This window comes from Erythrolamprus reginae, chromosome 10, assembly GCF_031021105.1.
Source record: "Erythrolamprus reginae isolate rEryReg1 chromosome 10, rEryReg1.hap1, whole genome shotgun sequence".
In the NCBI taxonomy this organism is placed as follows: domain Eukaryota; kingdom Metazoa; phylum Chordata; class Lepidosauria; order Squamata; family Dipsadidae; genus Erythrolamprus; species Erythrolamprus reginae.
Genome location: NC_091959.1, coordinates 43492978 through 43555881, shown reverse-complemented (window position 1 = coordinate 43555881; position 62904 = coordinate 43492978). Strand labels below are relative to the sequence as shown.

At 43.8% G+C, this 62904-nt stretch overlaps 2 protein-coding genes across 6 annotated transcripts in view; one reads left to right on the top strand and one right to left on the bottom strand.

Moving 5' to 3' along the window:
- Window positions 1-2746: 2746 nt before the first annotated feature.
- Window positions 2747-38915, top strand: FBXW8 (F-box and WD repeat domain containing 8). 3 transcript variants are annotated; one of them, XR_011560013.1, is made up of 7 exons: window positions 2747-2938; window positions 5787-5996; window positions 28221-28348; window positions 33753-33926; window positions 36581-36697; window positions 37361-38184; window positions 38408-38915. XR_011560013.1 is itself a non-coding variant. In XM_070763083.1 (6 exons), the coding sequence occupies exons 1-6, from the start codon at window positions 2819-2821 to the stop codon at window positions 37503-37505; spliced, it is 894 nt and encodes a 297-aa protein (XP_070619184.1). In that variant the 5' UTR covers window positions 2747-2818; the 3' UTR covers window positions 37506-38915. The 3 variants fall into 3 exon arrangements, 1 of the variants encoding a protein (XP_070619184.1); XR_011560012.1 differs by having other exon boundaries at window positions 37361-38305; window positions 38374-38915; XM_070763083.1 differs by having other exon boundaries at window positions 37361-38915.
- Window positions 38916-45081: 6166 nt separating this feature from the next.
- The window catches only part of TESC (tescalcin), a 56930-nt gene continuing 39107 nt past the window's right edge, over window positions 45082-62904 (bottom strand). For all 3 annotated transcript variants that reach the window (XM_070763081.1, XM_070763080.1, XM_070763082.1), the window contains 6 exons: window positions 61096-61176; window positions 57162-57301; window positions 51643-51704; window positions 51428-51535; window positions 48592-48639; window positions 45082-45368 (listed from right to left, as the gene is read on the bottom strand). In XM_070763081.1, coding sequence (XP_070619182.1) covers window positions 45291-45368; window positions 48592-48639; window positions 51428-51535; window positions 51643-51704; window positions 57162-57301; window positions 61096-61176 — 517 coding nt within the window. In that variant the 3' untranslated portion in view covers window positions 45082-45290. The remainder of the gene's footprint in view (window positions 45369-48591; window positions 48640-51427; window positions 51536-51642; window positions 51705-57161; window positions 57302-61095; window positions 61177-62904) is intronic.

Here is a 62904-nt window from a genome sequence, read left to right as displayed (position 1 = left end):
GAATCTCCTGGGAGGAAACAGGGCCATAAAAGGCAGGGAGAAGCCTCTATGGGGTCTTTCTAGGAATCTCCTGGGAGGAGACAGGGCCAGAAAAGGCAGGGAGAAGCCTCTGTGGGGCCTCTCTAGGAATCTCCTGGGAGGAAACAGGATCGGAAAAGGTGGGGAGAAGCCTCCGTGGGGCCTCTCTAGGAATCTCGTGGGAGGAAACAGGGCCTCCACCCTTCCTGCGGTTTCCCCAATCACACACATTATTTGCTTTTACGTTGATTCCTATGGGAAAAATTGCTTCTTCTTACAAACTTTTCTACTTAAGAACCTGGTCACGGAACGAATTAAGTTCGGAAGTAGAAGTATCCCTCTATCACCAAATATATCTTGTGGGTGATTTTTGTCCTTGTAGAACGAGCAAGCTGGGTTTCAGGACCATGGAGAGCAGCCTACTAGCAAACTTTGAGCGTTGCTTAAGATTAGATAGAAGGTAGAATTCCATATGGACCAAGTGTGATTGGACACAACAAGAAAATTATATTGTTTAGACAAATTTGAAACATTGGAAAAAAAGTTTCTTCCTTTTCAACAGAGAGATGTCATTCTGGAGATTTGTACGGTCACTCCTGCCTAGCAAAAACATACAAAGTTATTTATTCTGATTGAATAGAATCCGGCATAATAAACAAAGCTGCAACATTTTAATGCCTTCAAACGGGACGGGAGTGGGAACACTCATTTCCTGCCCCACTTCTTCCACATATGGGGTTCTGTTTAGCTCATGGCTTACAGTTCTATTCTGTCCCTTTCTAATCTCTCAGTGCAGCTTTTTAATTTGAGAGGCCACCCAAGAATCAGTTCTCATTGAGTGAGAGTAGAATCACTACTTAAATAGGATGATTGTATCAAAATGAGATAGTTCTCCAAAAAGATAGTCAGATGACAGATTTGGAAAAGATCTTGTAGGCCGTCTAGTTCAATACCCCCCCACCCCCAGGGCAGGAGACCCTACACCATTTCTGACAGATGGCAATCCAGTCTCTTCTTGAAAGCATGCAGATAGATGGATAGATAGATAGATAGATAGATAGATAGATAGATAGATAGATAGATAGATAGATAGATACATAGATACATAGATACATAGATACATAGATAGATACATAGATAGATACATAGATAGATAGACAGACACATAGACAGACAGACAGACAGATAGATAGATAGATAGGCACATAGATAGACACATAGATAGATAGACACATAGATAGATAGATAGATAGATAGATAGATAGATAGATAGATAGATAGATAGATACATAGATACATAGATAGATACATAGATAGATAGACAGACACATAGACAGACAGACAGACAGATAGATAGATAGATAGGCACATAGATAGACACATAGATAGATAGACACATAGATAGATAGATAGATAGATAGATAGATACATTGATACATTGATACATAGATACATAGATACATAGATAGATAGATACATAGATAGATAGATACATAGATAGATAGATAGATAGATAGATAGATAGATACATTGATACATAGATACATAGATAGATACATAGACACATAGACAGATAGATAGATACATTGATAGATAGATAGATAGATAGATAGATAGATAGATAGATAGATAGATAGATAGATAGATAGGATTAATAGATTAGTGGTTCTCAATCTGTGAGTCAGGACCCCTTTGGGGGTCGAATGACCATTTCACCTAAGACCAGGGGAAAAGACAAATTTTTCCATGGTGTTAGGAAATAAATTTCTATTCTGGCGCCTTGGAACATATTTTTATAATCCAACCAATCAGGCATTTACAGTGGGGGTGTCCCTCTGATCTTCCTGCCAATCAGCTTAAAGCTCTGTTGGGAGAATTGGTGTTGGAATTATGGTTGGGGGTCACCACAACATGAGGAACTGTATTAAGGGGATGAGAACCATTGAGATAGATAGATAGATAGATAGATAGATAGATAGATAGATAGATAGATAGATAGATAGATAGATAGATAGATAGATAGGGACTGAGTGAGTGAGTGAGTCAGGGAGAGAGAGAGAGAGAGATATGGAAATATATGACACGATATACAGATATAAGATATAGATAATAGGAACAGAATAGGAAATACATTTGAGAAGAGGCACACTAAATATGTATATCATAACTAGTTTTAAAAGTACATTTTAGATGGATAAAACTATGTATTAGCATAAAAGGTTTTATATTAAGGAAAGTTATAAATACCGTAGTAATACATGTAGGGTTAAAAAAAACACCCTGCCATATATTAACAATAAAATCATACATTTAGCAATGAAACAGATTGGATTGCAATGGATCCACAAATCCCAATTTCAAAGATTCCATTATCCTCATTCCAATTTTGGAGATAACAGTATGTTCTGGTCTTTCTCCTTTGTTTTTTTTTTAAAGGATATGTTGAAAATATTAGCAAATGAATAAACTAACATTGTGAAATAAGAACCGGTATTATATCTGTTAGTACTATGTACAAAAAATTTGGGTTGGCAATATATAAACAAGCTAACAGTGAACGTTTGTATGTATTGAAGTACAATCGCTTTAAGTAGTAGTGTTGCACATTGCCATAAGAGGGAGCCAGAAAGCATGATTTTCTCTCTCTGCTCTCTCTGTTCTTTCTGCTGATTCTTCTGAATAATATCTTTTTTCACCATTTTTTTCTTTGTTTTTGCACACAGGCTCAGTTAAAGTGTGGAGCTTGCTGGTCGGTTCTGAGCCAATCCACCGGTACCAACACAACCAGAAGATCCAAGCCATGGCCCTTTCGACCGAGGGGGCCACCGTAGCGACCGCATCCGGGTTCCAGGTCAAAGTGGAAAGCGCCAACGACAAAGGATACTGGGGAACCCTGGCTGAGTTTGAGCTTCAGAAGTGGGTGAGTGTCTTTGTTTTCCACGGGAAAAGCCCTTTAAACCAGTGAAAGGCTGCAAAAATTTTTTTACTACCACACTGTGGGTGTGGCTAATTTTGTGGGTGTGGCTTGCCGGCCATGTGGCCAGGTGAGAGTGGCTTGATGGTCATCTGACTGGTTTAAAGGTGGCCGACTTGACGTCACTCACGTCAAGGCTTTGGGTTACGGTGCCTGGCCTCTCCTCGCCTCAAATTTCCCTAACTATTTACTATTACTGAACATCCAAAATATACTATTTAATTCTATGTATACAGTGTTCCCTCGATTTTCGCGGGTTCGAACTTTGCGAAAAGTCTATACCATGGTTTTTCAAAAATATTAATTAAAAAATTATTCACTGTTTTTTTCCCTATACCACGGTTTTTCCCGCCTGATGACATCATATGTCATCGCCAAACTTTCGTCCACCTTTAATAAATATTTTTTTAAATAAACTTTAATAAATAAACATGGTGAGTAATAATCTAAATGGTTGCTAAGGGAATGGGAAATTGTAATTTAAGGGTTTAAAGTGTTAAGGGAAGGCTTGGGATACTGTTCATAGCCAAAAATAGTGTATTCACTTTCGCATCTCTACTTCACGGAAATTTGACTTTCGTGGGTGGTCTCGGAACGCATCCCCCGCGAAAATCGAGGGAACACTGTATATGCCACATGTGTACATACATATTACACACAGGCACACAAAAATATACATTATCTACTATATAAACTGTATGTGTATATACACGCATGCACGCACGCACAACTCTTCTAAAATTATACACATTCAACCTCATTTACTGCGGTAGGAAAAACGTACCCAGAGCTCAGAAAGAAAGAAAAAGAAAAAAAAATCACATTTTTTCTAACGGTTCTGTGTACCTGACCGTATCCGTAGGAGCCCATCACTGCTTTAAACATGTCGGATGACATCACCTTTGACCAATGAGTGAAGATCAGTGGGCATTGCATTGGAGGATGGAGCCGGGACGCAGCTCAAAATGAAAAACGCAAGAAAGGATGAAACTTCTCCCAGTAAACAACCAAGCTCAGAGCGCCCCAAGGACTCCACAGCCATTCTCCTCCTCCTCCCAACACCTCTCCCTTCTACCACTGATGGCGTTACCTAGTAGGGTTATGAAACATTTGCAAAAAAACAACCAAGCTCAGAGAACGGCAAGGATCCCTCAAGCTTTCTTCTTCCCTTACCTGCCATCTAATCCGTTGAAGTAACCACGTTGGTACTTTTCTGTGTAGATGTGCTCCTGTTGAGACGCTCATCTTCATTCTCATAGATTAAGAGAATTGAAACTCGTGACATTGAAGGGGAAAGGACAACTACCGTATTTTTTGGTGTATAAGGTGCACCTTAGTTTTGGGGGAGGAAAATAGGGAAATGAATCTGCTTACCAGGTATTCATGTGGCTAGCGTCCTTAGCCAGCACATTATTTTATCCCCAGGCTAGGGCTGAAAAAAACTTTATAGAATAGAATAGAATAGAATTTTATTGGCCAAGTGTGATTGGACACACAAGGAATTTGTCTTGGTGCGTATGCTCTCAGCGTACATAAAATAAAATATACATTTGTCAAGAATCATGTGGTACGACACTTAATGATTGTCATAGGGGAAGAGCCTTCTCTGTGGTGGCCCCAACTCTCTGGAACCAGCTCCCCCCAGAGATTAGAACTGCCCCTACCCTCCTTGCCTTTCGTAAACTCCTCAAAACCCACCTTTGTCGTCAGGCATGGGGGAACTGAGATATTTCCCCCGGGCCTATATAATTTATGTATGGTATGTTTGTATGTATGTCTTTTTAATAATGGGGTTTTTAAATATTTTAAATTGTAAATTATTAGATTTGTCATGAACTGTTTCATTGTATTGTGAGCCGCCCCAAGTCTACGGAGAGGGGCGGCATACAAATCTAATAAATAAATATATAAAATAAATAAGCAATGATTAATAAAAATCTTAGGATATAAGCAATAAGTTACAGTCATACAGTCAACATGGGAGGAAATGGATGATAGGAATGATGAGAAAAACTAGTAGAATAGAAGTGCAGATTTAGTAGAAAGTCTGAAAGTGTTGAGGGAATTATTTGTTTAGTAGAGTGATGGCGTTCGGGAAAAAAACTGTTCTTGTGTCTAGTTATTTAGAGATTGTAACAATGAAAGAGCTTGCAAGCTAGTAAAAACTGAGAAAATCATTAGCACCTGGAAAGAAACGTTCGGAGAAAAAACCCTGCAAAGACTTAGGGCTTGGAAAACATTCTTCACAGAGAGTAACAATGAAAGAGCTTGCAAGCCGATAAGAGCTGAGAATATCGTAAGCACCTGGTTAGGGCTGGAAAGAAATTTATTCAGAGCAAGTTAGAGCAATGAAAAAAACCCTGTAGAGACTTAAGGCTTGGAAAACATTATTTGCAGAGAGTAACAATAAAAGACCTTGCAAGCCGGGAAGAGTTGGGAACATGGTTAGCAGCTGGTTTGGGCTGGAAAGAAACTTATTTGGAGCATGTTAGAGCAATGAAAAAACCCCAGCAAAGACTTAAGGCTTGGAAAACATTCTTTGAAGAGAGAAACAATGAAAGATCCTGCAAGGTAAGAGCTGGGAAGATCGTTAGCAGCCAGTTAGGGCTGGGGGGAAAAAAGCTACATTCAGATTATAAGACACACCCAAATTATCAGCCCCTTTTAGGGAGGAAAAAGGTGCATTTTATACTTTGAAGAATATGGTTTGTTTCGGGGAGAAGTGGAAAGAAAAAATAGTTACCGGTGAAAGTTATTTGAGGATCAACATTCTCTTCTCATTAACTCTTTCCAGGCCAGCTTACTCTGTCTTATGCCCCAAACTTCGGGCTGCCCAGCTGCCGTAGTAGCAGCGGAGGACTCAGTCCACTTCTTGAAAGGAGGAGAGCCTGCTAAAGTCCTGCATTGTGTCTACGGCCAGCCTGTCACATGCCTGGACGTCTCGGCCAACCAGGTGGCCTTCGGAGTCAGAGGCTACGGCTGGCTCATCAATGAGACCAACAAGGTACTTTAAGTCTTTGATTCCATAAAAAGTTTGGCCTTGGCTTCTTTATGTCGCACAGGATGGATTGAGAGCTGTTAAAAGCAATGGGACAGCCTGAGGTTATGGACCCTGCATCAATGGAGGGTTTTGAGACTAGTCCAAAAAATTAGGAGAATTCCAGTACTGAGTAGTGGTTGGAGGAGGAGAAGTAATGGTACAGAGTGTCCAGCAAACCTGGAAAACAGGGAATTATCTGGGAAATGGGCGGTTCAGGAAATATCAGGGAATTCGTGAAAAAACCCCGGAATAAATCAGGGGGGAAAAACAATGTATTCAAAAATTAAGGGAAAAATCGTGTAAAAACCCCCCCAGATTGTGCTGCCTGGCAAAATCAAGAAAAACTATGTCGTTTGGCGGGACCCGGGGGAAGAGCCTTCTCTGTGGTGGCCCCGACCCTATGGAACCAACTCCCCCCAGATATCAGAGTTGCCCCCACCCTCCTTGCCTTTCGTAAGCTCTTAAAAGCCCACCTCTGTCGTCAGGCATGGGGGAAATTGAGACATTCCCTTCCCCTAGACTTATAAAATTTATGTATGGTATGACTGTATGTATGACTGATCTCTTAAATTGGGGTTTTTAGAATTTTTTAATATTAGATTTGTTTACGTTGTCTTTTCACTGTTGTTAGCCGCCCCGAATCTGCGGAGAGGGGCGGCATACAAATCTAATAAATAAATAGAATCAAGAAAAAAATTGTGGCAACAACTTGCTTCCTCAGTTACCGATATTTCTCCAGGGCTTAGCCGTTTGGTATGATGATATCATCTACAACTGTGCCTTAACTACATCACAAGTTACAGGGAAATGTCAGGGAAATATCAGGGAATTTCAATATGCTTTCCCCCCTGGATTCCCTGGATGTATTAGTACCACTCTATAAAGCCTTAATAACACCAAGAATACTACATCCAGTTTTGGTCACTGCACTATAAAAAAGATGTTGAGACTCTGGAAAGAGTGCAGAGAATATCAACAAAGATGATGAGGGGACTGGAGGCTGAAACATACGATGAACGGTTGCAGGAATTGTGGATGCCTAGTTTAATGAAAAGAAGGACCAGGGGAGACATGATAGCAGTGTTCCAATATCTCAGGGGCTGCCACAAAGAAGAAGGAGTCAACCTGTTCTCCAAAGCACCTGAGGGCAGAACAAGAAGCAATGGGTGGAAACTAAACAAGGAGAGAAGCAACTTAGAACTAAGGAGAAATTTCCTGAGAGTTAGAACAATCAGTGGAACAGCTTGCCTCCAGAAGTTGTGAATGCTCCAACACTGGAAGTTTTTAAGAAGATGTTGGATAACCATCTGTCTGAAGTACTGTAGGATTTCCTGCCTAAGCAGGGGGTTGGACTAGAAGACCTCCAAGGTCCCTTCCAATTCTATTGTTGTCATTATTATTATCTGTCTCCTTCTGTCTCATCCGTTCCTCCACCCATTTACATTTATTTATTTATTTATTTACTTACTTACTTACTTACTTACTTACTTACTTACTCACTTACTCACTCACTTACTCACTCACTTACTTATTTATTTAGATGATTATGATTATTGTTATTATTGTTGTTGTTGTTATTATTATTATTATTATTATTATTATTATTATTATTATGTTTGTGGACCACCCATCTTATAACATGGTAAGGGGCATGGGCAGCTTCCAATGTTAAGAAGATAACACTGTATAAATGCTATAAAAATATACACTGCTCAAAAAAAATAAAGGGAACACTTAAACAACACCATAGTCCATCCTTGTTCAAGTAAAGATATTGAGACTCTAGAAAAAGCACAGATCAATGAATAGGATTAGGGGACTGGAGGCTAAAACATAGGAAGAATGGCCGCAGGAACTGGGCATGGCTAGTTCAATGAAAAGAAGGACCAAGGGAGACATTATAGCAGCCTACCAATATCTCAGGGGTTGCCCCAAAGAAGAGGGAGTCAACCTATTCTCCAAAGCACCTGAGGGCAGAACAAGAAGCAAAGGGTGGAAACTAAACAAGGAGAGAACCAACTTAGAAATAAGGAGAAACTTTATGACAGAACAAACAATCAATGGAACAACTTGCCTTCAGAAGTTATAGATGCTCCATCCCTGGAGGTTTTTAATAAGAGATTGGACAACCAATGGTCAGAAATAGAATGGGGTCTCCATTGCAGGAACTGGATATAATCTAGTGAAGAGAAGGACCAGGGGAGACAGGATAGCAGTCTTCCAATATTTGAGGAGCTGCCACAGAAAAGAGGAGGGGGTCAAGCTATCTTCCAAAGCATCTAAAAGCCAGACAAGGAACAATGGATGGAATCTGATCAAGGAGAGATTCAACCTGGAAATGAGGGAGACATTTTCTGACTGTGAGAACAATCAAGTTGCCTTTGGAAGTTGTGGGGAGTTTATTTATTTATTTATTTATTTATTGGATTTGTATGCCACCCCTCTCCGTAGACTCGGGGCGGCTAACAACAGTAACAAAAAACAGCATGTAAATCCAATACTAAAATAACTAAAAATCCTTATTGTAAAACCAAACATCCATCCATACAAACATACCATACATGAATTGTAAAGGCCTAGGGGGAAAGAATATCTCAGTTCCCCCATGCCTGACGGCAAAGGTGGGTTTTAAGGAGCTTACGAAAAGCGAGGAGGGTGGGGGCAATTCTAATCTCTAGGGGGGAGTTGGTTCCAGAGGGCCGGGGCCGCCACAGAGAAGGCTTTTCCCCTGGGCCCCGCCAAACGACATTGTTTTGTTGACAGGACCCGGAGGAGGCCCACTCTGTGGGACCTAACCGGTCGCTGGGATTCGTGCGTCAGAAGGCAGTCTCATAGATACCCTGGTCTGGTGCCATGAAGGGCTTTATAGGTGATGACCAACACTTTGAATTGTGACCGGAAACTGATCGACAACCAATGCAGACTGTGGAGTGTTGGTGTGACATGGGCATATTTAGGAAAGCCCATGATTGCCCTCGCAGCTGCATTCTGCATGATCTGATGTTTCCGAACACTTTTCAAAGGTAGCCCCATGTAGAGAGCGTTACGGTACTCGAGCCTCAAGGTGATGAGGGCATGAGTGACTGTGAACAGTGACTCCCGGTCCAAATAGGGCCGCAACTGGTGCACCAGGCGAACCTGGGCGAACGCCCCCCTCGCCACAGCTGAAAGATGTTTCTCTAATGTGAGCTGTGGATCGAGGAGGACGCCCAAGTTGCAGACCCTCTCTGAGGGGGTCAAGAATTCCCCCCCCCCCAGGGTGATGGATGGACAGATGGAATTGTCCTTGGGAGGCAAAACCCACAGACACTCCATCTTATCAGGGTTGAGTTTGAGTCTGTTGACACCCATCCAGGCCCCAACAGCCTCCAGGCACCGGCACATCACTTCCACCGCTTCGTGGACTGCCTTTTGTCAGGAATGGTGTAGACCAGAGCTCTTCAAACTTGGCAACTTTAACACTTGTGGACTTCCACTCCCTAGCTAGACTGGCTGGAGAATTCTGGGAGTTGAAGTCCACAAGTCTTAAAGTTGCCAAGTTTGAAGACCCCTGGGGTAGGGTCGCCTGCATGGGTGTGTTGGGGGGGATTGGACTGGATGATTTACAAGGTTTTTCCAACTCTGTTGATCTATTAATCTTTAAAGTCCCTTTCAACTCTGTGTGGAGAAATGGACTCAAATCCACTTAATAAATATCTCATGTAGCAAATGGAAGTTTTGTCCTCGTAAACCTAGGACTACCTGTAGATCCTGAAAAGGGAGGGGGGGATCCTTTTGTTGTGTCCCTGAGTGTCTTGGACTGACCCCTGAGGTCATGATAACATGGGTTTGGGGGTTTGAGGAGGCAGAGCCCGACATCTCTCCAGCCTACCTGTCCTAAGGCTGGTGGGCTTTGTGTTGCTAGTTAGCTTACACCGCTCATCACAAATTGATGCCAATCACAGCCCCTGTCAAATCAGCATTGTACGGTATCTGGGAGAGATTTCATCTCGTCCGCCGTCGCCTCCAGCAATTCCATTTCTTTTTCTCCCATCCTAAGCAGGACCAATAAATAATTGGAGCCTGCTCTATGCCGCTGTTTCAGCAGGCCCTTCAAAATAACACAGGCTATATATCATTATTTACTTTTTAATGCAAATTTTCCATCTCCATCCTCGTAGGCTGTGGGCAGTTTTAGGTAGAGCGAAATAACAATGTTAAGAAGAGGAAAAACAGGATGGGTGTGGGTGGGAATTATTCAGCACAGGTGTTCACAACTTTCATATTCTTTTAAAACTATACTCTCTCATGTTCTGTCAGGCTCTCTGGTAGAATCCTCCCAAAAATTCACAGGTACAAATTTCAGACACACACACGTTTGAAAATTCAAAACAATGTTCTTTATAATGAAAAGTCACTTAAACCAAGCCCTCTTTTGGTATAGCAAAGAGCACTCATCTCCAAACAAACTGGTAATTTGTACAAGTCCCTTATCAGTTCTGTGATACTTAGCTTGCAGCTGTGAGGCAATTCACAGTCCTTCTTCTTTCACAAAGTGAAACACACTTTGCTCTGGTTTAGTTTCAAAGCTGGGGGAAATCAGCACACAAAAGGTCAAAGTCAGCAAAGCAGTCACGAAACACAAGGATCAGATAATCCTCCACAATGGCCAAACCCACAGCTGCTATTTATAGCAGCCTCACTAATGACCACAGCCCCACCCAACCACAGGTGGCCTCATTTTCTTTGATAATAATCTCTCAGTTGTTGCTGCCTATGCATCGCTCTCCGCATGCGTGGCTGTATCATTAACTCTTGTTCTGAATCCAAGGAGGAGCTAGAGAATTGATCTCCTTCTGAGCTGTCTGCCCCACTCTCCTCCTCCCTGTCACTCATGTCTTCTTGGTCAGAGGAGCCTTCATCAGCAGATTCCACCGGGGGCAAAACAGGCCTGCAGCATGTGGATGTCTCCCCCACATCCACAGTCCTTGGGGCAGGAGCTGGGCCAGAGCTAACCACAACATCTCAGAGCGTATTTTACACCCTGATGTGCAACCTTGGGGGGAAAAAAAATCAATGCTAAGGTGCATACGAGTTAAGGAACACGACCTAAAAATGCGTGTGTTAGGACAAAGGTGCACTAATGTATCTAACAATGCATTAGAAGCACATTGAAATATGTGCCGTGCAATAAACATGCATTAAAATGCATGTGGATTTTTATTAGAATGCTGAATTAGCAAACTTAAGCTTGCAGCCCAGAAAAATTGAGCAGCTGAATTAAATTGAAATGGACAGCTTCCTGATCCATAAGTTTTATTAGATGCGGGATTCAGCTCCCTTCCTACCTTGACTTTCTTTTAAACACCGTTCTTCCAGCTTCAAGTAGGCGGCTGAAAGTTTATAGGCACTGCCTGCCGATGTTTTAAAAGACAGAAGCTAACGGAATCAATATAGAAGTTTGCCTGTTTATTGCCGTAATCTCCTTAACAGGCATTATAAAAGCAGGCCAATAAAATTGGCAGCCTCAGTTTAAAAGTTTTTACAAGTTTCGCCTAAATGGAGCGCAGAAAATATTTCCTGCAGGAGTAGAACTCTTGCAAACTTCCAAAATTTGACAAATACACACATACCGTATTCTTCGGAGTATAAGACGCACCCCTTTTCCCCTAAAAGAGGCTGAAAATTTGGGTGCTTTTTTCAAAGCTTTTTTTCCCTAGCCCTAATGAGGTGCTAACGATGCAGGCTTTTTCATTGCTAATTTCTCCAAAGAGTTTTTTTCCAGCCCTAAGTCTTTGCAGGCTTTTTTCCATTGCTACTCGCTCCAAATAAGGTTTTTTCCCAGCCCTAATGAGATGCTATTGATCGTCCTAACTCTTACCGGCATCCAGGCCTTTTCATTGCTAATCTCTCCAAAGAAAGTTGGGCCAGCCACAGAGAAGGCTCTCCCCACCAACCTGCATTATTGGATTTGTATGGCGCCCCTCTCCGAGGACTCGGGGCGGCTCACAACATATCAAAACGATATACATATCTGAGAAATCCAATTAATACAGCTTTAAAAACTTTAAAAACTCTAATAACAATTAAAATTATTCCTTCCCATTCACACAGCAAGATATACTTACATTCATTGGCCAGGGGGATGGGGTCTAATGGCCCCCAAGACTGGCGGCACAGATAGGTCTTTAAACTTTTACGGAAGGCGAGGAGGGTGGGGGGCAGTGCGAATCTCCGGGGGGGGGACGGATTCCAGAGGGCTGGGGCCCCACAGAGAAGGCTCTTCCCCTAGGCTCCACCAAGTGACATTGTCCAATTCAGTGTTTCCCAACCTTGGCCACTTGAAGATATTTGGACTTCAACTCCCAGAATTCCTCAGCCAGTGAACGCTGGCTGGGGAATTCTGGGAGTTGAAGTCCAGATATCTTCAAGTTGCCAAGGTTGGGAAACACTGGTCTAGTTGATGGGACCACAAGAGGGCCAACTCTGTGAGACCTAACCAGTCGCTGGGATTCATGCGGCTGGAGGTGGTCCCGTATGTAAGTAAGTTTGCATTTATAATCTTGTACGCCGCCCTGAGTCGCTTCCAGAGGGGTGGCATAGAAATCTAATAAATAATAAATAAATTTCGGGCCCAACCGTGGTCATAAATTGAGGACCACCTGTAATCGGTCGCTATTGAAACCGTCCAGCGAAGCAGGAGATGTTAAGGGGCCAACGAGGGTTTAGCCATGAAAACGTTGTTTCAGATGATTTATTTATGGGTTTATTAAAATGATTTACATGGCTAACCGTCTTTACAGGAGGGCTGACCCGAAGCTAAAAAAAACCCTCAACACAAATTAATGTTAAAATATGTCACGACAGGCGAGGACAACACGAGGCGTCCATAAATCCCCATCAGTCTCACAGGTTCAATTAACCTTTCCACCCCTGCCCAGGTAGTTTGAGACATAGAAACATAGAAGATTGACGGCAGATAAAGACCTGATGGTCCATCTAGTCTGTCCTTATACTATTTCCTGTATTTTATCTTAGGAGGGATATATATGTTTATCCCAGGCATGTTTAAATTCAGTGACTGTGGATTTACCAACCTCCTCTGCTGGAAGTTTGTTCCAAGCACTTACGACTCAAATAATATCTCATGTTGCTTTTGATCTTTCCCCCAACTAACCTCAGATTGTGGCCCCTTATTCTTGCGTTTACTTTCCTATTGAAAATACTTTCCTCTTGAACCTTATTTAACCCTTTAACGTATTTAAATGTTTTGATCATGTCCCCCCTTTCCCTTCTGTCCTCCAGACTATACAGATCGAGTTCATTAAGTCTTTCTGGATAAGTTTTATGCTTAAGACCTTCCACCATTTTTGCAGCCCGTCTTTGGACCAGTTCCATTTGATCCATCTGTTTTTATTTATTTATTGGATTTGTATGCCGCCCCTCTCCGTAGACTTGGGGCGACTAACAACAATGATAAAAACAGCATGTAACAATCCAATACTAAAACAACTAAAAAACCCTTATTATAAAACCAAACATACACGCAAACATAGCATGCATAAATTGTAAGGCCTAGAGGGAAGGAATATCTCAGTTCCCCCATGCCTGACGGCAGAGGTGGGTTTTAAAGAGCTTACAAAAGGTGAGGAGGTGGGGGCAATTCTAATCTCTGGGGAGAGCTGGTTCCAGAGGGCCGGGGCCGCCACAGAGAAGGCTCTTCCCCTGGGTCCCGCCAAACGACATTGTTTAGTTGACGGGACTCGGAGAAGGCCAACTCTGTGGGACCTAACTGGTCGCTGGGATTCGCGCGGCAGAAGGCGGTCCCAGAGATAATCTGCTCCAATGCCATGAAGGGCTTTATAGGTCATAACCAACACTTTGAATTGTGACTGGGAAACTGATTGGCTACCAATGCAGACTGCGGAGTGTTGGTGTACCATGGGCATATTTGGGGTGAGGTCTCCAGAACTGAGCACAGTATTCCAAGTGGGGTCTCACCAGCTCTCTATACAGCGGGATCACAATCTCCCTCTTCCTGCTTGTTATACCTCTGGCTATGCAGCCAAGCATAGTAATCCAGACTGTACAGGTTGAGTTCATGAAGTCTTTCCTGATACGTTTTATGCTTAAGACCCTTCCACCATTTTTATAGCCCGTCTTTGGACCCGTTCCATTTGATCCATCTCTTTTTGGAGGTGAGGTCTCCAGAACTGAACCCAGTATTCCAAATGGGGTCTCACCAGCTCTCTATACAGCGGGATCACAACCTCCCTCTTCCTGCTTGTTATACCTCTGGCTACCCCAACCATAATTTTCCAGTCTATATAGGTTGAGTTCATTAAGTCTTTCCTGATCAGTTTTATGCTTAAGACCCTTCCACCATTTTTATACTGCCTTGTGCCGCAGGAATCCCAGCGACCGATTAGGTCCCACAGAGTGGGCCTTCTCCGGGTCCCGTCAACTAAACAATGTCGGTTGGCGGGCCCCAGGGGAAGCGCCTTCTCTGTGGCGGCCCCGACTCTCTGGAACCAACTCCCCCCAGAGATTAGAACTGCCCCTACTCTCCTTGCCTTTCGTAAGCTCCTTAAAACCCACCTTTGTCGTCAGGCATGGGGGAACTGAGACATCTCCCCCGGGCATATACAATTTATGCATGGTATGTTTGTATGTATGTATGTTTGTTTAGTAAATGGGGTTTTTTTTTTTTAATCAAACCGGGTTTTTTAAAATATCTTAAATTATATTTGGATTTGTTATAAATTGTTTTACTCTGTTGTGAGCCGCCCCGAGTCTGCGGAGAGGGGTGGCATACAAATCTAAATAATAGATAGATAGATAGATAGATAGATAGATAGATAGATAGATAGATAGATAGATAGATAGCCCGTCTTTGGACCCGTTCAATTTGATCAATTGACCCCTGTTCTAACTAAAGAGCTCCTACCAACAACACAACCGCCCCCCCACCCCAATACCAATCCCTCCCAGTTGCCAGTCTAGGCATCCGTCTGATCAGATTTCGGCTTGGACAGATGGCTTCCGAGGGGCCTCATCAGTGTTTATTTTAATCAGGGAGATGGAGCTGAAAGAGTCCAGACAGCCGGGGATGTGTTTGACAAGGACAGTGGCTGGTTGGCAGTGCCAGGCTGGCTGACATCACACCAAAAACTAATTACTAATGTCTATTATGATAATTATTCCCCAGACACAAAGGGACGTTTGCACGAGTGGATTAATCTGGTCAGAAGTCAATGATTTGTCTCTAGATTGATACAGAAGATGTATTGGCGCTCTTTTGGGTGGGCTGAGAAGCACATACAAACACACACATACACACACACACACATATTCAGGCATCATGTTGTGCGACAGGATTCTGCACGTGTCTGTCCAAAGCATTAGATGCACTGGATCAGTTGGTGGTTTAAAAAAAAAAAAAGTGAGCTGCTGTCATTCTTCCACATGACTAAAATCACCCCTTGCTTTATTATTGTAATTTTTTAAAATGATGCTTTATAGCCCATCAAGTAATTTTCATTTGGCTAATTTACCCGACTGGACCGTCTTCGTTCTGCTCCAAATGCAAATTGCCCCTTACTGCAATAAAAAGCAACAAAATTTGATTTTTGAGAATAATAATAATAATAATAATAATAATAATAATAATAATTATTATTATTATTATTATTATTATTATTATTATTATTTATTGGATTTGTATGTCGCCCCTCTACGTAGATTCAGGGCGGCTAACAAGAATGATAAAAACACCATGTGACAATCCAATAATAAAACAACTAAAAACCCTTATTATAAAACCAAACATACACACAGACATACCATGCATAACTTGTAATGGCCTAGGGGGAAGGAATATCTCAACTCCCCCATGCCTGGCGGTATAAATGAGTCTTGAGTAGTTTACGAAAGACAAGGAAGGTGGGGGCAATTCTAATCTCCGGGGGGAGTTGATTCCAGAGGGCCGGGGCTGCCACAGAGAAGGCTCTTCCCCTGGGGCCTGCCAAACAACATTGTTTAGTCGACAGGGCCCGGAGAAGGCCAACTCTGTGGGACCTTATCGGTCGCTGGGATTCGTGCGGTAGCAGGCAGTTCTGGAGGTAGTCTGGTCCAAAGCCATGTAGGGCTTTCAAGGTCATGACCAACACTTTGAATTGTGACCGGAAACTGATTGGCAGCCAATGCAGGCTACTCGGATCCGAAGCTTCAAAAACCCGAGCAGCCCTCGAAGCTAGTTGCTTTATTTAAAGACGATTAGTTTTTAATACACCCATCAAAAAAATAAAGGGAACGCTCAAATAACACATCCTAGATCTGAATGAATGAAATATTCTCTTTGAATACTTTGTTCTGTACAAAGTTGGATGTGCTGACAACAAAATAAAATTGATTGTCAATCAGAGTTGCTTCCTGAGTGGACAGTTTGATTTCACAGAAGTTTGATTTACTTGGAGTTATATTCTGTTGTTTAAGTGTTCCCTTTACTTTTTTTGAGCGATGTATTTGGCTCCCAATGGTGATCTTGCTCCACCACCAAAACAGCTCCAAAATAATGAAACGCTCACCGATGCACCCTGAAATGTTCAATGCTCTACTTTAAAAACGATGAATTGTACTTGTCAATTCATCCACTAAAGAGTTGAGAACCTTCTTAAGGCTTCGCCTTTCCCTAAACTCATTGGTAACATCGAGAAACAATTTCTTTTCAAAAAGAAATGCAAAATCCACAGGTTGCAAGTTCTTTCTCCCCCCACCCCCCCACCCCCCCACTGATGTTCACAGATCAGGTTGACCCTATTCCTTAAAAATCGGTATCTCCACTGGCAGCTGAACAGCATCTTAATTCAAGACATATAATCGGGGCACCAGCCCTCATCTTCTCATCATCCCTATGCCCAGTGTCATACGTGTCCCAATCTGGTCCCTTTGGAAAGGAAAACCCTCGACTCCCATTTGGTTGAAGGGAAAGGTTATTTTACTGGAATAGAAATGGGTCAACAGTGCAGTCAGGCGGTAGGGAAAGCAAGTAGGATGCTTGGCTGCATAGCTAGAGGTATAACAAGCAGGAAGAGGGAGATTATGATCCCACTATATAGAGTGCTGGTGAGACCCCATTTGGAATACTGTGTTCAGTTCTGGAGACCTCACCTACAAAAAGATTTTGACAAAATTGAACGGGTCCAAAGACGGGCTACAAGAATGGTGGAAGGTCTTAAGCATAAAACGTATCAGGAAAGACTTCATGAACTCAACCTGTATAGTCTGGAGGACAGAAGGAAAAGGGGAGACATGATCGAAACATTTAAATATATTAAAGGGTTAAATAAGGTTCAGGAGGGAAGTGTTTTTAATAGGAAAGTGAACACAAGAACAAGGGGACACAATCTGAAGTTAGTTGGGGGAAAGATCAAAAGCAACATGAGAAAATATTATTTTACTGAAAGAGTAGTAGATCCTTGGAACAAACTTCCAGCAGACATGGTAGATAAATCCACAGTAACTGAATTTAAACATGCCTGGGATAAACATATATCCATCCTAAGATAAAATACAGAAAATAGTATAAGGGCAGACTAGATGGACCATGAGGTCTTTTTCTGCCGTCAGACTTCTATGTTTCTATGTTTCTAGAATAGAACAGAACAGAACAGAAATCGTTATTGGCCAAGTGTGATTGGACACACAAGGAATTTGTCTTTGTTGCATGTGCTCTCAATGTACATAAAAGAAAATACAGTGTTCCCTCGATTTCTGTGGGGGATGCGTTCCGAGACCGCCCGCGAAAGTCGAATTTCCACGAAGTAGAGATGCGGAAGTAAATACACTATTTTTGGCTATGAACAGTATCACAAGCCTTCCCTTAACACTTTAAACCCCTAAACTGCAATTTCTCATTCCCTTAGCAACCATTTAGATTATTACCATGTTTATTTATTAAAGTTTATTAAAAAAATATTTATTAAAGGCGGACGAAAGTTTGGCGATGGGCGGGAAAAACTGGTATAGGGGGGGAAAACGCAAAGTATTTTTTAATTAATATTTTTGAAAAAACGTGGTATAGCCATTTCGCGAAGTTCGAACCTGCGAAAATCGAGGGAACACTGTATATACTGCTCAAAAAAATAAAGGGAACACTCAAATAACACATCCTAGATCTGAATGAATGAAATATTCTCATTGAATACTTTGTTCTGTACAAAGTTGAATGTGCACAACAGCATGTGAAATTGATTGTCAATCATTGTTGCTTCCTAAGTGGACAGTTTGATTTCACAGAAGTTTGATTTACTTGGAGTTATAGTGTGCTGTTTAAGTGTTCCCTTTACTTTTTTTGAGCAGTGTACATTTGTCAAAAATCATGAGGCGCAACACTTAATGATTATCATAGGGGTCAGATAAACAATGAGGAAACAGTCAATATTAATAAAAATCTTAAGGATACAAGCAACAAGTTACAATCCTACAGTCATAAGTAGGTGGAAATGGCAGGAGATAGGAATGATGAGAAAAAACTAGTAGTAATAGTACTGCAGACTTGGTAAATAGTTTGACAGTGTTGAGGGCATTATTTGTTTAGCAGAGTGATGGCGTTTGGGGGAAAACTGTTCTTGTGTCTAGTTGTCTTGGTGTGCAGTGCTCTGTAGCGACGTTTTGAGGGTAGGAGTTGAAACAATTTATGTCCAGGATGCAGTCTGCATTGGTTGCCGGTCAGTTTCCGGTCACAATTCAAAGTGTTGGTTATGACCTATAAAGCTCTTCATGGCACCAGGCCAGATTATCTCAGGGACCGCCTTTTGCCACACAAATCCCAGCGACCAGTTAGGTGCCACAGAGTGGGCCTTCTCCGGGTCCCGTCAACTAAACAATGTCGGCTGGCGGGGCCCAGGGGAAGAGCCTTCTCTGTGGTGGCCCCGGCCCTCTGGAACCAGCTCCCCCCAGAGATCAGAGTTGCCCCCACCCTCCTTGCCTTTCGTAAGTTCCTCAAAACCCACCTCTTCCGCCAGGCATGGGGAACTAAGATAATCTTTCCCCCTAGGCCTTTACAATTTATGCATGGTATGTTTGTATGTTTGATTGGTTTTATAACAAGGGTTTTTAGATATTTTAGTATTGGATTTTTACATTCTGTTGTTGTCACTGTTGTTAGCCGCCCCGAGTCCACGGAGAGGGGCGGCATACAAATCCAATGAATGAATGAATGAATGAATGAATGAATGAATGAATGAATGAATGAATGCAAGGGGTTAGTAAATATTTTCCCTGCACTCTTTTTGACTCATGCAGTCTACAGGTCCTCAACGGAAGGCAGGTTGGCAGCCATTGTTTTTTTCTGCAGTTCTGATTCTCCTCTGAAGTCTCTGTCGGTCCTGTTGGGTTGCAGAACCGATCCAGACAGTACTGTACTAAGACCTGCAGTAAAGTCAGGCTACACCTGGGTTTCCCCATACTCAAACGATACACCCCTCATCCCATTCCTTCTCCCCCCATCCACCCACCCCTGTTACTAGTCCATCTTGAGCCAATTGGAACTCGCCTTTTCCTCTTTTCTTTGGGGCTCAAATGGATCTGGCTGCTTCCCTTCCGCCTCCAACAGACGTTTGCCTCTTCCCCACATCTCTTCTGGCTTGGCTGGGTTCCCCGCTTGGCACGACGGACCTGCCGAGGATCCCGGGCACAAACCGAAGAGGCTGCAGGTGCTTTGGCATGGCTCAGGTAGCCCTGTTCGGCCCTGCTTGGCAAAAACACCTTTGAGCCGATGGCTTTGACTCCCCGTCTAGGCTCAACCTGAAAGGAAAAAGGCTCCTTTGCCCAAAAGCACCGAGAGGCCTTTGTGCACCAAGCTAGTTGATGATGATGATGATAATAATAGTAATAGTGATAATAGTAATAATAATAATGATGATGATGATGATGATAATAATTTCTTAGACTTGTATGCCGCCCCTCTCCGGAGACTCGGAACAGCTCACAACAAAATGCAAAGCACAAATCTAATATTAATAGAAACATAGCAGAAAAAGACCTCATGGTCCATCTAGTCTGCCCTTATCCTGTTTTCTGTATTTTATCTTAGGATGGATATATGTTTATCCCAGGCATGTTTCAGTTCAGTTACTGCGGATTTATATACCATGTCTGCTGGAAGTTTGTTCCAAGCATCTACTACTCTTTCAGTAAAATAATATTTTCTCACATTGGTTTTGATCTTTCCCCCAACTAACTTCAGATTGTGTCCCCTTGTTCTTGTGTTCACTTTCCTATTAAAAAAACTTCCCTCCTGGACCTTATTTAACCTTTAACATATTTAAATGTTTCGATCATGTCCCCCCTTTTCCTTCTGTCCTCAAGACTATACAGATTGAGTTCATGAAGTCTTTCCTGATACGTTTTATGCTTAAGACCTTCCACCATTCTTGTAGCCCGTCTTTGGACCCATTCAATTTTGTCAATATATTTTTGGAGGTGAGGTCTCCAGAACTGAACACAGCATTCCAAATGTGGTCTCACCAGCACTCTATATAGCGGGATCATAATCTCCCTCTTCCTGCTTGTTATACCTTTAGCTATGCAGCTAAGCATCCTACTTGCTTTCTCTACCGCCTAACTGCACTGCACATTAAAAAAAATACATAGTGATCCCGCTATATAGAGCGCTGGTGAGACCACATTTGGAATAATACTGTGTTCAGTTCTGGAGACCTCAGTTACAAAAAGATATTGACAAAATTGAACGGGTCCAGTGTTTTTAATAGGAAAGTGAACACAAGAACAAGGGGACACAATCTGAAGTTAGTTGGGGGAAAGATCAAAAGCAACATGAGAAAATATTATTTTATTGAAAGAGTAGTAGATCCTTGGAACAAACTTCCAGCAGACGTGGTTGGTAAATCCAAAGTAACTGAATTTAAACATGCCTGGGATAAACATGTATCCATCCTAAGATAAAATACAAAAAATAGTATAAGGGCAGACTCAATTGCAAAAGGCCGCTTTACTGGGATCGGCATACATAATTCTCCGCTACATCATACAGTCCCAGTTGCATGGGAATCGCCCAACCGGTGATGAAATAGTGATCTCGTTTGCTGTGTCGTATTGTTAATAATAACAATAGGGTGGGAAGGGACCTTGGAGGTCTTCTAGTCCAATAAATAAAAATGATGGAAGGATCTTATAATAATAACAGCAACAGCAGAGTTGGAAGGGACCATGGAGGTCTTCTAGTCCATGCCCCTGCTTAGGCAGGAGGCCCTACACTACTTCAGATGGATGGTTATCCAACATGTGCTTAAAAACTTCCAGTGTTGGGGCATTCACAACTTCTGGAGGCAAGCTCTTCCATGGATTCATTGTTCTCACTGTCAGGAAATTTCTCCTTAGTTATAAGTTCCTTCTCTCCTCATTTAGTTTCCACCCATTGCTTCTTGTTCTACCATCAGGTGCTTTGGACAATAGGTTGACTCCCTCTTCTTCCTGGCAACCCCTGAGATATTGGAAAACTGCTATCATGTCCCCCCTGGTTTTTCTTCTCGTTACACTAGCCATGCCCAATTCCTGCAACCGTTCTTCATATATTTTACCCTTAATCATGTTTGTCCCTCTTCTCTGCACTCTTTCTAGAGTCTCAACATCCTTTCTGCATCTTGGTGACCAAAACTGAACGCAGTCTTCCAAGTGTGGCCTTACCAAGGCCTTATAAAGTGGTGGTAACACTTCACGTGATCTTGATTCTGTCCCTCTGTTAATGCAGCCTAGAACCGTGTTGGCTTTTTTGGGCCACTGACATAGAAGCAACCCACTCCTGAATGCAAAGCACGGGGGGGCATGCGCCCACATACACCTGCCGGTGGAAAAATCACCTTTCGAATAGTATAAAATGCAGGGCTTTCCCCCCCCCCCCCTCTTTCTTTCCCATGCTGGGTTTTCTGCAGCAAGGAATTGCAAGGCAGACTGGCTGGCTGGTTGTCAAAAAATTACATCATATCGGAGCAAACTGCTTTTAAATCAAGCATCCATTATTCATGCATATTAACTGTTTTCTTCTCCTTCCCCCCTGTTTTGTTTTTTTAAAAATAAATCCACACACTTTATTTTCTCTCTCTCTCTCTCTCTCGTTCCTCATTTTTCACCTAAATGTCTTTTCGCTCTCTTTCCTCCTCTCGTTCCTTCCTTCCTCTAGTTGGTTTTATTTGCCCCGTGTAATATTTTGAGTGTCTATGCGATGTTTCGGTGAAATCACATTCACCATCATCAGGCTGAAGTTATAAGCTTCGTGCTGCTGTAAATATAGAATATATATATATATATCACATGTTTTTTTGCTGAATTTGAAAATTAAGGGAGACTAGGATAGATCTATTTTGGCCTTATTTTGGCCTCATCAGCTAGCCCTACCGCACTGGGACTTGAACCTTTGCCTTGTAAGGCAGAGAATTATCCTCTAGGCTACAGTATCCAATCCCTTCAGCTCTGCACCAGGGAAGGGTTACATATTTTTGTGTAGAGTCACCCTGGTGTATTGAAGGAACATCACAGCTCCTTATTTGCCTCTCGGCCCAACCCAGGGCCATTTCCAAGGCAGTTAATTTTATTGATAGTCGACAATTCTATCTATATGTGTCACATGTTTTTTTTTGCTGAATTTGAAAATTAAGGGAGACTAGGATAGATCTATTTTGGCCTCATCAGCTACTATACCCAGTGGTACTTGAACCTGCAACCTTATATATACAAATGCCAGAAATTTCCAAATCCTACAAGGGGAGGAACCCGAACATACCAAGACCGTCATACCTGTACCCATATATATGACGGTCTTGGTATATTTGGGTTTCTTCCCGTGTAGGATTTAGAAATTTCTGGCAACGTTTCGATGAGGTCCCACTCATCATCTTCAGGCTGGTGTTTCTGTCCTTGTTCTAAGGCGAACACTGCGAGACCTAAGCTGCCTGTATATATGTCAAATGTTTTTTTATATATATTCCCAGCAAAGCAAACACGTATATAAAATTTAAAATATTTATTTATTTATAAATATATATACACATAACACACAAACCAAAGACATTTAAAAACATTGGAAATTTGTGTAGCAAATCTGTGTTACAATTCTTATTGTGCTCGCCTACAATTACACAACTTTTTCACACGTTTATTATAAACCAGTTTCATACACAATAATTTTATCTAACTAATCTTATATCTATTTTCCCACTAGCCCGTTTATCATCAAGAAATCGCTCTCTTTTATTATTGACCAAATGTACATTTGTTACTTTATCCTTTTTTCCGCTTTGCTGGGATTATAGAGGCAGTTCTCCACTTACAGCCATTCGGTTAGAAGTTACACTGAGGGGAAAAAACCCCTCACTCTTATGACTCTCCATGGTCGCGTGATCAGAATTTGGGCACCTATCAGCCGGCATGTTTTTATACAATCGCAATGTCCCAAGGTCATGTGATCACCATCTCTGATTTCCCCATGTGACTTTCAGCAAGCAAAGTTTTAACAGAGTTGGAAGGGGCCTTGTAGGTCATCTACTCCAGTGTTTCCCAACCTTGGCAACTTGAAGATATTTGGACTTCAAATCCCAGAATTCCCCAGCCAGCAAATGCTGGCTGGGGAATTCTGGGAGTTGAAGTCCAGAGACCTCTAAGTTGCCAAGGTTGGGAAACACTGATCTAGTCCAACCCTTAACCAAGCAGGAGAACCTACACCCGTGATGGCGAGCCTAGGGCACGGGTACCACAGGTGGCACACCGAGCCATATCTGAGGACACATGATTGCTCTTAGGTCAGCAAAATAGAAAAAGTCCATTTACAAAGTACAGTAATACCTCGTCTTACGAACCTAATTGACCGGTTGGACGTCTTCGTGATGTCAAAGCTCCGCCCATGGAATTCCCTATTGGGATTCCCGACCTCCTTTCTAGCCTCCAGATCGGCTGGAAACGCCACCGCTGATCGCAAAAACAGCGCTCTGCCGAGCAGCACCGCCCAGCTGTAACCTTCTGAAACAGCTGGGCGCTTCTCGGTGGCCTCCCGAACCTGAACTTCCGGGTTCGGCGTTCGGGAGAACGCCGAGAAGCCCCCTGGCTGTTTCAGAAGGTGACAGACGGGCGGCGGCGCTTCTCGGTGGCCTCCCGAACCCGAAAAGTTTGGGTTCGGGAGAACACCGAGAAGCCCCCCGGCTGTTTTAAAAGGTGACAGACGGGCAGCGGCGCCCAGCTGAGCGCCATTTTGCGATCTGCGGTGGGTTCATAAGCCGAAAAAAGTTCGTAAGAAGAGGCAAAAAATTTCCGAACCCCGGGTTCGTATCACAAGGGGTTCGTATCACGAGGGGTTCGTATCACAAGGTACCACTGTAATAATAATTCTTTATCCCTGCGCCCGTTTGTCCGTTCCACCCGGCCTTTCTGCCCAAGGCTAAAGGTTCCCAGTTGAACCAACTTTTACCCTGGCGAAGAGGTGGCATTAGGCTAGCTAATGCATCGCCCAAGTGCTAGAAAGAAAACCAAGCCATGAATAATAGATTCCGCTCTCCCATAGCCCAACAAAATCCCGTTTGCTAAGCCTTATTAAAAGAGCCAGCAATGGGGAGGCAGGCAGTAAAGGCCGTCGGGGGAATTTGTAACATGGGAAGAATCGTCCACGAAATGGATGCCGTTGAGTTGTGTTGTGTTCTTCTCTCCCCCCCCTTTCTCTTATCTCCGAGGTCTTTAACTCAATGTCACAATGAAAGCCGATTTAAGGTATTCGGGGATACGTTGAATTATTCAGTGTGGGAGGGGTGTTAGTACTATGTACAAAACAGTTGGGTTTGCAATACAGTGTTCCCTCGATTTTCGCGGGGGATGCGTTCCGAGACCGCCCGCAAAAGTTGAATTTCTGCGAAGTAGAGATGCGGAAGTAAATACACTACTTTTGGCTATGAACAGTATCACAAGCCTTCCCTTAACACTTTATACCCCTAAATTGCAATTTCCCATTCCCTAAGCAACCACTTAGATTATTACTCACCATGTTTATTTATTAAAGTTTATTAAAAAAAATATTTATTAAAGGCAGATGAAAGTTTGGCGATGACATATGACGTCATCGGGCGGGGAAAAACATGGTATAGGGGGAAAACCCGCGAAGTATTTTTTAATTAATATTTTTGAAAAACCATGGTATAGACATTTTGCGAAGTTCGAACCCGCGAAAATCGAGGGAACACTGTATATAAACAAGCTAACAATGAATGCTTGTATGTATTGAAGTACTGTGGCTTTAAGAGGTAATGCCGCAAATTCCCATAATAGGGAGCCAGAAAGCATGATTCTCTCTCACTCTGCTCTGTCTGTTCTTTCTGCTGATTCGCTGTGACTCATGTAGTAAGGTCTAAGTGTTTGATGATACAGTGGTACCTCAGTTCTTGACCACAATTCGTTCCAGAAGTGTGGTCGAGAACCGATTTGGTCGAGTACCGAATGAATTTATCCCATAGGAACTAATGGAAATGGGTTTAATTGGTTTCCAGCCCCTATTTCCTTTTTTTCCTTTGGGATAAAGATCCGAGGTCTAAGCACTCCAAGCTGTAGTAAGGGTGGGGGCAGCTGCAATACCGGCAGTTTCGGGGGGGGGGGGCTCCTTTCCTCAGTGGTTCGTCTTCTTCCCTTTAAGCAGCTACACCAACTTTCTCCTTCCCGGCGACGGCGAGCAGCAGCGCCAGGAACATCACATGAGAAAGGGAAGCCGTTGACGTTCCCGGCGCTGCTGCCGCTCGAAGGAAAGCCGCTGTCGCCGTTGGGAAGGAGAAAGTTAGTGTAGCTGCTTAAAGGGAAGAAGACAAACCACTGAGGAAAGGAGCCCCCCCGAAACTGCCGGTATTGCAGCCGCCCCCACCCTTCCTACAGCTTGGAGCGCTTAGACTAGAGACTGGGAGGCTGTTGAGTGGGTGGCCAGGATGGGCGTGTTGGATTCCGACTCCCATTCCGTCTCACCCCGTCCCCTCAGATCTTGTAGCATTTCGGATAATAAACAAAATTTTCTGTGGCTGTTCGGTATCCGAATTTTTGTTCAGATACCGAAGCAAATTTTTGCCGAAAATATTGTTCGGTATCCGAAATGTACGAGAACCAAAGCGTTCGAGTACCGAGGTACCACTGTAGTTTGATTTGTTTGTAAGTTGTAGTGTATGCCTGATATGTAAGACAAAGACAGGCTTGTAATATTAATATTGTGTTGACTGCTATTGCAAAAGTAAACACTATTTTTTTACATTTTAATGTATTTGACTGAATAATTATTCATATCTCCTGGATATGTGCTGGAATCCCATGTTTTCCTCTGTGCACGTCCTTCACAACTCAAGGGTTCTGCCCACTCCCTAAAAATTGGGTCTTTTGGAGTCCAGAAATTATGATTCCGAGAGCTTGGAAGTTGTTGAGTTTAGGAAATTTGGCTTTGTCGGGCGTATCTGTTGGACAGAGATGGTCCCTGGCAAAAACGCATAGTCTAGAGCAGGGGTAGGCAAACTTGGTTCTTCTATGACTGGTGGACTTCAGCTCCCAGAATTCCTGAGCCAGTCATGCTAGCTCAGGAATTCTGGGAGTTGAAGTCCACAAGTCATAGAAGAGCCAACTTTGCCTACCCCTGGTCTAGAGTCATTGATTGATTGATTTGAAGCCCACCTTTATTATTTTTGTTCAAGGCATCGAGGTGTAGAGAGAGAAACCAGCCCAAAATCACCCAGGTGGGACTCGAACTCACAGTCTCCCTCTTTCTAGCCTGGTACCCATCACCCCAAGATAACCAGTGCCACCGTTTTTGAATGCTCCGTTCAGTTGCCTTGACTCGCACAGGATTATGGGGTCTTCATTCATTCATTTACGCGAGAGCTATCGTGGGGCTTCCTAGATTCACCCACGTCTCTACAACACTCCATGGCCTGCATTGGCTGCCCATCAGTTTCCGGTCACAATTCAAAGTGTTGGTAATGACCTTTAAAGCCCTACATGGCATTGGACCAGAATTCTACCGCACGAATCCCAGCGGCCGATAAGGTCCCACAGAGTTGGCCTTCTCTGGGTCCCGTTGACCAAACAATGTCATTTGGTGGGCTCCGGGGAAGAGCCTTCTCTGTGGCGGCCCCGGCCCTCTGGAATCAACTTCCCCCGGAGATTAGAACGGCCCCCACCCTCCTTGTCTTTCGCAAGTTACTTAAGACCCACCTATATCGCCAGGCATGGGGGAACTAAGACATCTCCCCCAGGCTTATTATATTTCATGTTTGATGTGTATGTGCTGTATGGTTTTTAATTGCTGAGGTTTTTATATATTTTATTATTAGATTTGTTCCATTATTATACTGTTTTTATTCTGTTGTGAGCCGCCCCGAGTCTTCGTAGAGGGGCGGCATACAAATCTAATAAATTGAATTGAATTGAATTGAATTGAATTCATCCATCCATCCATCCATTCATTCATTCGACTTCTATGCTGCCCAATCCCGAAGGACTAAGGCAGTTTACAAAATAATAATACAAATACAAAAATTACAAAGCAATAAGAGAAGTCGAATATAATTTCTAAAACTGACCCCATGATAAAAACCCATTTATTATAAAAAGACATAATTACATACATACACACCAGTCATACAGTTTGGCCATGAAAGTCGTACAATTCATGGCCCCCAGGTCTTTGTGGTGGGAGCCAGCAGGGTGGGAGCAGTACGGACATCGAGGGGGAGTTGGTTCTATAGAGCCGGGGCAGCCGCAGAGAAGGCCCTACCCTGCGGCCCTGCCAACCTGCATTAGTCGACGGGGCCCGTAGGAGACTAACTCTGTGTGCTCTTATTGGGAGGTATGGGGCAAGAGGAGGTCCCATAGATATTCTGGCCCTGAGCCATATAGAGCGTTGTAGGTAATAACCAACACCTTGAATTGTGCCCGGAGACTATTAGGAAGCCAGTGCAGCTCGCATTAAAAGAAAAAGATGACGATTCTCTTTTTATGATTCACCCGGCTGTTTTATTTCATTTTATTTTTAATCTAATGAACGTTCCGCCCAGCTCCAGCTCTTATGGACGGACAAAAGATAAATTGCAGAAAACTAAGAAACGATGTACGAAATCCAAGCGGCAGACCAGTCCGTTGTCCTCAGCTGACCCTCCTATGTTGTCTCTCTGCTGCTTCTTTCAGATCCTCCTCTACAACGTGGAAACGGGGCAGTGTGTGACACAACTCGGCGGGCCTCTGGGTGACTTCACGTGCCTCAACCTCCAGGACAGTCCCCCCCACATGCTGGTGGCCGGAAATAAAGTCCGAAGGTAGATTTGTGTTTGGTGGGCGAACATCATGGGGGCAAATTTGGGGCAGGTGTCTTTATTTATTTATTTATTACTTAGATTTGTATGCCGCCTCTCTCCGCAGACTCGGGGCGGCTCACAGCATATAGCACAACAGTTTATAACAACAGTTTGTCTTCGGGCCAAAGGCAGGATGTTGACACAGAGGGTATAGTTCTGCCCCAGTTAAGAACATAGCAAACACCAGGGCGTCCAGCAAACCTGGAAAACAGGGAAATCGGGGAATTATCAAGGAAATCGGCAGTTCAGGAATTATCAGGGAATTTGTGAAAAAAAACAGAATAAATCAGGGGGGGAAACCCCAAACTTAAAATGTTTAAAAGTCAGGGAAAAATCATGTTTTTAAAAAAACGGATCGCACTGCCTGGCAGAGTCAAGCAAACATGAGTATAACTGTGGCAACAACTTGCTTCCTCAACTACCGATATTTCTCCATGGCTTAGCCATTAATAACAACAACAACAACAACAACAATAATCTAATTCTTTTACGCGTTAGGTATGGGTTGGTTGCTGTTTCCCTTTCTTTTTAAGAGCTCCATCGGTCTCCCCTGCTCTTTTTTGTAAAAAAAAAAAAAAAAAGGACACTTTCGGTGGACGCAGTTGGTTCACGCCCCAGCGAGGTCCTTGGAAGGCCTCTTCCTTCCTCACCGACAGTCACAAAAATGAGCCTGGCATGGAAAACCTCAGTTCCTGCAAGAGCCAGCCAGGAAAAATTATCCGGGGTGGGGAGAGGAATTCCTAAAGCCAGACGGCTTCGTTTCCCCACCAACCTGCAGCCAAAACGTACATTGGAGGGTCAGTTCTGATGTCCCTCCAGTTTTCTGTTTTTGAAAGACTGTTGTCCACCTGAATAGGTTCCAAGTTGAACAGATTAATAGCCTTCCCGTCCTTCGCTTTGCCAGTCGTGTTTTGAGTGAGTTTCCCCATCTTCTTCCTAACTTCCCATCACTCTGCTAAACAAATAATTCCCTCAACACTGTCAGACTTTCTACTAAATCTGCACTTCTATTCTACTAGTTTTTCTCATCATTCCTATCACCCATTTCCTCCCATGTTGACTGTATGACCGTAACTTGTTGCTTATATCCTAAGGTTTTTATTAATATTGCTTCTTCATTGCTTATTTGACCCCTATGACAATCATTAAGTGTCGCACCACATGATTCTTGACAAATGTATATTTTATTTTATGTACGCTGAGAGCATCTGCACCAAGACAAATTCCTTGTGTGTCCAATCACACTTGGCCAATAAAAATTCTATTCTATTCTAGAAATGTACACAAGGAAGGGTAGGTATGTCCGGATATGCTGAGATGCGCAGATACCATAATTTATAGTGTGGCAATTCAGGAACATAGAAACAGAGATGATTGACAGCAGAAAAAGACCTCCTGGTCCATCTAGTCTGCCCTTCTACTATTTCCTGTATTTTACCTTAGGATGGATCTATGTTTATTCCAGGCATGTTTCAATTCAGTGTCTGTGGATTGACCAACCACGTCTGCTGGAAACTTGTTCCAAGAATCTACTACTCTTTCAGTCAAATAATATTTTCTCACGTTGCTTCTGATCTTTCCCCCAACTAGCCTTAGATTGTGCCCCCTTGTTCTTTGTGTTCACTTTCCTATCGAAAACACTTCCCTCCTGAACCTTATTCAATTCAATTCAATTTATTAGATTTGTATGCCGCCCCTCTCCGAAGACTCGGGGCGGCTCACAACAACGATAAAAACAATATTATAATGGCACAAATCTAATATTAAAAATGACTAAAAGCCCTTTAACGTATTTAAACGTTTCGATCGTGTCCCCACTTTCCCTTCTGTCCTCCAGACTATACAGATGGAGTTGATGAAGTCTTTCCTGTTATATTCTGTTCGGGTCTTATTTGACCTGAAATGAAATTTGAGATCCTGTACAATTTTTCCCCCTGCAGATCTGAAACTTGTGGTTTAGTTTTTGCTGGGCGCAGTTACTATACAGATGTGCTGTTTCGGGCTATTTGACCCGAACAGTTTTACAAGTCTGAAACTTGTGATTGATTTACTTTTCCTCATTTGAGGGGTTCTTACTATGAGTTTGGGTTTTTTGGGGTGGGGTTGGGGGTTTTTTTGGGTTTACCTGTTGCTACGTGCTGATTGTTACACTTGTACTGTTCGGGTCAATATTTACCTGTAGCAACAGGTAAACCAAACCCACCTCCCGCCAACAAAAACCACACTCATAGTAAGAACCCATCAGTTGAATTGCACGAGACTGCCTTCAAACAGATTAACAAGAGTTGGAAGAGACCTTGTAGGTCATCTAGTCCAACCCCCCTCCTCTCTTGGGCGCCAACCAGTCGTCTCCCTCCCCCCCCCCTCCGAGAAATCCCGAATTCTCCATCCCTTCCTCTCTTCCCTGGCCAATTCCGTCATCTGGGAGGGAGAAAGGAGCCTCCAACTCAACTCCAGGAGAAGGAGGCCTCGAAGACAAGACATCTCAGAAAGGCTTTGGAAGGCAACTTGGAACTCGCCTCCGTCTCTGTTTTTCCTGGAAGCCCCTCTCTCTGCTAATGAAGCTACAAAGCCTCCGCCGGGGGAGGGGGAGATCCGAAGGCAGGCTCATGAACGTACATGGGGCCAACGGGCATCGAACCAGGCCCCGCGTGTGTGCCGTCAGGGATGGAGGGGCTGGGAAGACGTTTGCCCGGGAAGCCACTTTGTGTGCGAGATTCTTCTTTGGAGGAAGGAGGCTTGGGGAGGGGGCCCCCTCTGCCGAACTCCATCTGTGGATGGTCTGACAAGCGGTAGGCATGGAGGTGTTGGGAGAGGCCCAGCCCCATCCCGCCCGCGCGCCCTTCCTCCTTCCAACCTGTCAGATGGTTCCCTCGCGGCTGGAGACTTTTGTCATCTCTTGATGGGGGGTTTTTTTGGCTTTTCTTTTTTCTTTTTTTTGCTCTAATTGTCGGAATAGAGTTATTCGCTGGCTCCCGTGGAGCGGTTTCATTAAAGGAGGGCGAAAGGGAGGGCTTGGGGGGTTTTTTTTGGACCCGAGCAGGAATGCTGAACAATGGAAGTCCTGGCACTGTGGCTGCTCTCCTTGGTGGGCTGCACTTCACCAGTCTTTCTTCTTTTCTTTTCTTTTCTTTTTTTTCTTTCCCTTTCCTTCTCTTGCCTTCCTTGCTTGCTCCTTTCCTTCCCTTCTCTCTCCTCTTCTCTCCCTCCCTCCTTTTCCTTCCTTCCCTCCTCTCCTCTCCCTCCCTCCTTCCTTCCCTCCTCTCCCTCCTTCTTTCCTTCCTTCCTTTTCCTTCCCTCCTCTCCTCTCCTTCCCTCTTCCCTTCCTTCCTTTTCCTTCCCTCCTCTCCTCTCCCTCCCTCCTTCCTTCTCTCCCTCCTTCCTTCCTTCTTCTGTTCTCTCCTCTCTTCTTCTCCCTTCCTTTCTTCCTTTCTATTTTCCTTCCCTTCTCCCTCCTCTCTTCTCTCCCTCCCTCCTTCTATCCTTCCCTTCTCTCCTCTCTCTCCCTCCTTCCTTCTCTCCCTCCTTCCTTCCTTCTTCCCTTCTCTCCTCTCTTCTTCTCCCTTCCTTTCTTCCTTTCTCTTTTCCTTCCCTTCTCCCTCCTCTCTTCCCTCCCTCCTTCTATCCTTCCCTTCTCTCCTCTCTCTCCCTCCTTCCTTCTCTCCCTCCTTCCTTCCTTCTTCCCTTCTCTCCTCTCTTCTTCTCCCTTCCTTTCTTCCGTTCTCTTTTCCTTCCCTTCTCCCTCCTCTCTTCTCTCCCTCCCTCCTTCTATCCTTCCCTTCTCTCCTCTCTCTCCCTCCTTACTTGCTTCTTTCCTTCCCTTCTCTCCTCTTTTCTTCTCCTTTCATTTCTTCATTGCTCTTTTCCTTCCCTTTTCTCTCCTCTCTTCTCCTCTCCCTCCCTCCTTCTATCTGCTCCTTTCCTTCCCTCTCCTCTCCCTTCTTCCTTCCTCCCTCCCTCCTTCCTTCTTCCCTTCCCTTCTCTCCTCTTTTCTTCTCCTTTTGTTTCTTCATTGCTCTTTTCCTTCCCTTCTCTCTCCTCTCTTCTCCTCTCCCTCCCTCCTTCCTTGCTCCTTCCCTTCCCTTCCCTTCTTTCTCCTCTCCTCTCTTTCTTTTCCTTTCTTTCCTTCTTTCCCCCATGTCTTGCTGGGTGTTAAGAGTCCCACCCACCCAGACTACAGAAGATTGGCCTTCGAATTGCCCCCAGAGGGTAATTTGCCAAGACAATTTCCATCCATCCTCGCGCAGGGCTCTGCTCCCAACGGACGACATGAAATCATGCATCGATTTCTCATTTTGATAAAGCCGACACGATAATCCCAGCAGAGCCCCGTTGATTGGCTTCTCCTAACACCACGATCCCGGGCTGGCAGCCCCAAGAGCTTCGGCAGTTGTGAGTCAGATCGAGTTCGCTTCTGATCCCCCGGTCCCCCATTTTATTTGTATGCCGCTAAGAGGTGGCGACGGCTGCTGGGCGTAGAAGGGAATTAGACCGACTCCCAGGAGGATTGCTGATCCTAAGTGGAGCTGCCAGATCCAGTTTACCTTGGTCGCTGTGGAATGGCTCCAAGAGACACTCGCACGCCAGAAAAAAATACCATATTTTTCGGAGTATAAGACACAGTCTCAAAAGGGGTGAACAGTGCAGTCAGGCGGTAGGGAAAGTGAGTAGGATGCTTGGCTGCATCGCTAGAGGTGTAACAAGCAGGAAGAGGGAGATTGTGATCCCGCTGTATAGAGCGCTGGGGAGACCCCACTTGGGTTCAGTTCCGGAGACATCACCTACCAAAAGAGATGGATCAAATGGAACGGGTCCAAAGACGGGCTATAAAAATGGTGGAAGGTCTTGTATATTGTATATTGTTTTGATATGTTATGAGCCATACAAATCCAATAGATCAGTGTTTCCCAACCTTGGCAACTTGGGGATATCTGGACTTCAACCCCCAGAATTTCCCAGCCAGCGTTTGCTGGCTGGGGAATTCTGGGAGTTGAAGTCCCAATACAGTAGTACCTCTAGATACGAGCTGCTCCACATGCGAGTATTCCAAGATACGAGCCACGAGGGGAGAGAAATTTCTTTTCGAGACCCAAGCTCAAATTCGGGATACGAGCCGAGCGTCCACTAGGTGACACAAGAATCCTTGCTTCTGGTTATCTCGGAGGGGAAAAACAAAGTCTAAAGCCATTTGTTCCAGATACGAGTTGTTCGACATACAAGCTCCCTTCTGGAACGAATTATGCTCGTATCTATCTAGAGGTACTACTGTATCTTCAAGTAGCCAAGGTTGGGAAACACTGCAATAGTAAATAATCTCCCTTCCTTCCCCCTTAAATATTTACAGTCGCTCGTCTTCCTTTCTCAGGGTGATGGTGTACGACCTCCGCAGGAGTGAGCCCTCCCTCTCGCTTTGCGGCCATCAGTTGGGGGTCTCGGCGGTGCAGATGGACGACTGGAAGGTGGTCAGCGGCGGAGAGGAAGGGCTGGTCTGCGTGTGGGACCAGCGGATGGGCAACAAGCTCTGGGAAATGCACGCCAGGTGAGATCCCACCTCTTGGCTTTAACCAGATGGAACGGAGTTGGAAGGGACCTCGTGGGTCATTTAGTCCAACCCCACCACCCAGGCAGGAGATCCTACGCCATCTCCGATAGTCTCTTCTTGAAAGCCTTGACTAGAGTAGCCATGCCCAGTTCCTACAACCATTTGTCATATGTTTTAGTCTCCAGACCTTTGATCATCTTAGATAGATTCAGATTAACAGAGTTGGAAGGGACCTCGTAGGTCATCTAGTCCAACCCCTCATCCATGTAGGAGACCCTACCCCATTTCTGACAGATGGCAGATGGCTTATCCTCTTCTCCTCCTCTTCTCTTCTTCTTTTCCTCCTTCTTCCGTTTCTTCTCCTCTTCCTCCTTTTTCTCCTCCTCCTCTTCTTTTTCTCCTCCTCTTCTTCTTTCCCTCCTTCTGCTCTTCCCCTCCTTCTCTTCCTTTTCTCCTTCCTCCTCTCCTCCTCCTCCTCCTCTTCTCCTTTTCTTTTTCTCCTCCTTCCTTTTCTTCTCTTCCTCCTTTTTCTCCTCCTCTTCTTTTTATCCTTCTGTTCTTCTTTCCCTCCTTCTCCTCTTCCCCTCCTTCTCTTTCTTTTCTCCTTCTTCCTCTTCTCCTCTCCTCCTTTTCTCCTTTTCTTTTTCTCCTCCTTCCTTTTCTTCTCTTCCTCCTTTTTCTCCTCTTCTTTTTATCCTTCTCTTCTTCTTTCCCTCCTTCTCCTCTTTCCCTCCTCTTCCTTTTCTCCTTCTTCCTCTCCTCCTCCTCCTCTTCTCCTTTTCTTTTTCTCCTTCCTTTTCTTCTCTTCCTCCTTTTTCTCCTCTTCTTTTTATCCTTCTCTTCTTCTTTCCCTCCTTCTCCTCTTCCCCTCCTTCTCTTCCTTTTCCCCTTCTTCCTTTTCCTCTTCTCCTCTCCTCCTCCTCCTCTCCTTTTCTTTTTCTCCTCCTTCCTTTTCTTCTCCTCTTCCTCCTTTTTCTCCTTCTTTTTCTCCTTCTCTTCTTCTTTCCCTCCTTCTCTTTCCCTCCTTCTCTTCCTTTTCTCCTTCTTCCTCTTCTCCTCCTCCTCTTCTCCTTTTCTTTTTCTCCTCCTTCCTTTTCTTCTTCTCTTCCTCCTTTTTCTCCTCCTCCTCTTCTTCCTTTTATCCTTCTCTTCTTCTTTCCCTCCTTCTCATCTTCCCCTCCTTCTCTTCCTTTTCTCCTTCTCTCCTCCTCCTCCTCTTCTCCTTTTCTTTTTCTCCTCCTTTTTCTTCTTCTCTTCCTCCTTTTTCTTCTTCTCCTCTTCCTCCTCTTTCTTTTTCTTATCCTTCTCCTCTTCATCCTCCTCCTCCTCCATTCTATTCCATTCCATTCTATCCTATTCTATTCCTTTTGCTTCTCCTTCTCTCCTTCTTCTCCTACCTGTTCTTTCCCTCCTCCTCTTCCCCTCTTATTTTTCTTATTCCATTTCTTCCTGCTCCAGCTGCATTTCAGGAAGGGTCCACCTGGGGGCGCTCAAGACTATTTTCCTGCTTTTAGAAACACTCATTTTTCTGCTCTCTTCTCTCTTTACTTTCTTACTCCACTTTACAAAGCAGAAAAATGTGTTTCATATCACTGGGGTCACCCGACGGGCAGCCCTGTGCTCGCTTTGAGAGGCCTTACTAGCAAACTGTATTGTCCCACAGGGTCAGCCTTACTTAGGGAGAATGGGGCACCCATGTTAAAAATAATAATAATGGGGCTTTGAGATTTTTATACATAGGTAGTACTCCACTTACAAGCACAATTGAGCCCAACATTTCTGAGTGAATCGTTGCAGCAGTTCAGTTAGCAACCTTTGGTTATGGGACCCATGAACCTAGTGCAGGGGTAGGCAAAGTTGGCTCTTCTATGACTTGTGGACTTCAACTCCCAGCATCCCTGAGCCAATCATGCTAGCTTGGGAATCCTGGGAGTTGAAGTCCACGTGCCATAGAAGAGCCAACTTTGCCTACATTATGCACTAGTGGAACAGCTTGCCTTCAGAACTTGTGCCACTCGGCCACTGGAGGTTTTTAAGAAGAATCCTGCACAGCCACTTCTCTTGAATAGTATAGTTTCTGCTGGGGCAGGGGGCTGGACTAGAAGATCTCCAGGGTCCCATTCTATTCCATTCCACTCCACTCCTCTCCTTTCCTCTCTTCTGTACCACTCCACTCCTCTCTATTCTATTCTAATTCTATTCTGTTCTATTCTCTATCCTATTCCACATTCCACATTCCACATTCTATTCTCTATTCTATTCTCTGTTCTGTTCTATTCTCTATTCTCTATCCTATCCTATTCCACATTCTATTCCATTCCATTCTATTCTATTCTCCTATTCTATTCTATTCTCTATCCTATTCCACATTCTATTCCATTCCATTCTATTCTATTCTCCTATTCTATTCTATTCTCTATCCTATTCCACATTCTATTCTCCTATTCTATTCCAATTCATTCCATTCTATTCTATTCTCTATCCTATTCCACATTCTATTCTATTCTCTATCCTATCCTATTCCACATTCTATTCCATTCCATTCTATTCTCTATCCTATTCCACATTCCACATCCTACTCTCTATTTATATCATATTCTATTGCTATTCCTAGTCACCGATAGACTCTTTTCTGTGTCCCTTTGTTCCAGGCACCCAGTTCGCCACCTCCGCTTCACCTCCCACAGCCTCATCTCGGCCAACGTCCCCAATGAAAAAACTCCCCGGGGTGCCAGCATCACGGACGACGACTTGACCGCTCACCGAAGGTGAGAACAGACTGCTCCCAGTTGCTGCTTCATCCAAACCAGCAGGAGGCGCCCCATGACACCACTCTCTGTGTCACGGGACTACAATCCCCAAGAGTCTCAGCTAGGCAGTAGGGGAGGGAGGGAAGGAAAGAAGGAAACAAAGAAGGAAGAGGAATAGCAATGGTATTTAGACTTATATACCTCTTCACAGTGGTTGAATGATAGATTCTGTTGTCTAAGGCAGTGGTTCCCAACCTTGGCCACTTGAAGATATCTGGACTTGCATAGGCAGTTGTTGCTGCCTATGCATCGCTCTCCGCATGCGTGGCTGTATCATTAACTCTTGTTCCGAATCCAAGGAGGAGCTAGATAATTGATCTCATTCTGAGCTGTCTGCCACACTCTCCTCCTCCCTGTCACTCATGTCTTCTTGGTCAGAGGAGCCTTCATCATCAGATTCCACCGGGGGCAAAACAGGCCTGCAGCATGTGGATGTCTCCCCCACATCCACAGTCCTTTGGGGCAGGAGCTGGGCCAGAGCTAACCACAACAAGTTGTGTGTTGCTTTTATCGATAGAGTGTGATTTTACCATGAAATAGTGGAGTTTTGGGTCGGTACACAGAACAGAAACCAGGCGTGTTGAAAAAAGCACCCTGCTTACTTCCTTTTCTCTCTCACAGGCATCGGGGCATCATCTACGCCTACGAGTTCTCCGTGGACCAGTTGGTGGCACGGAGCGTCCTCCCGATCTGCCGCTCCTCTTACAACGAAACAGCCGGCTACAACTACAACATTGGCCTTGTGGTCCCCTACGACAACATCTAGGCAGCGTGGGAAGTAGGGAGGGCCAGATGTCTGGGGAAGATTCTCCACCATCCAAGACAGGGTTGCCCCAGAGGTAGCTGGACTTTTTCTGGGTTTTGTTTTTTTCTTCGAAGACGTTTCACTTCTCATTCGAGAAGCTTTTTTGGACGAGAAGTGAAACGCCTTTGGGGAGAAAGTCCGGCAGCCCCTTGAAAAAAAAAAGCAGCTTTGGGTCAAAGGAAGAGCAGCTAAGCTGGGCCCTGGAGAAGTGGAGCCCCAGGGATGGAGATCCTGCAGAGCCCTTGGGAGGACCCGGGTGGGCCAAGCAGGCCGCAGCAGAACTGGGGGGGGACAAGTGGGGTCTTCCAAACTCTCTAATAACACCACTGTAAGAATGAAGAGATGGGGGCACAGAGGAACCGCGAGAGACAGGCAAGAACCAGGAGGGAGTAATACAGACTGTGTATAATACAGACTGTGGCCCAAGAAACAGGAGTTAAGAATAAAGGCTGTAGTCCAAGAATCAGGAGATAATAACACAGGCTGTGGCCCAAAAACAAGGAGGTAGTAATAAAAGCTGTAGCTCAAGATCCAGGTGGTAGTAATACAGACTGTGGCCCAAGAACCAGGAGTTAATAATAAAGGCTGTAGCCCAAGAATCAGGAGGTAATAACACAGGCTGTGGCCCAAAAACAAGGAGGTAGTAACAAGAATCGGAAGGTAATAACACAGATTGTAGCCCAAGAATCAAGAGATAATAATACAAATGTGGTCCAAGAACCAGGAGGTAATAATAAAGGTTGTAGCCCCAGAACCAGGAGGTAGTAACACGGGCTGTGGCCCAAGAACCAAGAGGTAATAATAAAGGTTGTAGCCCCAGAACCAGGAGGTAGTAACACGGGCTGTGGCCCAAGAACCAGGAGTTAATAATAAAGGCTGTAGCCCCAGAACCAGGAGATAGTAATACAGACTGTGGCCCAAGAACCAGGAGTTAATAATAAAGTCTGTAGCCCAAGAATCAGGAGGTAATAACACAGGCTGTGGCCCAAGAACCAGGAGTTAATAATAAAGGCTGTAGCCCCAGAACCAGGAGGTAGTAATACAGACAGGCCCAAGAAACAGGAGATAGTAACAAGAATCGGAAGGTAACAACACAGATTGTAGCCCAAGAATCAAGAGATAATAATACAAATGTGGCCCAAGAACCAGGAGGTAATAATAAAGGTTGTAGCCCCAGAACCAGGAGGTAGTAACACGGGCTGTGGCCCACACGTGCCAAGACCATGTCGGTGGAACAGGAGGAGTCCATTCCTGGCACCTGGTTCAACGCCGATTTCTGGAGCTGGCACCAACGCTACACCTGCAACATCTGGAGAAGACGGGACTTTGGGGGCGTTGGGGTTTTTTTGTAAATAAAATCCCTTTATTGAGTGATGGTCTCGGGATGGGGGGGAATTGAAAAATGCCTGTTTCATTGTCAGTGGTGCTTGTTGATGAAAGTCCAACTTTGGAGGCGATCCGGAGACAGCTGTGCCACATGTTCAGTGGCCGTTCCACCACAGGTAAGCCAGCCACAGGTGTGTAAGTAATCCTTCCTCCAGCTCCACTGACACCAGGGCTGATTGGGCCAGGACTGCTGAACCAGCGCCCCTTCCTCTTAACCGTGCTGCCTGCGGCCGCTGGGAGTTGTAGTACATCTCCAACTTGGTGCAGCTTGAGGTTCTCCTTTGTCCAATCCGGTCTCCCTGTGCCGGTTCTTGTCGGCTGGGTCAAAAAAACCCCAGAGCCCAAGTCATCTTTGGGGGCCTCCCCGCTGGGTGGGCTAGGGCAGCTGCCAAACCAGCAGGGAGGGCACCATAGGTACTCCTCGGCTCTCTGCAGCCAGCAGTGGCTGAGGATGATGGGACTCAGTGACCAGGGAGAACTGGAAAAGTGATGGAAAGTACCTCAGCAGCTGAGGGTTTCCAGTCCTTGGGCAATCGAGAGCGACTGGTGTGTATATGTATATATACACTGCCAAAAAAAAAAAGGGGAACACTTAAACAACACAACTCTCAGAATTCCTCAGCTAGCTGAGGAATTCTGGGAGTTGAAGTCCATACGTCACAGAAGAGCCAACTTTGCCTACCCCTGGCCTAGGCCATGGGTCTCCAATCTTGGCAACTTTAAGACTTGTGGACTTCAACTCCCAGAGTTGAAGTTTACTTAAAATTTACAACAAGTCAATCAAACTTCTGTGAAATCAAACTGTCCACTTAGGAAGCAACACTGATTGACAATCAATTCCACATGTTGTCAGCACATTCAACTTCCTACAGAACAAAGTATTCAATGAGAATTTTTCATCCCTTCAGATCTAGGAGGTGTTCTTTGTTTCTTTTTTAAAGCAGTGTATATATGTTATATATACTGCTCAAAAAAAAAAAACACTCAAAGAACACATCCTAGATCTGAATGGATGAAATATTGAATATTCCATTTGCACAACAGCATGTGAAATTGATTGTCAATCAGTGTTGCTTCTGAAGTGGACAGTTTGATTTCACAGAAGTTTGACTTACTTGGGAGTCATATTCTGTTCTTTAAGTGTTCCCTTTATTTTTTTGAGCAGTGTATATATGGCCAAAGGGTTTTTTCCTGGGAAACTTGGATGTCCTTGTTTGCTCGGCTTCATGCCAGTTGGGCTAATCTACGGGTCGACAACCTTAAACACCCAAAAGACTCACAAAGGTCTTAACCGGAAGTCTCCCGTTCAATTCTGGAGCCGACTGGAAGTCCAGTTCCTCCACCATAGAGTCTCCTCCTAGCCAGACGTCTTTCCTGGGTTAATCCAAAATTTTCGCCAAACAAAGGTAAGCAAAGTGGGCTCTTCTATACTGTGTGGACTTCAACTCCCAGAATTCCTGAGCTAGCATGATTGGCTCAGGAACTCTGGGAGTTGAAGTCCACAAGTCGTAGAAGAGTCCACTTTACCTCCCCCCTGCCCTAAAGGAACCTTTCCACAACAGGAAGGTGGTTTTGGTGTTCTGGGGGCTAACCTGATGCTCCCCCATCAAGACACGTCCTTTTCTGGCAACTTCCTTCTCAAAAACTCTTGCCATAGTGGGAAAAATTCGACATGCTATAGAAGTCCTTGGGTTGCCCATATCAGTGGAGCTGCAGAAGGAAGAAACGCACACTTGTGGCTGGATATATATTATTGTGTATACCAGCAAAGGCAGTGTTTTTTCAAACTTGTCAGTGGTGGGGTGCTTCAATTCCCAAGTAATTTGGGGAGTACACCTTGAAAGTTGCCAAGTTTGAAAAAAGCTGCTGTAAAGCAGTGGGGTCTCAAACCGTGGCAACTTTTAAGACCTGTGAACTTCAATTCCCAGAATTCCTCACCTGGCAAGCCTGGCTGAGGAATTCTGGGAGTTGTAGTCCACAGGTCTTAAACGTTGCCAAGGTTGGAGACGTCCTGCCTCTAAAGGATTACCGGCTCTGGGCTGCAAAAACAAGGTAGGTCACTAGAGGGCGCCAAAAGCATTGTAGGCCACTAGAGAGCACCAAAATAACATTTAGCTGCCCTCTAGTGGCTGGCTACCCTTGCAGCCCAGAACTTGTAATCTGGTATACACGCCTTAATGTATGGTAATATGTAGATAAATATTGCCATAGATTAGGGAATGTACCTATTGCTCTGTGTGTGTGTGTGTGTGTGTGTGTGTGTACATTAACACAAGATATGTACAGTTACACCTAGGCTAAGATCTTTTGGGCCTCCTTCCTAGTAGATCCTGGCCTATATTATGTAATATAAGTTAAGATCTATTAGGAAGAAAGCCCCTTAGCCCAGGCCAGGGGTAGGCAAAGTTGGCTCTTCTATGACTTATGGACTTCAACTCCCAGAATTCCTGAGCTAGCATCATTGGCTCAGGAATTCTGGGAGTTGAAGTCCACAAGTCATAGAAGAGCCAACTTTGCCTGGCCTAAGCCATGGGTCTCCAACCTTGGCAACTTTTAAGACTTGTGGACTTCAACTCCCAGAGTTCCTCAGCCAGCTTTGCTGAGGAACTCTGGGAGTTGAAGTCCACAAGTCTTAAAAGTTGCCAAGGTTGGAGACCTATATTATGTATCTTGTGTTAATGTACGCAGACACACAGCAATGGGGGGGGGGGGGGTGCGTCCTAACATAACAGCATTGACCTGGGCACTCTGAGACTCGAATATAATTGGACGTGTGTGAGTGGGGGTTAGGCCCTTTGGTTTTGTGGTTGGGATTTGGTTTTTTTGTTTGGTTTTTTGCAGCCCCGCTTCTCACCCAAGAAATTCTTCAGTTCGGACCGAATGGCAGCGAATGGAAAGATTTATATTCTTTGCAGTCCTCTGGTTGTTAGCACTCCAAAGGTTAGCTAACTTTAGAGTCGTCAGGGCCACCTGGAAGGGGGGGTGTTTTACCTGTACCCTCCGAGTCCATCCGAATCCGGGCGCAAATGGGGGGGCACCTTGGGACAAACCAAAGGACTGTGTAGGATGGGGGTAAGCAAAGATGGCTCTTCTATGACTTGTGGACTTCAACTCCCAGAATTCCTGAGCCAATCATATTAGCTCAGGAATTCTGGGAGTTGAAGTCCACGTTATAGAAGAGCCAACTGCCTTACCTCTGGTGTAGGAGATGGGAAGCGGTATATCAATCCCCTCCATTGAGAGCGAGCAATAGTCTCTGACACATACACACACCTTCAAAACCAGCGTTCCCGTGTCCAGAATGTGGACTTTGCGGTCTTCTGGAGAATGACCTTCGTCTTTCAAATACACTGCTCAAAAAAAAAGGGGGGGGGAGGGAAACACTAACAGCACCATATAACTCCAGAGAAATCAAACTTGTGAAATCAAATTGTCCACAACACTTGAGTGACAATCCATTTCACCTGCTATTGTGCCTTCAACTTTGTACAGAACAAAGTATTCAATGAGGATATTTCATTCATTCAGATCTAGGATGGGTTCTTTGAGTGTTCCCTTTATTTTGTTGAGCAGTATATATAAATAAATCTAAATTACTTTTAAAAGAATTCTATAAAATTACTAAAAGTGTTAGAAAACCCCATGCACAGTCATCTAATTCAATCATTCATATATCAGCCAGAGACAATCTTGCTGCTCATGGCTCCCCGTGCCCACCAGCAGAGATGGAGGGGGTGGTATACATCTCCAGAGGGCCGGGGCCACCACAGAGAAGGCTCTTCCCCTAGGCCCTGTCAGCTGACTTTGGCCAACAGGACTTGGAGAAGGCCGACTGTGAGACCAAACCATCCGCTGGGATGCATGAGGCAGAAGATGGTCCCGACCCGCACCCTTTTAAGAAACACAGCAGTGTTTCTCAAACTTCGATCACTTTGAGAAGGGTGGACTTTCGCTTCCAGAATTCCTCAGCCAACATGCTCACTCGGGCATTCTGGGAGTTGTAGTTCACCCGTCTTAAAAGTTGCCAAGATGGTGGGACTCTGCACTAAGGAAGAAGCTGGTCCACCCCAAGGGGTAAAACACTCAACACACAAACTCACCAATGCAACGCAATCTGCACATTGGAGAAACAACCACATTCGCACGGCACAATACGGAAGAACCAACCCACCAGGACAAGATTCATCTGCATTTGAAAGACGAAGGTCACTTGTGAAGACAGCAAAGTCCACATTCTGGACATGGGAACCCTGGTTTGAAATTAGGGCTAAAGAGGCCAGTGTTAAAAGTGAACCGCTCGCTCTCAATAGAGGGGGATTTATAGGATACCACCTACCTCCTGTCTCCAACATGGTCCTTTCGGGGTCCCAAGGAGGCCCCACATCCATTTGCAGCTGGATTCCGGGGACTCAAGAGTACAGAGAAACCCCCAAGTGGTCACCACAACTCTCAAGTTAACTTACCTTCCGAGGGCTAAGGACCAGATGACTGCAAAGAATACAAATCCTTCCATTCCCCACCATTCAGTCAGAACTGAGGAAGCTTCTTGGGTGAGAAGCAAAACATTGGGGCTTATACATATATACATACACACACACGTTAGCATAGTTGGTTCATTCCAGGAATAAGACAAATTATGCCCAGCTCTCATTGTATGTGTGTGTGTGTGTGCATATAGCTGATATGGGTAATCCTTGACTTAGAAACAGTTCATTTAGTGACTGAAGTTACAACAGCACTAAAAAATGTAATATCGTTTTTCGCATTTACAATTGCCTCATCACACAATGTGATTAAAATTCAAAAGCTTGCAATTGACTCAGATATGTATGTATGTATGTATGTATTTGTGCATATGTGTATGTGTATATTTGTTTTTGTAGATTTTCACAGGTACAGGTAGTAAGGTCTTGGCATATTCGGGTTTTTTCCCGTGTAGGATTTAGAGAATTCTGGTGACGTTTTGATGAGGTCCCACTCGTCATCTTCAGGCTGGTGCTTCTGTCCTTGTTTTAAGGCGAACACCTAGGAGGACAGAAGCACCAGCCTAAATCCTACACGGGAAGAAACCTGAATATGCCAAGACCTTCATATGCATGTGTGTGTGTGTGTGTATATATATATATATATATTTGTTTTCGTAGATTTTCACGGGTATATGTATATAGATTGTTCTAAGTTCGGGTTTTGCCCCGTGTAATATTTTGACTGTCTATGCGACATTTCGGTGAAATCACATTCACCATCATCAGGCTGAAGTTTTAAGCTATATATATATATATATATGTCACATTTTTTTTGCTGAATTTGAAAATTAAGGGAGACTAGGATAGATATACACATATACATACGTACATACATGGAACAAATGCTTGGAACAAACTTCCAGCAGACGTGGTTGGTCAATCCACAGTAAATGAATTTAAACATGTCTGGGATAAACATATAGCCATCCTAAGATAAAACACAGGAAATAGTATAAGGGCAGACTAGATGGACCAGGAGGTCTTTTTCTGCCGTCAGTCTTCTATGTTTCCACAGAGTTTCCCTGAAAATAAGGCCCTGTCTTATATTTTTGTGAACCCTGAAATAAGCGCTTCGCCTTATTGCCATGCACTCAAAAGCCTAATTGGGCTTATCAGGGGAGGTCTTATTTTGGGGGAAACAGAGTGGAGATATATACATATGTATGTATATGATGTAATTCCTATCTGCTGGAATTACGTTTTTACATTTTGTGACCTGACAAGCAAAGTCAATGGGGAAGCAACATCGAATTGCAAACTGTGTTACTAACTCAACAACTCCAGTGATTCACTTAAGGTAGCAAGAAAAAGTTGTAAATTGGGCCAAACTCACTTGTAACAAAATGCCTCGCTTAGGAACGATTGGACTCAATTGTCATTAAGTCAAGGATTACCTGCAATATAGATAGATAGATAGATAGATAGATAGATAGATAGATAGATAGGATCTCTATCTATCTATCTATCTATCTATCTATCTATCTATCTATCTATCTATCTATCTATCTATCCATCCATCCTTCTAACTTGGGTCAAGGGGTCCTACTGGTGTCTGGGGGGCTTTATCTCAGCCCAGGAAGCTAGAAATAAAACACAACTGCACAAATATAGGAAGCACTACAACGTTGCATCAGAACGGAGGTCCTTTTACTGGACGGCAGAAGGCCGGTCTTCGAGATGGGAATCCACGTGGCTGGTCCAGATGGGGTCTGAACTTCGTGGATCTGTGGCAGCTGCTCCAAGAGGCGTGTGGCCCTCCCCTCCACACAAACAAGGCCCTGGCCATCTCCTCCGTAGCCTCCCACACCACCTGGTTGCAGCTACTCCTCCACCGTCAGTAGCAGAGGGCCATGGGTTCCAGCGTGAGGAAGCGAACGTGCATTTTGGTCTCTATGTCGATACCTTCCCATATCTGGCATTGAAAGGAGGGGTGGGGGGGGGGAGAAATCAGAGTTATTTATTTTATTTATTTAATTGGATTTGTATGCCGCCCCTCTCCGTCCCCATCCCCATAAAGCTCGTATGCAGATGGAAGGATGGAGTGCTCCAAAATCTCCCGGTAGATCTCTGTGTTGACCCTGGACTTGATGAAGCACAGTGGACGAATACCAGCAAATGATATGCCCCCCTCCCCAAATCAACACAGACAGAGGAAACTTTTGCATCTCATTTAACTTTTCATAAGTCCAATATTGTTCTATGTACTGTTGTGGTTAGCTCTGGCCCAGCTCCTGCCCCAAGGACTGTGGATGTGGGGGAGACATCCACATGCTGCAGGCCTGTGTTGCCCCCGGTGGAATCTGCTGATGCAGGCTCCTCTGACCAAGAAGACATGAGTGATAGGGAGGAGGAGAGTGTGGCAGACAGCTCAGAAGGAGATCAATTCTCTAGCTCCTCCTTGGATTCGGAACAAGAGTTAATGATACAGCCACGCATGCGGAGAGCGATGCATAGGCAACAACAACTGAGAGATTATTATCAAAGAAAATGAGGCCACCTGTGGTTGGATGGGGCTGCGGTAATTAGTGAGGCTGCTATAAATAGCAGCCTGTGGGTTTGGCCATTATGGAGGATTATCTGATCGTTGTGTTTTGTGACTGCTTTACTGACTTTGACCTTTTGTGTGCTGATTTTTCCCCGCTTTGAAACTAAACCAGAGCAAAGTGTGTTTCACTTTGTGAAAGAAGAAGGACTGTGAATTGCCTCACAACTGCAAGCTAAGTATCACAGAACTGATAAGGGACTTGTACAAATTACCAGTTTGTTTGGAGACGAGTGCTCTTGGCTATTTATTTATTTATTTATTACTTGGATTTGTATGCCGCCCCTCTCCGAAGACTCGGGGCGGCTCACAACATGTAAAAAGACAAATCATAAGTAATCAACAATTTAAAATTTTAAAGATTTAAAAAAACCCACAAACTAACAGACTCACACACAAGCATACCATATATAAATTCAACGTGCCCAGGGGGGGGGATGTTTCAATTCCCCCATGCCTGACGGCAAAGGTGGGTTTTAAGAAGTTTACGGAAGGCAGGAAGAGTAGGGGCAGTTCTAATCTCCGGGGGGAGTTGGTTCCAGAGGGCCGGTGCCGCCACAGAGAAGGCTCTTCCCCTGGGGCCCGCCAACCGACATTGCTTAGTTGACGGGACCCGGAGAAGGCCCACTCTGTGGGACCTAATTGGTCGCTGGGATTCGTGCGGCAGGAGGCGGTCTCGGAGATATTCTGGTCCAGTGCCATGAAGGGCTTTAAAGGTCATAACCAATACTTTGAATTGTGACCGGAAACTGATCGGCAGCCAGTGCAGACTGCGGAGTGATGGTGAAACATGGGCATACCTGGGTAAGCCCATGACTGCTCTCGCAGCTGCATTCTGCACGATCTGGAGTTTCCGAACACTTTTCAAAGGTAGCCCCATGTAGAGAGCGTTACAGTAGTCGAACCTCGAGGTGATGAGGGCATGAGTGACTGTGAGCAGTGAGTCCCGGTCCAGATAGGGCCGCAACTGGTGCACCAGGCGAACCTGGGCAAACGTCCCCCTCGCCACAGCTGCGAGATGTTGTTCTAATGTGAGCTGTGGATCGAGGAGGACGCCCAAGTTGCGGACCCTCTCTGAGGGGGTCAATAATTCCCCCCCCAGGGTAATGGACGGACAGATGGAGTTGTCCTTGGGAGGCAAAACCCACAGCCACTCCGTCTTATCCGGGTTGAGTTTGAGTCTGTTGACACCCATCCAGGCCCCAACAGCCTCCAGGCACCGGCACATCACTTCCACCGCTTCGTTGACTATACCAAAAGAGGGCTTGGTTTAAGTGAATTTTCATTATAAAGAACATTGTTTTGAATTTTCAAACGTGTGTGTGTCTGAAATTTGTACCTGTGAATTTTTGGGAGGAGTCTACCAGAGAGCCCCACAGAACAATGTACAACCCTTGTTTTATTGATTGCATGTAATCGTCTAATTTTCTGAGATGGAGGATTTCGGGTTTTCATGAGCTGTACCACATAATCAGCACAATTATGAGAAATCATGGCTTGAGCTATCCTGCCTTGCCTGTTATGAGTATCTCTCCTATATTAAGTTTCACCTTTTAAGTTACATTCCTGAAATAAATGAACATTTAGAGCTGAGGTAGAGTGTAGTACTGCAGGCCACTAAAAGATGACTGTAGATCTGCAGGTCAGCGGTTCAAATCTCATCACCGGCTCAAGGTTGACTCAGCCTTCCATCCTTCCGAGGCGGGTCAAATGAGGACCCGGATTGTGGGGGCAATAGGCTGGCTCTGTTTAAAAAGTGCTATTGCTAACATGTTGTAAGCTGCCCTGAGTCTAAGGAGAAGGGCGGCATTAAAAAAAATCAAATAAATAAATGTAATAGTCTAATTTTCTGAGATGGGGGATTTGGGGTTTTCATGAGCTGTACCCCATAATCATCACAATTCAAAGTGTTGGTTATGACCTATAAAGCCCTACATGGCATCGGTCAGGAATATCTCTGGGACCGCCTTCTGCCGCACGAATCCCAGCGACCGGTTAGGTCCCACAGAGTTGGCCTTCTCTGGGTCCCGTCAACTAAACAATGTCATCTGGCGGGACCCAGGGGAAGAGCCTTCTCTGTGGTGGCTCCGACCCTCTGGAACCAGCTCCCCCCAGAGATTAGGATTGCCCCCACCCTCCTTGCCTTTCGCAAGCTCCTTAAAACCCACCTCTGCCGTCAGGCAAGGGGGAATTGAAACATCTCCCCCTTGCCCATGTTGTTTTGGTGTATGATTCGACTGTGTGCTTGTTTTTTATATACTGTATTGGGGTTTCTTCTGGATTTTTTAACCTAAAACTGTAATTTAGATTGCTAAATATTAGATTTGTTACTATTTATTGTTTTTTATCATTGTTGTCAGCCGCCCCGAGTCTACGGAGAGGGGCGGCATATAAATCCAATAAATCTAATCTAATCTAATTATGAGAAGTCACGGCTTGAACTATCCTGCATTGCCTGTTATGAGTATCTCTCCTATATTACGTTTCACCTTTTAAGTTACATTCCTGAAATAAATGAACGTTTGCACGATCTCCTGATTTTTCCAGTTTCACCTGTAAGCCAATAAAAATGACGAAAAAAGGATAGACTGACCTTCAAGAAATCATCAAATGTGATCCCTTCGTAGACTTGGTCTGGCTCCTAGGTTTGGGAAGGAAAAGAGATTCATTTCAGAAAGGGAAATTGAACAGGAAATAATCAGAAAGACGCTGAAAAGGAAATACACCCAAACATTTAGGAAATCCTGCAGATGAAATTTGAATTAAAACCAGGCGATATCTCTATTAGGTCTGACCCCAAGGGATATAAATAAAAAGCATAATGGTTAATTAAGGTGTTAGCTGACAGCGGCAAGGATCACATTGTCATAACATTGGGGTTAGAAAACCGTCCCGTCCATATAGGATTTATGACTAAAATGAAAGAATGTTCAGCAACGGAAAAACTGACTAAATATATTTACCGCAGAAGTCTAACCAAATTCACACAGTGTGGTGGGTTTACTTATGTGCAACACATCACGTACCGCAGTAAGGAAAACTAAACTCCAATTAAAAAAACACATAACACGATCAATCCAGACTATGCCACACAGTATAATTGGCCACAACAGATGTCAGTTTCATTTTTGGTTGCCTTTTTAACTTAACTGAATAAAAAAAACCAAACATACAATATATTTCTTTTTTTAAAAAAAGGTTACATCTATTCCAACCAGAAATAATACTGTTGCTGAGGGCTTCGTATTGTTAGAACTGCAGTGCAAATAATGCTTTATTTAAATATACTGCTAAAAATAAAATAAAGGGAACACTCAAAAGAATGAAATATTCTCATTGAATCCTTTGTTCTGTACAAAGTTGAATGTGCACAACAGCAAGTGAAATTGACTGTCAATCAGTGTTGCTTCCTAAGGGGACAGTTTGATTTCACAGAAGTTTGATTGACTTGGAGTTATATTGTGTTGTTTAAGTGTTCCCTTTATTTATTTATTTTGAACAGTGTATATTGTTCAACTTGGGGCTGAAGGAATGCAGATACGATGACTTTGACTTCTAAGATTTAATATTTTCAGAGGTCTACGTTCTTTAGCAACTTATCTCTCGCAAGTGGGAGCTGACGCCTACACAACTGAAATACATTTATAGCTGCGGGACTTTACTGTATTGTTCAGCCCTGGAAAGAAAAGCATATGGCTGCAGCTATTCTGTGGTTTGCACAATTGATTAATATAGATTAGCTATGAATGTCTGCAATGAATCATCACTTCCGTTTATTGGTGTAGACCTTCTGTAAATATACATTCTGCTTCCACCCTTCAAATTGGACGCTTTCTTTTTCTTTCTTTTTTGGTATTTATTTAAATGAATAAAAAGGATACAAGGGACTCTTTAGTGGTGTGGGTTTCTTTTTGGTTTTATAGAAGCCTCCAGGGACATTTGGGAAAAAGTCACAAGGCCAATTGAGATCCTCCTAGTAAGGCCTATCTGGCTTTTTACATGGGTTTCACAAAGGATCGCATCGTTATATTAGCTGCTAATAATGTTCCTGCAAAAGTCTTTTTTTTAATACCATTCGGCCTGTAAGTTTATAGTCAAGGCGACACAACACTAGAAAAAAGAGCCATGTCCCTTAAATTGTTCAGCCAGTGAGATAACATATTTTTAATAGAATTGGTATTTCAACTGTTTCAACTCCTACCCTCAAAACTCACTACAGAGCACTGCACACCAAGACAACTAGACACAAGAACAGTTTTTCCACGAACGCCATCACTCTGCCAAACAAATAATTCCCTCAACACTGTCAAACTATTTACTAAGTCTGCACTACTATTACTACAAGTTTTTTCTCATCATTCCTGTTCTGTCGGGCTCTCTGGTAGAATCCTCCCAAAAAGGCACAGATACAATTTCAGACACACACACGTTTGAAAATTCAAAACAATGTTCTTTATACCGAAAATGCAAATAAACTTAGCACTCTTTTTGTATAGCAAAGAGCACTGGTCTCCAAACAAACTGGTAATTTGTACAAGTCCCTTATCAGTTCTGTGATACTTAGCTTGCAGCTGTGAGGCAATTCACAGTCCTTCTTCTTTCACAAAGTGAAACACACTTTGCTCTGGTTTAGTTTCAAAGTGGGGAAAAATCAGCACACAAAAGGTCAAAGTCAGCGAAGCAGGCACGAAACACAACGATCAGATAATCCTCCCCAATGGCCAAACCCACAGGCTGCTATTTATAGCAGCCTTACTAATGACCACAGCCTCACCCAACCACAGGTGGCCTCATTTTCTTTGATAATAATCTCTCAGTTGTTGCTGCCTATGCATCGCTCTCCGCATGCGTGGCTGTATCATTAACTCTTGTTCCGAATCCAAGGAGGAGCTAGATAATTGATCTCCTTCTGAGCTGTCTGCCCCACTCTCCTCCTCCCTGTCACTCATGTCTTCTTGGTCAGAGGAGCCTTCATCAGCAGATTCCACCGGGAGCAAAACAGGCCTGCAGCATGTGGATGTCTCCCCCACATCCACAGTCCTTGGGGCAGGAGCTGGGCCAGAGCTAACCACAACAATTCCTATCACCCATTTCCTCCCATTTATGACTGTTTGACTGTAACTTGTTGCTTGTACCCTTAAGATTTTTATTACGTAATATTGTTTCTTCATTGCTTATTTGACCCTTATGACAATCATTAAGTGTTGTACCTCATGATTCTTAACAAATCTATATTTTCTTTTATGTGCACTGAGAGCATCTGCACCAAAGACAAATTCCTTGTGTGTCCAATCACACTCGGCCAATAAAGAATTCTATTCAATACATTGGATGAATGAATTAACTGACTATCTGTTTGGGGAAAGAACTCTCCATGCTTGATGGTCAATCTGCAGCCCCCTTCTCTCGAGGACCATCTTCCCACCTACCATTTGGCCCACGCAGATGCTAGCAGCCTCCATCATGGCTCCGTCTGCTATGGATCTCGCCGATTCCTTATCCAGGTGGGGGTTTCTTGAGAGCATCTGTTGGACCACCTGGCCAGGAGAAGCAAGGAAAACCGGTTGGAGACGGCGGAGGAAGCAGCAAGAGACCACCGAAAGGGAAAACGCAGGTTGAGTGGAAGGCCAAAATGATACCTTACATTCCTGTATTCCTGCAAGGTGATCTTGCCATCACTGTCTCCATCGTACATGTGGAAGAGGACTGGAAGACACAAGGGGAAAAGAGAAAAATAAGCTTGAAACGAGAGATCATTCATAAATGCTCAATCCGTTTGAGGTGCAACAGGCAAAACCTGTTAGTAGAGGGTACATGTTTGTTAGGGTTTGCCATTGTAAACTTGTACTATCACTTTAAACTTGTACTATCACTGTAAAAGTGTACTGTCACTTTAACTGCTAAATATTCTAGGCTGGTACGTCATTGTTCTGTCTGGGTGCCCCCAGACTTCAACACCAACTGGAAAAAGCAGCCAGACACGCTGGTAAAAGCAAAAGCACTTTATAGTTTGAAAAAGAAACACAGAGAAAAACCTGTTCTTCCCAACAGACAGGCTATGGGGCTTCACAGCAGAGTCCTGACGGCCAGACAATACAGCAGACTTCTTGCTGGCACACACACCACTGTAGAGAATAAGCCCCCACGCCTTTTTCCCCAAGGTTTCAGCCTTCAAGGCCACAAGTCAGAATCAGAGACGCCAAAGATCACAGCCAGGTCCCAGGACTCCCAAAGATAATACTCCACAATACAGGAAGGGTGGGTCTGCCTTTTCAGCCTTTCTGGGGAGAACCACACCCAAACCCAGCTGTTACCTATTTAGGACTGGAAGTACCTGGCTAATTGTCCCCTTCGTTGTGCTGCTCTTCTCTGCCTGTGATCGATGATGGCTTCAGCATTTTCATCTAAGGACTCCAGGCTGCTTGCTGGGGAGAGCTCCACCCCGGGGGACTCTGGCTGTTCTCCCTCTCCCTCGGCCTGATATTCCTCCTCCCCTTCTGCCTGGGCCTCCTCCTCCTCCTCCTGTTCCTCATCCTCCCCCTCTGAGCAGGGAGCCGGCAGAGGTTCAGCCGTTCCCTGAGGAGCCTCAGACGGAAGCACAACAGTCATTAGAGGGCGCCAGTACTCCTTCCCTCAAATGACGCTGTGACGCACATTTCTACTCAGTCGTTTTTACTTTGCCTTGAGAGGGGGAGTGTAATAGCTTTGTGCGTATTTTATTGTATTTGCTTAGTGCTTGTTATGGAATTGTTTCTATCTTTTGTCTGTATGTAAATAATACTTATTAAGCATTACTAAGTCTGTGTCTTTGTTTCTTTGGCTTTATCACACATCCACGCTCTGTTAAAATTCTCTGCTCGGTGTATGTCGAAGGTCTCATAGCCTAGCTATACGGAGACATGCCAACAAAACCCATCCTGGGTTGCGTTGTGAGTGGTCCTCGACCAACTCTGGTCATGATAGATCCTGAGGCGGATGAGCCAGGCCCATCTTGGTACCCTGGGCCAGTGGTTTTGCCAGCAGAGAGTGAGAGTGAGGGAGAAATAGACCTGGATGAACCTGAAGGACCACCAGAAGTGGCAGATATGCCAATAACAGTAGGGTCTGACTTAGAGGAGGAGGACCACTTTAGAAGACTAAGAAAAAGACAAGAATACTTGTATGGGAAAAGGAAGTAGTCTGTAGTTTGTTAACTCAAGGGGATTGTTGACCACTCCCCATAGGTATTTAAGGGCGGCTGATGGGAAATTTGGGATGGAGTTTCAACATTTTGCAATGGAGTCGGTTGACGTTTGAGGTTTCAGCCAGGTTACGCTAGCCAACTGTTATTTCCCTGGTAAAATCCTTGGAGAAAAAGTGTCCTGCCTGTGGAGATGCTGGAAAGCTGTATTTGTAAGTCAGAGACACTGGAGACTCCTTATCTCATGAAGGAATGTGCAATTAGCTTTGATCTTCGGCAGCAGCCTAGATGTTGGACTGTTATCTCTTAACTCCTCTCACTGAGAAGCTGCCAAGATGAACTCACATGCATGAATTTGGCTTGTATAACTGACACTTTCCATATAAAAAGATTGATTTGAAATATCAGCGCGTGGATTCCTCCTTTGTTTCCAATCTGCGTGGGCCCGGGATAGAACAGGTTGAGATCTATAATGCAAGTTTTAGTCCATCTACGTAAAATCGAAAGTTCAACCAAGTACATCTTGGTAGATTTAGTACAGATTTAGTTCCAGATGTGTCTATAGAGATTCCCCATCATCCATGTCATGGGTTGTCCCAAATATATTTTTTTCCAAGTGGCAACTGGACTTTTTGGTTCTTCCTTGAAGATGATTCGCTTCTCATCCAAGAAACTTCTTTAGCTCTGGACTGGATGGTGGGGAACGGAAGGATATTCCTTGCAGATAGTTGGTCATTTGCATCCTTTCAAAGGGTCATTGAGGTGCTTGGAGGTTTATCAGTTGTCCCAAAGGTGCTTTTTCAAGAGGCAACTGGAGTTTCTGGCTTTTCTCTGAAGTCGTTTCGCTTCTCATCCAAGAAGCATCTTCAGCGCTGACCAGATAGTGGTCAGGATGGAAGGATTTATATTCCTTACAGACTACTGGGCAATGACCATCATCCACCATCCAGTCAGAGCCGAAGAAGCTTCTTGGATGGGAAGCAAAATGTCTTCAAACCCCTCCCCCAGAAAGTCCAGTTGCCTCTTAAAAAAGCACTTTTGGGACAACTGAGGATAAACCTCCAAGTGGCCTCAACGGACTCTCTAAAAGGATGCAAATAACCAGCTGTTTGCAAAGAGGATAAATCCTTCCATTCCCCACCATCCCAGCTAGAACTGAATGACAAAAAAAATTAAATATAAAGAAATATTAGATACGAACGGTAAACTCAAAAGTAGGGAAGAATTAATAATACAAAATATAAATATAGATTGGTGGACATACCTACAAATTCAATCTAGATATAAAAAGGATATGGAACAATCAGGTATAGAAAGAATTACCCAACCACAGGCCCGGAAGAAAAAGCAATATCTAAAATATATAAATATCTGATGGAATATGAAAGACCAGAGGAGATAGTTAAAGGTACAATGATTGCCTGGGCAAAAAACGTTGGCCACAATATATATATAGAGGAATGGGAACAGATTTGGAAGAGAAATATTAAATTAACAAAATCCACAATATATAAAGAAAACCAATATACAATGCTATACCGTTGGTATCTTCCACCCAAAAGACTAGCTAAAATGCACAAAAATTACAGTCCAACGTGTTGGAAATGTAAAAACACTCAATGTCAAAACACTATGGTGGTTATGTCCAGAGACAAGAAAATACTGGAAAAAAATAAATAATTGGTTGTGTCAAATAACAAATACAAAAATAGAATATACGCCAGAATTTTTCTATTGGGTATTATGAGAGGTAACTATTCTAAAAATGTAAAATATCTAAGCTTGCATATTACAACAGCTGCAAGGATTGTATTTGCACAGAACTGGAAAAATCCGCAAATACCTGAAGACAATGAGATCATCAAGAAAATATACGACTGTGCAGAGATGGACAGATTGACAATGGAACTTAATAATTGAAAAGAATCAGACTATTATAAAACCTGGACAAAATGGTACCAATGGACAAAAAAAAGAAACTCAAAAGAAGCATTGAAATAAAACATCAAGAAATCTAAAAGTAATTAGAAGACAATGTCGATAGGAATGTATATACGATGTAGATTCATCTGTAAATATGACTATGTACTTTAAAAAAAAAGAAAAAATTAATAAATACATATAAAAAAAAAAGAACTGAATAAGCCTCTTAGATGAGAAGGAAAATGACTTCAAAGAAAAATCAGAAAGTCCAGTTGCCTCTTGAAAAAGGGGCATGGACTCGAGGACTGAGAATCTCCAGGGACCACTTGCTAGAACATTATTGTCCCCAAGGTTATAACCAGGGTGCACAGGATTGTCAGCTACGCTACGCACCTTATCCATAAAACGTTTTCTCTGTTGCAAGATTTACAACAGAATTTTGCAATCTCTGCAGACTCTGAAGGGGGGGGGGGGTTAGGTAAGGGAGTGCGAGGTTTTAGGCAGAAATATTCATGATCAGCTGGCGTTGGCCGCAACCGAATTTCCTGATTCAGTAGGAAACATCTGCTAGCGCCTTTTCAGATTAACAGCTCAGAAAAGCTAATGCCTTTTAATAAAAACCCGTTAGTTGGCTAATTAACCCCTCCAGATTTTTGGATAACCAGGGGGACTAATAAAAGCTTTCCCCCCCAAATGCAGTGGGTGGTGGGGTGAGGTGATATCAGTGTTAACTTTTGGGGAGAAAAATGGCGGAAATGTTTTTAGCCTTCTGGTTGGACCCATTTTTGGCAGGATCTTAGCCGCTTGCAAGCTCTTTCTTTGTTACTCTCTGCGAAGAATGTTTTCCAAATCCTGTTTTTATAGGGGATTTTCCCCCATTGCTTTACTTGTTTTGAATGTTTCTTTCCAACCCTAACCAGTGTGCTAACAATGTTCTCAGCTCTTAACCGCTTGCAAGCTCTTTCATTGTTACTCTCCGTGAATGTTTTCAAAATTCTGCCTTCATAGGGTTCCCCCCACCCCACTGCTTTACTTGTTTCGAATGTTTCTTTCCAGCCCTAACCAGGTACTAACAATGTTCCCAGCACTTACCAGCTTGCAAGCTCTTTCATTGTTACTCTCTGCGAAGAATGTTTTCAAAATCCTGACTTCGTAGGGGTTTCCCCCCCACTGCTTTACTTGTTCCGAATGTTTCTTTCCAGGTGTTAACAATGTTCCCAGCTCTTACTGGCTTGCAAGCTCTTTCATTGTTACTCTCTGCGAAGAATGTTTTCCAAGCCCTAAGTCTTTGCAGGTTTTTCCCCATTGCTCTACTTGCCCCAAATGTTTCTTTCCAGGTGCTAATGATCTTCTCAGCTCTTACCAGCTTGCAAGCTCTTTCATTGTTACTCTCTCTGAATAAAGTTTTTTTAAAGCCTTAACCAGGGGATAAAATAATGTGCTGGCTAAGGATTCTAGCCAGACGAATACCTGGTGAACAGATTATTTTCCCCATTTTGCTTCCCAGAAACTAAGATGCATCTTATACTCCGAGAAATATGGTAATAACGGCTTTGCTTAGCCACAGAAATTCTGTTCCCAATCGCAGTCGCAAGTTGAGGACTCCCTTTACCCTTAGATTATCTACGGTTGACCTATCCAGATTCCTAAGAGGTCAGTAAGGGGCGAGTACAAGTGCACTAGAGTGCCTTCCGTCCCCTGTCCTATTGCTCTCCTGTATCTCCTATACCTTTCTTCTATTCCTATATCTCTTCTTCTATTCTTTCATTGATATGTTCTATTCCTATATCTTCTTTTCTATTATTCCTTAGATACATTTTACTATGAGTATCTCCTCTATAACCTTCATCATGTATTTTACTATGTGTATATTGATATATACCCACTAAAACCCTCATTGTGTATTGGACAAAATAAATAAATAAAATAAAATTAACTGTTAAGAAAAGAACTTTCATGCCAAAACGAGGCCTCTTGCACACACACACACACACACACACACACACACACACACACAAACACACACATGCTAGGTTAAAATAAAAAGGCCCTCGGTTTACATTTCAACTTCTGCTTCCGGAAGCGGTCCAACTGCTCTTCGTCCATATTCATCTCGATGGGGCGGAAGTTGGACATGATGATCAAAAACTCCTCAAAGTTGATTTCTTCCACAAAACCCTCCGAGGCTCCACGGAGATTCCTGCAAACGGAGGAGAAATTCAGTGCCTGGTTTGTTCACCGCGATTCGCTTCCTCCCGACGCCAAGCGAGCTTGTAAAATTTATGTTTACTAAGTGAGACTTTTATTCAGGGATTTTTGTCCCCGTTTAATAATAATAATAATAATAATAATAATAATAATAATAATAATAATAATAAGCACCTGACTGGTGATGAAATACTGTGAAATGCTGTGTTGTATTGTTGAAATAATAATAATAATAATAATAATAATAATAATAATAATAATAATAATAATATTGGCTGCCGATCGGTTTCCGGTCACAATTCAAAGTGTTGGTAATGACCTTTAAAGCCCTACATGGCGTTGGGCCAGAATACATCCGGAACCGCCTTCTACCGCACGAATCCCAGCGGCCGATAAGGTCCCACAGAGTTGGCCTTCTCCGGGTCCCGTCGACCAAACAATGTCATTTGGCGGGCCCCAGGGGAAGAGCCTTCTCTGTGGCGGCCCCGGCCCTCTGGAATCAACTCCCCCCGGAGATTAGAACGGCCCCCACCCTCCTTGTCTTTCGAAAATTACTCAAGACCCACCTTTATCACCAGGCATGGGGGAGTTAGGATATTCCTTCCCCTAGGCCATTACAAGTTATGTATGGTATGTTTGTGTGTATGTTTGGTTTTTATAATAAGGGTTTTTAGTTGTTTTATTAAATTGGATTGTTACATGTTGTTTTTTATCATTGTTGTTAGCCGCCCCGAGACTGCGGAGAGGGGCGGCATACAAATCCAAATAATAATAATAATAATAATAATAATAATAATAATAATAATAATAAATAATAACAACAACAGCAACAACAACAGCAACAACAATTGACTGAATTTTGGAACATAATACACCAGTCATCATGTGAAAAAGAAAGTATGGATCATCGACATCGCAATCCCAGGGGACAGCAGAATTGAGAAGCAGCTAGAGAAATTAGTGAAATACGAAGATCTAAAAATCGAGCTGCAATGACTCTGGTATAAGCCAGTGAAAGTGGTCACAGTGGTACTTGGCACGCTGGGCGCAGTGCCAAAGGATCTCAGCGGACATTTGAAAACCATCGGAATTGATAAAATCTCCCTCTGTCAACTGCAAAAGGCCGCTTTACTGCGGTATGCACACATAATTTGCCGCCACATCACGCAGTCCTAGGTGTTTGGGAAGTGCCCGACTGATGAAATACGAAATCCAGCAGAGTGATCTCGTTTGCTGTGTTGTACTGTTGATAACAACAAAAACAAAAGCAACAAGAGTTGCAAGGGACCTTGGAGGTCTTCTAGTCCAAACCCCTGCTTAGGCAGGAAACCCTACACCATTTTAGACAAATGGTTATCCAACATCTTTAAAACTTCCAGTGTGGAAGCATTCACAACTTCTGGAGGCAAGCTGTTCCACTGATCAACCGTTCTGACTGTCAGGAATTTTCTCCTTAGTTCTGAGTTGCTTCTCTCCTTGTTTAGTTTCCACCCATTGCTTCTTGTTCTACCCTTAGGTGCTTTGGAGAATAGCTTGATTCCCTTTTCTTTGTGGCAACCCCTGAGATATTGGAAGGCTGCTATCCTGTCTCCCCTGGTCCTTCTTTTCATCAAATTAGCCATGCCCAGTTCCTGCAACCGTTCTTCATATGTTTTAATCCCCTAATCATCTTTGTCGCTCTTCTCTGCACTAGAATCTCAACATGCTTTTTGCATCGTGGCAACCAAAACTGGATGCAGGTGTGGCCTTATCAAGGCCTTATATAGTGCGATCAACACTTATTTATTTATTTATTTATTTTTATTTTATTTATTAGATTTGTATGCCGCCCCTCTCCAAAGACTCGGAGCGGCTCACAACAGGAATACAAAATACAAGTCCAGTGATTAAAAAAACAAAACAGTTAAAAACCCTTGATTAAAACCATTCATACAACCCAAACAAACCATACATAAAACAGAGCGGCTGAAGGGAATCAATTTCCCCATGCCTGGAGACAAAGGTGGGTTTTTAGGAGTTTGTGAAAGGCAAGGAGGGTGGGGGCAGTCCTAATCCCCGGGGGGAGCTGGTTCCAGAGGGTCGGGACCGCCACAGAGAAGGCTCTTCCCCTGGGTCCCGCCAGACGACATTGTTTCATCGACGGGACCCGGAGAAGGCCAACTCTGTGGGACCTAACCGGTCGCTGGGATTCGTGCGGTAGAAGGCGGTCCCGGAGATATTCTGGTCTGATGCCATGAAGGATTTCATAGGTCATAACCAACACTTTGAATTGTGACCGGAAACTGATCGGCAACCAATGCAGACTGCGGAGTGTTGGTGTAACATGGGCATATCTGTGAAAGCCCATGACTGCTCTCGCAGCTGCATTCTGCACGATCTGAAGTTCCTGAACACTTTTCAAAGGTAGCCCCATGTAGAGAGCGTTACAGTAGTCGAACCTTGAGATCTTGATTTTTTCCATACTTTCTTTCCCTTCAGGGAATAAAATCAGTTGAAGAACAATTGATTGCATTTTTATCCTACGTTCAGCTCAGCTAGTTATCGTTTTTTCCTTTAGCACATCAAGCTGGGCACACCAACTCACACCCTTTTGCCTATCTCGTGACTCACTCCGTGGCTCAAATTGCAGGCATTGGATTAAGTCTGCAATCAGATTAAAGGTGCTGTACAAATTCAATCACAGCAAGAGGGCTTAGAAATGTGAAGGCAACGGATGGGGGGGAAATATAATAACAGCTGAGAATTGCCACAGGGTGTTACATCCTCATTTAGCAGCTGCCTCATTTGGTAATTTCTTGCAGTTACAACCATGATAAATAGCACTTAGACTTTTATTATTATTATTATTATTATTACTATTATTATTATTACTATTATTATTATTTATTAGATTTGTATGCCGCCCCTCTCCATAGACTCGGGGCGGCTCACAACAATATCAATAACAATGTAAGAACAAATCTAATAATTTAAAAACACTAAAAAACCCATTATTAAAAACAAACATACACACAAACATACCATGCATTAACTGTATAGGCCCGGGGGAGATGTCTCAGTTCCCCCATGCCTGACGGCAGAGATGGATCTTAAGAACTTTACGAAAGGCAAGGAGGGTGGGGGCAGTTCTAATCTCCAGGGGGAGCTGGTTCCAGAGGGTCGGGGCCGCCACAGAGAAGGCTCTTCTCCTGGGTCCCGCCAAACGACATTGTTTAGTCGACGGGACCCGGAGAAGGCCAACTCTGTGGGACCTAACCGGTCGCTGGGATTCATGCGGCAGAAGGCGTTCATTCCCTGGTTTGGTCTACCTGGGGGGGGGGGGGATGTGACATAACAAGCAATATAGATTCCCTGGGTTCAGTTGGTTGTGTGAATGCAATCATTAAGAGAGACTGGGAAAAAGACATAGGATAATTTGGACTGGGAATCACTGCTCACAGTCACTCATGCCCTCATCACCTCGAGGCTCGACTACTGTAATGCTCTCTACATGGGGCTACCTTTGAAAAGTGTTCGTAAACTTCAGATCGTGCAGAATGCAGCTGCGAGAGCGGTCATGGGCTTTCCCAAAAATGCCCATGTTACACCAACACTCCGCAGTCTGCATTCTCTTATTGCTTTGTAACTTTTGTATTTGTATTAATCTCATCACTGATGCTTCAAAGAAGAGACTGGATGGGCATCTGTCTGAAATGGTGTAGGGTCTCCTGCTTGGGCGGAGGGTTGGACTAGATGACCTCCAAGGTCCCTTCCAATTCTAATGATAAATAAATAAAGAGTGCTTACCTCTTGTCAAAAAAGGCTTGGACAATTTTCGACCGGATTGGATTGAATTCCAAGTCTGGAACACGATCAAAGTTCTCCTTGCTGTAAAACAGAGAAGAAGAAAGTTGGTTAGGACAAACATGAGGGTTTTTGCTTTCTCCCTATTAGCACCTCAATCCACAGGATGGGCTGGTATGTAAATTTAATAAATAAACAAACAAACAAACATCCTGCTTTTAAGTATCCAGGATTCAGCACTTCAAAAAATTAGGTAGGTAGGTAGGTAGGTAGATAATAGGTAGGTAAATAGGTAGGTAGGTAGATGGTAGATAGATGGACGGACGGATGGAGATTGGTAGATAGATGGTAGATAGGTAGATAGGTATAGATAATAGGTAGCCAAATAGGTAGGTAAGTAGATGATAGATAGATAGATAGATAGATAGATAGATAGATAGATAGATAGATAGATAGATAGATAATAGGTAGTTATGTAGATAGGTAGATAAATAGATAATCGGTAGGTAGGTATGTAGATAGATGATAGATAAATGGATGGATGGATGGAGATGGATCGATAGATGATAGATAGATAGATAGATAGATAGATAGATAGATAGATAGATAGATAGATAGATAATAGGTAGTTATGTAGATAGGTAGATAAATAGATAATAGGTAGGTAGGTAAGTAGATACTTGATAGATAAATGGATGAATGGATGGAGATGGATAGATGGTAGATAGATAGATAGATAGATAGATAGATAGATAGATAGATAGATAGATAGATAGATAGATAGATAGATAGATACTGGTTTATTGATGGCTGAAGCCATCAACTTCCAGAATTGCCTAGCCAATCATTAATTCTAGGAATTGAAGTCCATAGGTGTTAAAGTGCCTGAAAGGGAGAAATACAACCCTACAATCCTACGATTTGGTTAAACCAAGATTAAATCAGATCAGGTATCTGACAACTCAGCCTAGTAAACCCATCCATAATCCCAGCTGCTTGTGCTACCTAGTCCATTTTAAGATTCATCCAATGCTGTGCTATCTACATCATGTCAAGTGAATGCAGTGTCTTTTAATCTGGGTTTAGAATTAAATTGTGTTGCCTCAACCAGCCACCACCTTAGAACTCTAGGCTACACTTTTGTTTCTAACTTTGTAGTTGAGATTGATTTCCTGGGGTGGCCACGAATCCTCCAGCCCTACCCTGAGATAAGTTATTGGGAGGGGGGGGTGTTGATTCTGTACCCGCCCCAAATTCTTTCTGCTTTGTTTTGGATCTCCAACAAGGGACAAAGGGTCATGTGATTGGGAGTGTATTTGCGCGTTTGTGTTGCTGGGTGTAGGGTGAAATGTTTTGCCTAGCTTCCCTGCTAACAGAACAGCTTGCCAATATCCACAAAATGGGATTCTTTCTTTTGGTAAACCAGTTTTAAGTTCATTCCTCTTTGGCAAAACCAAACCCACTGCAACAATATCGCCAAAAAAAGATTCTAGAGTTGTTAACCTGATCCTACGCAGCTTCTGCTCAGGCAATCTCACACTACTCACAAGAGCCTACAAAACCTTTGCCAGACCCATCCTAGACTACTGCTCATCTGCCTGGAACCCATACCACATCTCAGACATCAACACCCTTGAAAATGTCCAAAGCTATTTCACCAGAAGAGCCCTTCACTCCTCCCCTCGAAACAGAATATCCTACGAAAATAGACTAACAATCCTAGGCCTAGAAAGCCTAGAACTACGGCGCCTAAAACACGATTTGAGTACTACCCACAAGATCATATGCTGCAACGTCCTACCGGTCAATGAC

Excerpts from the sequence above, each read along its gene's own strand:
- FBXW8 (XM_070763083.1), top strand. The coding sequence starts at position 2,819 with ATGGCCCTTTCGACCGAGGGGGCCACCGTAGCGACCGCATCCGGGTTC. Across the intron at positions 5,997-28,220 it reads TCATCAATGAGACCAACAAG|ATCCTCCTCTACAACGTGGA; the intron begins GTACTTTAAGTC and ends TGCTTCTTTCAG. Across the intron at positions 33,927-36,580 it reads CTCTGGGAAATGCACGCCAG|GCACCCAGTTCGCCACCTCC; the intron begins GTGAGATCCCAC and ends CCTTTGTTCCAG.